This window comes from Cryptomeria japonica, chromosome 7 (assembly GCF_030272615.1).
Source record: "Cryptomeria japonica chromosome 7, Sugi_1.0, whole genome shotgun sequence".
Lineage (NCBI taxonomy): Eukaryota > Viridiplantae > Streptophyta > Pinopsida > Cupressales > Cupressaceae > Cryptomeria > Cryptomeria japonica.
The window spans coordinates 759,428,260-759,500,348 of NC_081411.1; the positions used below are offsets into that span (position 1 = coordinate 759,428,260).

The 72,089-nt window shown below is 35.8% G+C and overlaps 1 protein-coding gene and 1 long non-coding RNA gene across 4 annotated transcripts; both read right to left on the minus strand.

Annotated features, from left to right (window-relative positions):
- Positions 1 to 43,172: 43,172 nt before the first annotated feature.
- Positions 43,173 to 43,912, minus strand: LOC131030053 (uncharacterized). 2 transcript variants are annotated; one of them, XR_009102864.2, is made up of 3 exons: positions 43,776 to 43,912; positions 43,500 to 43,577; positions 43,173 to 43,410 (listed from the first exon to the last, which is right to left on the minus strand). It is a non-coding gene; the product is annotated as an uncharacterized LOC131030053 (long non-coding RNA). The 2 variants fall into 2 exon arrangements; XR_009102863.2 differs by lacking the exon at positions 43,776 to 43,912 and having other exon boundaries at positions 43,500 to 43,760.
- Positions 43,913 to 45,674: 1,762 nt separating this feature from the next.
- Positions 45,675 to 50,673, minus strand: LOC131030054 (microtubule-associated protein RP/EB family member 1A). 2 transcript variants are annotated; one of them, XM_057960735.2, is made up of 8 exons: positions 49,623 to 50,673; positions 49,193 to 49,261; positions 48,130 to 48,216; positions 47,827 to 47,936; positions 47,137 to 47,321; positions 46,746 to 46,813; positions 46,509 to 46,622; positions 45,675 to 46,309 (listed from the first exon to the last, which is right to left on the minus strand). In XM_057960735.2, the coding sequence occupies exons 1-8, from the start codon at positions 49,707 to 49,709 to the stop codon at positions 45,911 to 45,913; spliced, it is 1,119 nt and encodes a 372-aa protein (XP_057816718.2). In that variant the 5' UTR covers positions 49,710 to 50,673; the 3' UTR covers positions 45,675 to 45,910. The 2 variants fall into 2 exon arrangements, with proteins under 2 accessions (XP_057816718.2, XP_057816717.2); XM_057960734.2 differs by having other exon boundaries at positions 46,746 to 46,816; positions 49,623 to 50,664.
- Positions 50,674 to 72,089: the final 21,416 nt, after the last annotated feature.

The window sequence follows — 72,089 nt, forward strand, 5'->3', positions numbered from 1 at the left end:
AATAAATGTAACAATCATGTAAGTTGTAATGTTTGTGATCTTTGAGTGAGTGTATGATCGAGTCGTATGTGTGAACAAGTGATTTAATCTTTCAGAAGTGTGAAGAACATAAGAGAATTGTTGTAGAGTAGACTATGTACTTAACTAGAATTGTATCCAGGCATATGGAGATTTTATTTTCACAATTCATGTAATCCAAATTGTTTTCTGAATGCTTTTTTAAGTCAGTGAGACTTCCTGTAAGGCAGTGAGCCTTCGCTTTAGGTTGTAGCCTTTCTATGTTTCTTGTTTGAGTAGTGAGCTCTAGGAAATGTGCCTAAATGCATGTGCATTCCCCATTGTAATATTTCATTTACTCCTAACAGGGTATTATCTCATTGAGGGTAGGTTCCCACTGTGGTTTCTCCCTTGATCGGGTTTTCCACATCAAAAAAATTAGTGTTATGTGTGAAATTGATGTGGTGTTGTTTCATGCTTTAACTATTAATTATCAGATCTGATTTGTGGTTTAAGTTGCAAAAATATTTTGTGCAAATTGATTCACCCCCCCTCTCAATTTGTTTCATATTTCCAACAACCCCATCCACCTCATTCTTGTCTACTCTCTCTAGTACCCAAGAAAGGGACCATAAATTCGAATAATTAGAAAATCAAGTTTTAAAATTGCAAAAAATGGTTTGTGGGCTTACTATTCAAAACCCAACACTCAACAATAATGAGAAACCCATTGATGACAAAAATCCATTTGGTTGTAAATTTCATGACCCCAAACTAGCCTTCCCTTAATTTGATGTTGTCATTCCTACTAGTTGGTAATATGGAGCTAAACAATACTTTTACCTACATAAAACTCCTCTAGATAACAAGATCCTTATTATATCCTTCTATATGGGAAAATCAGTCCAATTTTATAAACAGTATCTCAAGGTTAATGATGAACCCAATATAGGAACCTTTTGCAAGAAATTGTTGGTGGATTTGGCCCTAGTGACTATAAGGATTTTATTGATGCTCTTACCAAGCTTTGTCAAACAAACATTTTTGGGAATATCAAACTAAATTTGAGTGACTATCTAATCACATTGATAGTTTTTCTAACTCATTTTTTACACACTACTTCATTAGTGACCTTCATGATTGAATCTAAATTGAGGTCAAAATGTTCAAACCAAATGATATGATGAATATTTTTTGTTTGGCCAAACTTGTAGAGGATAATATCACTTTTCAACATTACTTATCAAATCCTACTACTTCCAATAATATTACAATATTGTGCCCTATATTATGCTACAATACTCAAAGTTTGCTCACCTTAAAAAGCCTCATTGAAGTTGAAATATAAGATTTCCAAGTAAAGGGGCTATGTTATAAATATGATAAAAAAATTACAATGGGTGACAAATGTGCTTAAAAAAACTAAATCTCCTTAATGTCATGTCTCCTCTTGATGATGAATAATGGGAAGATGCTCCAAGGACCAAATAATTTTAAGATGTTTCAAACTTTAGGTCTCTTTATCTCTCTCTCTCTCTCTCTCTCTCTCTCTCTCTCTCTCTCTCTCTCTCTCTCTCTCTCTCTCTCTTTATATATATATATATATATATGTATGTGTGTGTGTGTGTGTGTGTGTCTTTGTCTCAGTCTCAGTCTTAATCTCTGTCTTTTTCTTTGTCTTTGCCTTTGTCTCTATTTGTGTCTGTGTCTGTGTTTGTGTTTATGTTTGTGTCTGTGTCTATGTCTGTGTTTGTGTTTGTGTCTGTGTCTGTGTCTGTCTCTCTCTCTCTCTCTCTCTCTCTCTCTCTCTCTCTCTCTCTCTCTCTCTCTCTCTCTCTCTCTCTCTCTCTCTCTCTCTCTCTCCCTCTCCCCCTAACTCCCTCTATCCCTCCTTCCCTCTTTACTTTTCTCTATACCCCCTCTTCCTCTCTCTAGCTCCCTCCCCCCTCTCCCTCTCTTACACACTTTTCTACCTCCCTCCTTCTCTGCCTCTCCATGTCTCTCTGTGTCTCTCTCACCTCTCTATATCCTTCCCCTCTCTAAATTCCCCCTCCCCTCCCCTCACCCTCTCTCTTTGTCACTTCTCTAACTCTCTCTTTCCCTCCCTCTCCTCTTTCCCTATCTCTCTCTCTCACCTCTTTAGTGTTATGTATTTTAAGGTCAAAAGACCATAACATGAGTGTTTTATAATGCACTCACATTATGGTTTGAATTGAACATAACTTGAGCATGTTATAATACAATCACATTATGGTTTGAATTGAGCACAAAATAAGTGTGTTATATTGCACTTGCTTTATGGTTTGAATTGACTAATCTAGGGCTCGATCACTTAAAATAATAATGCAAGAAAATTGTAATGTGCCCATGTTATGGTCTCTAGGGAGAAAAGGTGGGTTGGAAACAATTGCTCAACAAATAATAAAGTATAGGACAAGAGGCATACTCCAAAGGGATTGAGTTTTAGTTTCAAAGAATATAATCTAAAAAATAATTCAATATCCATTGAGGAAATGTGTCAAAGTTTTGGACCCATATGAGAGCTAAAATTATCAAGAAACCCTAAACAAATAAATAAACACCTATAAAAATATAGCTTTTCATTATCAACAACTTATCTTGCTGGAATTGAATCGTCATGCCAAAAAAAATTGAAACTTATTTCTAGTGACTTCTTTAGCACCCCATCCACCTCATCATTGTCTACCACTCTAGTACCCAAGAAAGGGACCATATATTCAAATCATAGGAAACTCAAGTTTTAAAATTGCAAAAAATGGTTTGTGGGCTTATTATCCAAAACACAACACTCAACAATACTTCAACAATGAGAAACCTATTGATGGTGGAAATCCATTTGGTTTTATAGTCCATGACCCTAAATTGGCCTTCCTTTGATTTGATGATGTCAACCCTACTAGTTGGTAATATAGAGCTAAACAATATTTCAGTCTCCATTGCACTCCTCTAGTTAACAAGGTCCTTATTATATCCTTCCACATGGAAAAAGAAGTCCAATGTTGTCAATGGTACCTCAAGGCTCATGATGAACCCAATATGGGAACCTTTGGAAAATAATTGTTGGTGTGCTTTGGCCCTAGTGGTTGTAAGGATCTTATTGATGCTCTTGTCAAGCTTCACTGAACAAACATTTTTAAGAATATCAAACTCAATTTGAGTGAGTGTCCAATCACATTCATAGCTTGTCTAACTGATTTTACATATTGTATTTCATTAGTGACCTTAAAGATTCAATCTAACTTGAGGTCAAAATGTTCAAACTAAATGATATATGATGAAGATTTTGAATTTGGCCAAACGTGTAGTAGATAAGATCACATTTCAACTCCTACTCCTTTTAAATAATATGACACCAACGTGCCCTATTATGCTACAATATCCATTTTTTCTTGCATTAAATGCCTCACTGAAGTTGAAATGCAATATTTCCAAGGAAAGGGGCTACGTTATAAGTTCTATGATAAAAACAAATTCATAATGGGTCACAAATGTGTTAAACAAAATCTCTCTCTCCTCGAAGTCATGTCTCCTCATGATGATGAATAATGGGAAGATTCTTCAAGGACCCAATATGAATACTCCCTATTATTGACTCTACTCTTACAACTGACCATCCAAAAATAATACTCATTCCTTACTTGGGGTCACCACTCATTAAACTATGAAAGTCAAAGGGTGTTTCAAGAAGACTCCATTTACTATTCTCATTGACTCTAGTAGCATGCATAACTTCATTAATCCATGACTTGATAAACAAGAAATATAGTTTGTAATGTTCCAAGCATTGGCTTCAAACTTATAAGTACAAGTGGGGAATTTTATCTTGTGAATGAAAATTCCATGATCAAATAGCTTGGTTTCAAAATAATCCTCTCTCTCTCTATCTCTCTCTCTTTGTCTCTCTTTCTATCTTTGTCTATGTCTCTATCTCTATCTCTGTCTTAGTCTCTCTATCTTTGTATCTCTCTCTCTCTATCTCTCTCTCTCTATCTCTCTCTCTTTCTCTCTCTATCTTTGTCTCTCTTTGTTGGCAACAACAAGAAAGTAAAACTGAGAGGGGGCAGTTGAATCAACTTTCACCGGATTAAACAAATTAAGCACAATCTCAAATCTGATCAATTGCAACCAAAAGAAATATAATAGCAATAACAACAACACACATAACACCAATATTTTGATGTGGAAAACCTGGTCAAGGGAAAAACCACGGTGGGAACCTACCCACAATGAGATGATACTCTGTAATAGTAAGTGTAAATTTTACAATGGGGAATGCACATACATTCAAGCACGTTGCCAAGAGATCATTTCTCAAAATACAATGAACTAGAAGGATACAACCCACAGGGAAGGTTCACTACCTTACAAAGATATTCAGACTACAATCTAGTTAAGATGAACTGCAAAGATAGCATCTGCTAATGTCTGATAATAGTTCTGGTTAAGCACAATTGTCTACCTTGCAACACTCTTTGCTCAATACACCACACTGAAAGATATATTCACTTGTTCACACATACACCACTCTCTAATAATGCAGAGTCAACACTAACACATCACCCAAAACCCACCAATTACAAAAATATAACACCTATTTATATAGATCATTTGTTGGCAATTGACACTCATCTGGTTTAGTAGTGTTGTCATTGATGGCAACACACATCATTTTGGGTTGGACACTTACCAAAACTCACCCGTATTCACTGTTTGGCAACTGACATACAAAGGAACCGACAACCGTTAGACAAGGGAAACCAAAAAATTAGGAACTAGTACATGAGCCCGACATAGGAAATTGATCTGGCAGGTTTACACGACAACGATCAGTGGCATCGGTCATGAAGTTTAATGCATTTATTTTTCTCTAGGCCGACATGCAAATAACTTGTAATATCATTGTAAGTCGATATAAGGCATTTATGTTTATGTTTGGGAAGGGTATTTAAGTCAGATCGGTTAGGTTATTTTGATATACATAAAAGATATAGGCGAAGTGATATTGTGTGAGAAATCTTGATTGGTATATTGCGAATATAATATTCTGTAGTCGGTCTTGATTATTGGCTTAGAGGTTCGGGAAGCGAAGCAAGTTACCAGTAAGGGAGGACACAGTGAAAACCGGTACAGACAGTGCTTAAACTAGAACTCATCCAGCATAGCAGGTGCATTTCCTGAGTTCAAAATTTTGTTTGCAACTCCATATTTGGTGTTTGTAGTTAGTGAGGCTCCTTTTGTGATGAGCAGTGCGCTCTAGGTTGTTGGCCTTCCTACATGTGCAGGCCCCTATTATAATATTTATTCATTTGACTAGTGGATAGATATTGTGGGTTACCAATCCCACCGTGGTTTTTCCTCTTTGAGGTTTTCCACAGATAAATATCTATATTGTTAATAAGGCTAAAAATACAGTCACTGATAGAACACTGATGCACCCCCCCCCCTCTTAGTGTTCTTGTATTCCAACATCATCAACAGGTCAGCCAAACCCTTAACAACTAATTACAAAATTATACCACACGATGCATAAATCAAACACCAGAACACTGAAAAACCAATCTCCATACCGGAAACCTCAACTTGCTCAAATCATCACATATCATCATGAAACCAATAAATTATGAAGTATCTCTAGTTGATTCGGCATATTGAATAGATAAACCAACTAGATCAACTCACTGCAATCACCAAACATCTCTCTGCAACATCAAAACACAAGAATATGTTGACATCAATGACAACAACATATCCTAGCAGCAACAATATCCAACAATCTCCCCCTTTGGCATTGATGGCAACATATGAATGTGAAAAACAATAAATGTAAAGGAATAAATCAGCACAAGCAAACTCCAACAAACTCCCCCTAAGACCATGCATACAAAGCTCCAAAGATAAGGCAGTTTTTCATGCTTCTCTCCCCCTTTGACAACAATAGAAAAGACATAAATGGATCAATCTTCTCTCCCCAATACAAGATAATATCTCACCCTTAGAATAAAATCACAAGTATGAACAACATACTGACTACCCCGACTGAGTACTAGCACCAACTCATCAACTCGGATAAGAAGATAAGACTGTGAAGTCCACTGGATTGATGCATCTCCACGCACCTAGTTCTCATCAAGAGGGGCAAAAACCCCTAACTTGTCTCTCAAATAGACAAATGTATCTGTAGGCAAAGACTTAGTAAATATATCTACAATCTTTTCCTTTGTAGATACATACTCCAATTTTACTTCCTCATCACTGACCTTCTCCCTCAAGAAATGATACTGAATTGATATATTCTTTGTTTTAGAATGCAGTACCAGATTCTTGGAAATATTATTAGCACTTGAATTTTCACAGTAAATAACAGTAGGCTCATCATACACAAATTTAATGTCCGTCAGCATCTACTTCATCCAAACTACCCGAGTACAGTTGCTAGCAACAACAATGTATTCATCTTCAACAGTAGATAGAGATATAACATCTTGTTTCTTACTTGCCCATGAAACCAACTTTTTCCCGAAAAAGAAAGCTCCACCGGTAGTGCTCTTCTGATCATCTACATCACTAGCCCAATCAACATCAATATAAGCACATAACATGAAATCATCATTTTTTGGATACCGCAACCCATAATCAATAGTCCCCTTTAAATATCTGAAAATCCTCTTCACAACAGTGACATGACTCTCTTTAGGATCAACTTGAAACCTGACACAAAGACAAACAACATGCATAATATATGGTTTATTCTGAGTTAGATACAATAGTCCACCAACCATAGATCTATACAAGGTCTGATAATTTTCTAAGATTCATCTTGTTTAGACAACTTGCATACAGTCACCATAAGAGTTCCAACGGGTTTAGAATTAGCTAACCCAAATTTCTTCAACAGTTCCTTCACATACTTAGATTGAGAAATGAAAATGCCTTTACCAGTATGTGTAATCTACAATCCTAAGAAGAATTTCATCTCACCTATCATAGACATCTCAAATTTCTTTTGCATATCATTAGAAAACTTCATACTCAAATCATCATCTCCTCCAAAAATAATGTCATCCACAGATACTTCAACAATCAAAATGTTATCTTTATCAACCTTAAAATATAAATTACTGTCAGCGGTACCTTTACAAAATCCCAATTTCATCAAGTACTTATCTAATCTAGCATACCGGGCTCTAGTGGCTTTCTTTATTCCATACAATGTTTTCTTCAATCTGCATACCATATCTCCTTCATCTGATAAGGAAAATCCTTCTGGTTGCTCAATGTAGACTTCCTCTTCCAACTCTCCATTGAAAAAGGCTGAATTTACATCCATCTGATACACCTTGAAATTCTTGTAAGCAACATATGTAAGCATCAATCTAACAACTTCAATTCTAGCTACCAGAGCAAAAGTCTCCTTATAATCAATACCTTCCATCTAAGAGCATCCTTTACATACCAATCTTTCTTTGTTTCTCACCACTTCACCGACTTCATTCAGTTTATTATAAAACTCCCATTTAGTACTGTATACGGTGAAAATGGATAAAACAATATTGAAAGACTAAAAGAATTCAACCACAAAACAATAGCCTAACAACAACAAAGATCCACCATAACATATGAAGATTACCTAAGACAATGCAAATCAAATGAAATCACAAAGATTATACCATCACATGTCCAATAGGGTTTGAATCTCCATTCTTCCTATCTCCATTGATCTTGCTTGATATATTTCCTCTCAGATTTTATGTGTGCACAAGAGCTCAACAAAGAACAGAAATGTGGTTGCAAGTAGGCTTGATTGCGTATGAAAGTTCAAAAGTGCAGTCGAGTAGTCAATGGGGGTTTGATAATGAAGGAAGCATCTCCTTATATAGAAGACACTATAAGAAATGAAGGGATAAGATTGAGAGGTGTAAAAGATAAATTGTCGGCTATGATTAAAGGATAGGTAGAGGAAATAATAAAATAATAAGAGGGTAGGTAGTGTATGAATTAAGAGATGAATGACATGTGTCATGGGTAGAAAAAGCTAATGAATTAATTAAATAAATAAAGATTTATTTAATTAATAGAGGAAGTGGGATCAATTAAATAAATAAAAGTATTTATTTAATTTAGGAAAAGGACAATTTAAATAAATAAATGTATTTATTTAAATGAGAAATAAGGCTAGAAGAGGATAAATGAATTAATTAAATAAATAAAGATTTATTCAATTAATAGAAGAATTAGGCTCAAATAATTAAATAAATAAAATATTTATTTAATTAGACATGACAATTTTAGGTGTCTACATTTTGCCCCTCTTTGAGACAATGCAGCTTGTCGCCTTATTTCAAAGAAGATAATATGAACTGATACAAAGTTGCCCCAAGATGGGAATGATATGCCCCCTCGAGAGATTGGATGGAAATGTTTGAAAAGATCACAGACAATCTCTTGATAAGAAATAAAGGGTAGAATGGACTGACCAGATAGGATAGAGTGACAGAGTCACTGGATAACAAAGACTGACACGGGAGACTAGGGCTAGGGTAGTCTATAAGATAGACCACAAGGGGAAAACATCCTCATTGTCATCCACACATCCAAGAGATCATAGTGCAGAGAGAGAATAGAGCAGTAGCAGTCAGCAGCGATGGCACTGGTTCACAGATTTGATCACGTTCGCCGATTTCAGAGGCCAGCAGATGCAGGAGAGTCAGTAAGTACCGCAAAACCTCCTTGTACTTTGTCGCAATAAATTTTGTCATTAATGCATGTTAGGTAGTGCATTTAATGCATTTTAGAATATGTCAAACAAGGTCAAAAAAATGCTAAGGCGCATCTATGCTGGTGCCAGGCACGTCTGTGTTTGTGCCAGGTGCATCTATGAATGAAAAGGCGTCTATGTCAAATGCGAGCGCGTTTGTGCTATGTGGGCACGTCTGTGGAGAGAAGGCGCATCTGTGCAGAGTAGGCGTGTTTATGCAATATGTAAGCGTGTTTATGTGATGAAGGTGCGTTTGTGTCTTCTAGGCCAAATCGACAGTTCTGTGATGAACATACATTGTCAATTGAATAAGCTGCTGAGAGGATACACTCAAGTAGGTCCTCTAGGGAAGACTAGAATAGCATAAAGGGCTAGGATTGACAATTATGTGTTAGAACATATGTTGCCAATTAGGAAACTACTCAAGAGGATACACTCAAGCAGAGGCCCTAGGATAAGATAGATTGAGGCACTTTGTGATGAACAGGGAGTACCAAGACATAGTACTTTGTGATGAACAGGGAGTACTAAAAAGAGCAGCACTTTGTGATGAACAGTGAGTGCAAATATGAGCAACACTTTATGATGAACAGGGAGTACCACTAGGATAATCAGCAACACTTTATGATGAAGAGGGAGTGTCACTAGGATAGAGTAGCATAATCACTTAGGATAATAAGCAACATTTTGTGATGAACAGGGAATGCCACTATGATTTGAGGATAGAGAAGCTATTGAGGTTATGGGCTTGCGGTTTATTTTGTATGTGCCTGAGTTTTGAGCGAACATGGGGTTGCTAACTGCGCTAGTTGAGAGATGGCACTCAAAGACTTGCACATTCCATTTGCCAATGGGTGAGATGACAGTTACCTTAGAGGATGTTTATAGGATATTGAGGATACCGATCGATGGGGAGTTGATACCCTATGATCGAGACGGAGACAGGGATGCACTGAGATGAGTGTTTCAGGATCCGGGACTGGAGATGAGGGCTGGACATGTGGCATGGGACACGATGACACGAACAGGATTGGCACTACCAGTAGTATTGGCAGGAGTGATCAGTGGATTCCTCTATCCAGACAGGGCTACATGAGGACTGGTTGTGGGTTGGGGATCACATTGGAGACACTGGTGACACAGCATACCAGATATCCCTAGGGACTGTGCATGCTGGCACATTTGTACTATGAGCTTCATCAGTTTGTATACCATGGATCCATAGGATTAGGCTGTGGAGTGACATTGTTGTAGGTATGGGCATATGAGCATCTGCCAATTACCTGACCGATTCATTTCAGAGGCAGGGGCCATGGGCGCAATTTTGTGCATTTATATGACATGATTACATCTCAGCCATGGATCGGGAGATTGAAGTACTGGCATTGGGTCATCGATGAGATTGACACTGTGGTATGCAGACCATATCGAGAGTGCGAGGAGTGGGAGGATGATGCAGTGGAGCTGCCATATACATTCAGGAGTAGGTATCTGATTGGGCAGACACCCTATGTGCTGGAGAGGCAATTGGTTGACAGGGTTGGCAGGCAGTTCAACAGGATTCAACGGATGCCACGGGGTTCCGGGATGTATGCTCGGACAGTGAGGGATCAGGCACACTTCAGGCCATTATTGTCATATGATCAAGCAGTGATGCAACTAGTAGAGATGACTCCCTTGCCTTGTGATATATGAGCGAAGATAGAGGATGCAGGGATGGATGCAGAGTATACTGCTTATTAGGTTGAGCATCCATTTCCATGACTGACATACCCAAGGGAGCAGATAGATGGAGATGGAAAGGGGTGATGAGGATGATAATGGATATGGCGGAGGTAGAGGCAAACAGAGGAGGCAGGGTGTGATAGGAAAGAGGAGAGTGGCTCTACGGAGAGAGGGTGGAGAGCAGAGATAGGCTCGCATGGTGAGAGGCAGAGGTGGATTTCTATTATAGGTGTCAGCAGCACAAGGTCCCAAACAGGTACAGGGACAGGGATAGGGACGGGGACAGGGGCAGGGGCAGCCACAGGAGTAGCCACAAGTACATGGATAGGGGTAGCCACAAGAGCAGCCACAGGTACAAGGGGGAGAGGAGGAGGATGAGCTATTGGAGTTGAGGGAGATCTGCCAAGGACAATTAGATGAGATCCAAGATCTTGAGCGGGAGAGGGATAGGCTTTGGAGACAGGTGAGGGACACTGAGCGGGAGAAAGATCAGGCTATTCAATGTTACACAGAGGCTAAGACAGCACTGAGGGTAGGGAGGCAAGCGACAGAGGACATAGGAGCTGGATACGCCTATGTTCTGTGAGTTAGGGAGGAGATAGGCTTCTGGAGAGACCTATACTATGGAGTGGTGCCACTAGAGCAACAAGCTAGGAGCTTCCATAGACCGTCGCGGATAGCGACGACCACTGGAGGGAGGGACAGGAGACAGGCATCGAGCAGTGGGATCATGGGTCCTCCACCACCACTAGATAGAGGGGATGGGAGAGATGATCCTAGGGCGGGTCCTTCCAGGGCTCAGACTCCATCGAGGCCAAGCGGCTTCGAGGGAGGGATTTCATCATAGCCTTAGAGGGCTCCCTATGTATCAGTTTTTGTGCCATTTTTGTATGATGATGTAGACACCTTTGGGTGATTGTAGCCATATGATTTTGACATCATTGTATCATGACACTTGTGATTTTGATATATATATGAGATGTTCATCCTTGTGGCAGCTATATGCATGTGTACCTATGTGATGTATGTTTCTATGTGATGCTTATGATATGGATGCAAATATGTACATGAGGAAATGCAATATTTTTGTTCCTTTATGTTTTTAATATGTTATGCCAATGCAAATGTGAATGTATGAAATGCAGATGAATCTGATAATGCAAATAACTATTTACATGATAAAAATGTAAGATTGCTAACATGTGTTGTTTGAAAGATGTGATGCAATTGTGATATCTATATGTATGTATGAAATGAGATATGTGGTAATGCAGGTGCAACTACATGAAATGCAAATGTTTTTGGTGTGTCATTATACCCAGTCATGTGATAGGAGGCTACACGAACTCAAGAAGGACAATGGAGGTCAATCATGAAAGGGGGATGGAAGATAGAAGATATGAAAGTGAAAGAGCTTCTTGTGCATTATCATCATTGAGCTTTATTATGGCAAGTAGGTTATGACAATCGAGGTATATGTTTGACCCAAAAAGTCATTGTACCTGTTTGCATGGAGATTAGACAGTCTCAAACAAGGAATGCCCCAGTTCATACTAGACTCACATTATCCTCATATCCTTGGACAAGTCATAGCATTACTAAGAGACAATCCACAGACAACAAAGAAAAATAGGTGATGATACCCCATCCTCACCTTTCTAGTCAAAGACATCCTGGAGATAGAATCTCTAGTCAGAGACATCCTGGAAAAGCTAAAAGACATGTCACCAAAAAGATAAAATCAAAAGAAAACCAAGACTCAACACCAACATCCACTGTAGTCCTCAAGTTTAGTGTCTCTTGTCACTTGTATAAGTCTATTTGATTGTGGTCACAATGTTTACTTTCACAAAAGGATAGATAGCACTGAACCATAATGTTGTCTGAGTCTGTTGAAAGATTTGATCTGTTGAAGCCCATTGTTGCTATCGTGTCTCATCTGAAACTGACTAAATCCATGCAACTGATACTTTATTGCAAAGAAGACGAAACTTTATTGCGGATTGGCGATGCAAATGTTGCTTTATTGCGGATTGTGCACAGATAGACTGAAGAAAACTAGAAGAAATTGTACTCCTCGGAACATGTGATGCTCTCAGTTCCACACCCATTACTAGACGTAGGATTTGCCTTAGCCACAGATAGGACCTAATTTATTATGGATGGAAAGGGGTGAAAAGGAATGTTATTATGAATGGCTAACCAATCTTGGGTAGATCAATAACAAGCCATGAAGGGAATGGGTAAGTTTGTTATGAATAAATAGGTTGTGAGTGTGTGCAAAGTGAAAGGATGAAAGTGAATCCTAAAGGAGGGAGGAGAAATGTCTCTACACATGGCATCGGTGACCCATTTTTCACCATGGTACTTTCCCAGGGCGCCACCGAAGTGGTTTTCACCATTGGACGAAATGTTTTTTCTGTTTTTCAATTTTTTTTGTGTCACAAGGCGCCTGTTTGCCAAGTTTTCACCAAGTAATGATTTTTTATGTTTTATAATTTTATTTTATTTTTGTGTTTTTATTTTTTTATTTTATTTGTGTCACAAGGCGCCTGTTTGTCAGGTTTTCACCAAGTAACGATTTTTTATGTTTTATAATTTTATTTTTTTTGTATTTTGATTTTTTTTTTTGTTTTTTGTTTTTTTTGAATTAGGATATGCTGAAGAGCTATGTGTAAAACCTGCGAAGGTGCATGTTGTTGATAGGATCCTCCAAAGGTTCACCCTCTGTGGTTGAGAGCTGATATGCACCAGATCCATATGTTGCTATGATGATGTAAGGACCAAGCCAATTTGGTTCAAACTTGCCCTTCTTCTTTCTGTCTTGTTGATTTTTAGGATTTTCTCTGAGAACTAAGTCACCTACCTCAAATGTGTGAGGCTTGACTTTATGATTGTAGCTGTGACTCATTCGTTGTTGATAAGCCTTGAGATGATTAAAAGCAGTTTGTCTTCGTTCATCCAATAGTTCAAGTTCTTGTAAGCGAGAGACCCTGTAGTCTTCATCACTGATAATGTTTTGCAAAGAGACTCGTAAAGAGGGTAACTCAACCTCAATAGGCAAGATAGCTTCAGCGTCGTAGACAAGTGAATAAGGTGTAGCTCATGTAGGTGTGCGGACGCTTGTGCGGTAAGCCCAAAGTGCGGGATTAAGTTGGATATGCCAATTGCGGCCAGCGTCGTTGACTGTCTTTTTTAGGATTTTAAGGATTGTTTTATTAGACGCCTCAGCTTGACCGTTACCCTGGGGGTAATAAGGTGTGGAGAAATGATGGGTAATACGGAAATGATCATAGAGTTCACGAACATCCTAATTTTTGGAGGGACGCCCATTGTCAGTGATGATGGAAACAGGAATACCGTATCGACAAATGATTTAGTTGAGAATGAATGTAGCAATTTGTTTTCTAGTGACTTGTGTAAGAGGCACGGCTTCAATCCATTTTGTGAAATACTCTATGGTAGTGATGATGAATTTATGACCATTAGAGGAAGGAGGATGAATCTTGCCTATGAGATTGAGTCCCCACTGACAAAAGGCCCAAGGAGTCACAATTGGTTGAATTTCTTGTGTTGGCGCATGAATGAGGTCTCCATGAAGTTGACACTGCTTACATTTCTTGACAAACTTATATGAGTCTTTTTCCATATTGGGCTAGTAATATCCAGTCCTGATGAGTTTCTTGGCTAAGGTAGGACCACTAGAATGTGGACCACATATCCCTTCATGAACTTCATGTAACGCAATATGAGCTTCATCCCTTTCTAAACATCTAAGAAGAGTGCCATCTAGACCTCGACGGTATAGGATATCGTCTAAAATGACGTATCGAGAAGATTGACGAATGAAAGTGCGATGTTGGTTATTGGATAACTCAAGAGGAAGGGTATTGTCATGAAGGTGTGTGAAAATGGAACCATATAATGGGGAATCAGGACCGACGACACATATCATCTTAGTAGGAGTGATCTCATACCAGGGAACCAAAAGGTTATCCACCAAGAACTCATAGCGGGTTTCATTCCGTGGTAGATCTATTAGTGAAGCAATTGTAGTCATGGCATCTGCGGCTTGATTCTGCTCTCTTGGTATCTGTTCAAAGTCTATCTTTATGAAATGTTGTTTCAGGTCATCCACCATTCTTTTCTAAGGCATTAATTTTTCATCCTTTGTTTGGTAGTCATCAGTTGCTTGACGAATTACAAGTTGAGAGTCCCCAAAAACATGAAGTTATTGGATCTTCCACTGAACTGCAATCCGTAATCCAGTTGTTAATGCCTGGTATTCTGCTATGTTATTAGTGCAAGGAAATGATAATCGATATGATTTTGGTATGGAATCCCCTTGATATTGTATGAGTTGTCAAAGTATAGCTGCCAAGGCTTTGTGTGTGATATTGTTAAGATGGATTCATCTGGGAATTCTAAAGTTAGAGGAACATCATCTATCATGCAAGCATCTGCTAATTGATCTACGATAGCTTGTCCTTTTATTGCTTTTTTGTCCACGTATTCAATGTCGAATTCACTCAGGAGCATCACCCATTTGGCTAGTTGCCCAGTAAGCGTTTCTTTATTGAGAAGGTATTCAATGGATCGATCCTTGCAACCAACTTAGTTTTATGAGTTAGCATGTAATGTCATAATTTCTACAAAGAAAAGACCACAGTGAGACATGCATGCTCAATTGGTGTGTAGTTTAGCTCATATCCCACCAATGTGCGACTGATGTAGTAGATTGCCTTTTCTTTGCCCTCAACAACCTGTTGTGCTAAGAGTGCCCCCAATGCTATTGAAGTAGCTGATATGTATAGTAATAGAGGTTGATTTGGAACTGTTGGCATCAAGACTGGTGGATTCAGAAGATAATCTTTGAGTATTTGGAAAGCCCGTTGACAGTTATCGTCCCATTTGAATTTGATGTTTTTGTGTAGCAAGTGTTGAAAAGGATTACATTTATCTGCAAGTTATGCTATGAATCTTCGTATGGACTGGAGTCTCCCTTGCAAAGATCAAAGTTGACTGATATTTCTTGGTGGTTGCATCTCTAGGATGGCCTTGACTTTTGTTGGATTGGCTTCGATTCCTCTTTTTGAGACAATGAATCCCAGGAGCTTCCCGGAGGTTACTCCAAAGACACATTTCTTGGGGTTTAATCTTACTTTGTATTTTTCCAATCGATCAAAAATGACTGAAAGTATGTCCAAATGTGTATCTTTGTCTATTGATTTTCCCAAGAGATCATCAACATAATCTTCCATAGTAACGTGCATGAGATCATGAAAGATAGTAGTCATGGCTCTTTGATATGTAGCGCCTGCATTTTTTAGTCCAAAGGGCGTGACATTCCAGCAAAAAGTTCCCCAAGGACAAGTGAATGTTATTTTGTGCTGATCCTCGGATGTGATTTTTATTTGATTATAACCAGAGAATCCATCCATCAAAGATAACATCGCATGACCTGCTGTGAGATCTACAATCAAGTCAATATTGGGTAATGCAAAGTCATCCTTAGGACAAGCTTTGTTGATGTCTCTAAAATTTGTACATATTTTGATGCTATGATCTTGTTTACTGACATGCACTAAGTTGGAGATCCATTCAAGATAATCAATTGGGCGTATGAATCCGACATCCAATAATTTTGCAAGCTCTGCTTTGACTAATAATGCCACTTGTGGATGCATCTTTCTTAATTTCTGTTTCACTAGTTTTGCCCCCGGTTTAACTATCAAATGATGCATTACCAAATCCGGATCCAATCGAGGCATATCAGCATATGACCATGCAAAATTGATTTGTCGCTTTGTGAAGAAACTTATGAACTTTGATCTTTTTGTCTCTGTCAGGGATTGAGCCAGGAATATGTTATGTGGAATTTCTTTTGTACCAATGTTTGTTTTGATGGTCTTCTCTACCAACATAGATGATTTTTCTTCATATGATGCCAGGAGAATGTCAAGTCTTCCATCCTTGAGTGCCTCAAAGAGGTTTTCGCCCTCAGATACATCCTTTATTTTTACTTTTTTGGGGTCAGACAGCACCACAACATGGTTTTCACCATAAGACCCTTGATTTGTTTTTATTTTTATGTTTTTGCAACTGGAAGGCCCAACATCCTCACCAAAATATGCCACGCTATTGAGTTCTATAGTGTATCCTTCCTTATGGTCCTCATGGGGAAGATCATCTCGTATGCCTAGATAATGAATAAAGGATTCATCATTTTGGAATGTGTCAAACTGTGCAGCTCCTTCATGGTCCCAGTCAATAAGTTGGTGGTGAACAAGGGGAAGGCCTTTGATGTCTTTGAAGTTAGTGGGACTAAGGGTGAAGATGCAGTTATAGTCAGGTATGTCGAGGTAGTTATCGGGGTCATCGTTGGCACTCTCCTCATCTATCTTGATGGTGAACGAATCCAAATTGTTATCACTAGTAGCGCATTCTGGGACAGGTGTTCTCATTCTTCGCGATTTCGACCTAGAACCTAGAGGCAAGGATTGTGTGGGATCCTCAGGGGTTACCTCTTGACCAAATTTGAATTTTCTATTAAATTCCTCTTCTTCTGTGGGTTCACTTGGTTCTCTGAATGTCTCGGTGAGTTCATAGTCACTGGAGGATTTGTCTGAATCCCATTCCCATTCATTGGAGTCTGTGGAATAGTGATTCTCTTGTTGATTTCTGGCAGCTTTGATTTGTAATGCTTCTCCTCTCTTTTGAGTATTTACCTTGGGAGATACGAAACCAAGTCCTTTCGAGCGTTCCTTTTTTAATGTTAATTCTGGTTGCAAAGATTCAATGATGCCTTCCTTTCTTAAGCCAAGAGTACTTTTGCCATATTTTTCACACGGTATGCTGATGTGATCTTGTGTATCATTTTTAGGGTCTTTGTAAAGCATTTTGTATAAGTCTTCTTCTTCCACTTCACCCCAATTTTGGAAGATACTAGGATCCCATTTGAGTGTAATGATGGATATTCGTTTAGAGGGATGTGGTTGTCCATTCTCTTTTGGTGAACTCATAACTTGTTGTAAGCACATGGTTTGAATCAAAGTGTATTCATCCATGCCCTTGTCCTGATATTTCACTTTAAGCTCACCTTGTTTTGATGTCGAAGGTTTTAATGATTCGGGATCAATGTATGTAGAAGAAGGGACAACTTCCCTATTACTTGGAATAATCATCTCAGTTTTTGGTCTCAAGTTATTGCAGTATATGAATGGATTAGGATCACCATTAATTGTTATTTCAACTCCATTGTGAGGAAACTTAAAGCATTGGTGATATGTAGATGGGACTGCCCTCATTTCATGAATCCAAGGACTTCCTAGTAATAAATTGTATGTGAGATCCAGGTCTAAGACTTGACAATCCACATCCTTTGTAACTGGCCCAACTCTAAGAGGCAAGGTGACTGTGCCTTTGGATGAACATTCTTCATCATCATATGCTTTGATGGTAATTTTGTTTGTAGAATTCACAACTTTATCAGAATATCCCAATTGCTTAATAGTGCTTAATGTACAAATGTTTAGACCTACTCCTCCATCTATCAGGACTCGTTTTATTCGATGTTTGTGTAGGAAGGCTTCAATGTGTAAAGGTGCATTATGTGGCTGACTCACAGAGGCATCATCAGCTTTTGTGAATGTAAGGGAGTGTGGAAGGGAAAGGTATCCCACCATGCCTTGAAACTGGTCCACATTCAGATCGATGGGGACAACAGTGTCTCTCAAGATTTTGTCAAGAATAGCTTTATGTGCGGGGGATATGCGTAAGAGCTCAAGGATGGAGATGGGTGCGGGTGTCTTCCCTAACTGTTCTACAAGGTCATACTCAAGTTTGTATGATGAGGAAGAACTATTTTTAGCTGGAGCACCTTGCAAGGTGAATTTACCTCGACAAGTTGTAACATTACATTCAGAGGTAGGTTCGGAAGAAGATCCAATACCTTTTAGGGAAATCTTAGGTCTATGGGTAGAATTCTCTGGCGTTTTGTCCTTGATGATAATGGTAGAGACATAATTGTCCATTGAAATGTGATTGATAGTTGAATCATAGTTATAGGATGCTCTGGTATAGTTAGTTTGGTCATCTGTGGCTTTAACTTTTCCCTTGTCATGTTTTGGGAATGGTTCCTTAAACATCTCATGTTCTTGATTGGATGAGTGTCCCTCAATCTCAATGTCACCTCTATCAATAAGATCTTGTATGATGTTCTTCAGCCGATGACAATTTCCTGCCTTATGACCCTTGCTCTTATGAAATTCACAATACTCATCATCATTCCACCAATTCAGTTTAACCTTTAGCTCATATGGAGGTAAATCTGGAATTGTTATTATTTTGTTTGCCACTAGCTTCTTGAAAACTAATTCTAGTGGTTCTCCCAATGGGGTGTACTTCCTTTGTGACCTTGAAGTTGTTTGTGTATTCACTTGATTGTTTGTAGAGCTTGATCCAGAAAAAATGATTTTAGGTCGCACTGTGTTGGCATCCACAACACCATCATTGCCTGTGTTCTTGTTTTTATTCCAAAATCTTGCCTTATCTTTTCCTTTAAAGTCCTCCTTGATTTCTTTGAATATCTTAATGACTCCTTGTTCAATTAGGACCTTCTTTGTTGCTAAGCCTTTTTCAATAACGTCCTTGAAGGTGGACAAACAAGCTTTTCTTAGGTCATAACTAATGTCTTTGTTAACATTCTGGGTGAACATCTCTACCATTTTTTTTTGTGGAATTTCACAAGAGCATCTACTAGCTAGATTCCTCCATCTTTGTAAAAATGATGAAAAATATTCTCCATCCTTTTGCTTGGTGTTGCACAAAGTAGTAACTGATATATCTATCTCTATGTTGTATGAGAAATGTTGGATAAATGCCTCTACTAAGTCACCCCATGACTTAATTCCAGGTGGGAGTTGCGAGAACCATTCCATAGCTTGATCACCTAAGCTCTGTGGGAATAATCTCATCAAATATGTCTCCTCTGCTGCTACCTCAATCCAAGCTGGGAAAAACTGTCTTATATGTGCCTTAAGATCTCCTTTGCCTCTGTACTTATCAAACTTAGGTGTCACAAAGTGTGTAGGAAATGAAGGCATTTGAATGCTTTTATCAAATGGATAGGGACATATGTCTCTCATTGTGTAAATTGGCTTTGGTGTATTTATGTGCTCCATTTTCTTTTGTAAGTCCTTAATTTGCTGCTCCAAATTGTTCTTAGGTGGAGACCAACTTCTTGGACCATACCCCATGCTTGAAGCACCGGTTGGAGGAGGAGCATGTTACATATATGGATGGTATTGATCATACACATGTTCATATGGAGGAGGTCTATAATGATGCTGCATAAAAGGACCACTTGCTATAGAGTCATGATGAGGAATGGCAAATCTATTTTTTCCATGTATACCATACTCTACAGGCATGTCATGAGTTTGTTCTAATGTGTTGCCCCCAAATTTGACAAGGGGTTTCCTTGTGTCCAAATTTTGAACATGCCTTTGGATATCCAATTGCTTTGGTGATTGGTGCTTAGAATTGGCATGTGATCGATTATATTTTTCTACATAAGACTTCCATAATGGTCTGTGAAGGCGAGTATCATATGCTTGACAATGTGTGTATGGGACCTCTAGTTTTTGAAACAAAGATGATGGTGATTCAGGCACAAGATGTGGTCCTCTATTGCCTCCATTATTAGGCCTCCTTTGATCCATGTTGAGGTGAGGTTGTTGCAAAGGTCGATTTTCCATTATTTGAGACATGTCAAAATCATGAGGGATCTTGGCTCCACTTTGTGCCATCACTTGTAAGAAGTATTGTCTATCTCTCATCATTATCTCCTCAACCAATCGATTGAAACGGGGATCCATAATGGAGTCTTCCACTTCTACTAAATGTACTGAAATGTTGCCCATATTGTTATTGTGTGTGTCATTGTTGTTTGTAGTGTCCATGTTCTCAATATTTGGAATGTTTCTATAAGCATCCATGTCAGGTAATCTAGTATGATCAAAATTGAAAAAGATATCATTGTCATACTCATAGGATCTCATGTTTGTTGACTCTTGAGCCTCTTTATATTCTCTCCTAGATTTTTGGGAATGGGTTTCAACCATGAACTAGGTCTTGACCAAGATGTGTGGGACTAGATGAAAATGGAAAGAGTATGGAAGACCAAGAGTTGGATGGAATGTAAATGAATTTGAAGTGTACTTGCAATGTCCAAAGTGTAAGACCAAGTATGTATGTACTAGAGTAGGTGTGACTTCCAAAGAGATGATAGTTTCTCTTGATGAGGTAAGTTGATCTTGACTCTAAGTAAAACCAAACGAGACCCAAAGGTGATAGACCTTGATGAGGGACCACTTAGCAAAATGTTGATGTATGTAATGTGTTGACAAAGTATGATGAGGACAAGCAAGTGACCTTTTGACTCAAGTTTAGACAAATGTGAATGTAATGTAAGGTGTAAAGCAATGATGGACTTTGTGAGACCTAAAGACAGGTTGAATTCTAGATGAAAACCTGAAGAGATAGCTTAGGAAGCTCAATAAGTCTAAAACTGACTGTTCTTGTTTGTTGGATTGTAAAAGTTTTTCAATTTTGAATACAGACGTGCCTGTATACTTCACAAACACGCTTAAATGACACAGATGTGGTTCTGTCAAACACAGACGTGTTTCTGAGATTTTGTAAGTGCAATGTTGCTCAAGAGAACACATATGCGTTCCTACCCTTCATAGACGCGGTTAGATGACACAGACGCGGCTCTGTCAGACACAGACATGTTTCTGAAAAACTTTGTACAATTTTTCCAATCTATGAAGTGACTTGTTGTGACCAGATCTGAAATTTTGATTGTTTTTCGTGACAAGAGGACATAGTGTTGATGAGGACTCAATGTTTGTAAGTGTTTAGACTCAAAATGACTCAAAAAAAGTGTGTTGTTTGATGTAAAATTGTTTTACATACACTTGAAGACACAAAAGACACAATGTTTTGATGTTTGGTCTTGAATATTTGATTGTTCAAAATAAGACAAGCACAATTCTTATGGTTGGCCAGGAAAATAGTTGTTGATCCCACATGGGGTTTCCCCCGAGGCTATGCTATTCAGAGTGGATACTTAGATGCTTGACCCCACTAGCTCCACCCTCGGCACTCACTTCTCAGGGCAGCCAAGCATCAGTCCCCACAAAAAATCCCCGTGGCAAACTTTGTATCTCTACTAAGAATCGTATGTGTGTGGGTCGCTCCAGAGGTCCAACCTCCTGACCCAACAACTAGAAGGATTTTGGCTTCTAAAACAAAAAGGTGCTAGTAAGGGCATCCGCTCGTGTGGCCATACATGTGACACTCTCAGCTCTGTAAATACAGAAGGCTCCCAGCCTGTAGGGGTTACGCCCTACAACTGATCAAATAAATTTGATCAAACGGGTTTATGGGGAGACATAGTGTCGGTATGAACTAATCAGCACATGTTATCCATAGTTTTCACCATGAATATAGTTGTTTATAGTGGTTTAGAAGAGATGGGTTTTTCTCGCTACCAATTGGGTCGTTCTCTCCTCACTAGTAGTCCTAATGACCACACAGGGAGATAGGCCCTCTAAAGATGAAACAAAAAGAGCTTATTTCCCAAGACACAAATGACACTGGTTCAATTTTAGTGTACCAATTGAAGTGTTTGCTAATCTATGAAAACAAGGCACACAATAAAGATCAAAAACCCTTGCCAAGGTCCTGCAACAAAGATTTGTTAGTAGTTTCGATTGTTTCAAATGATCACCCCTTCCTGCAAGCACACAAGTTAGGTAAATTTTTAGATCCAAAAGACTTTGTGAAATAGGGGCCTTTGACAAAACGATTTTGCTTTCAAGACAAGCTGCACCAATTTTGTTAGCTAGATCTAAAGATGTTAGCTCAAAATAAACCAGATCTGAAACTAGAATAATGAAAAACTAAAATCAAAGAAACCGAAATGCAAAAACTGAACACAGACGCAGTTATAGTAACACAAACGCTATCAAAATACGCAAATGCGCCTGGGTATGACACAGACGTGGCTCCCGAACACAGACACGGCTCGTGGACATAGACGCTTCTGGATACCTTGCAAACGCGATTAGGGAACACAGACGCGGCTCTGTAATCTGCAAAAATAAAACAATGTCGAAGGCACAGACGCGATTCCAGAAGTCACAAACACGACAGAAAATCAAAAACGCGATTCGAAAGTGCACAGACGCTAGAATGTCAAAATGTTGGAAATGTCAAATCTGCAACTTCAAAAGAACAAAATCTACAACAAAAGATGTTAAATGTAAAAGGGACAAGAGTCCCACCGGGCATGCCAAAATGTATACGGTGAAAATGGATAAAACAATATTGAAAGACTAAATGAATTCAACCACAAAACCCTAGCCTAACAATAACAAAGATCCACCATAACATATGAAGATTACCTAAGACAATGCAAATAAAATGAAATCACAAAGATTATACCATCACATGTCCAATAGGGTTTGAATCTCCATTCTTCCTATCTCCATTGATCTTGCTTGATATATTTGCTCTCAGATTTTATGTGTGCACAAGAGCTCAACAAAGAACGGAAATGTGGTTGCAAGTAGGCTTGATCGCATATGAAAGTTTGAAAGTGTAGTCGAGTAGTCAACAAGGGTTTGATAATGAAGGAAGCATCTCCTTATATAGAAGACACTATAAGAAATGAATGGATAAGATTGAGAGGTGTAAAAGATAAATGGTCGGCTATGATTAAAGGGTAGGTAGAGGAAATAATAAAATAATAAGAGGGTAGGTAGTGTATGAATTAAGAGATGAATTACATGTGTCATGGGTAGAAAAAGCTAATGAATTAATTAAATAAATAAAGATTTATTTAATTAATAGAGGAAGTGGGATCAATTAAATAAATAAAAGTATTTATTTAATTTAGGAAAAGGACAATTTAAATAAATAAATGTATTTATTTAAATGAGAAATAAGGCTAGAAGAGGATAAATGAATTAATTAAATAAATAAAGATTTATTCAATTAATAGAAGAATTAGGCTCAAATAATTAAATAAATAAAATATTTATTTAATTAGACATGACAATTTTAGGTGTCTATAAGTACCAGTCACATTCTTATCTTTAGGTCTCAAAACAATCTCCCATGTGTTATTCTTCTTAATCTAATTCAACTCTTCCTCCGTAGATTCTATCCAATTTTCATCCTTAGATGCTTCATCAACATATTTAGGTTCAATCTTGGAAATCAGCCATATCTCTTCAACAAAAATCCTTCTCCTAGTCATCACACCTTTATTTTTGTCACCAATAATCTGATTCTCTGAGTGATTCAAATTCACTTACCGCGGAGTCTTCAGATTGTTTTGATTCTCAAGCTCTTGAACTTCTTCACTGACAGCAGCAATATCCAGAGTAATTGTCTCTACCGGAGCATTCTGCTTCAAGATATCAGTCTGTGTAGGCTTAGAAACAACATCCCGATCATCAATCTCATATCCACATGCTCTGATTTGCTTCCCATGACATTCATCAACCTTCGCATTTGCACTTTCCACTATCTTCTTCAACCTCTTATGGTAGCACTGGTAGGCCTTGCTCTTAGCAGAATATCCCAAGAAGATTCCTTCATCACATCTTGCATCAAACTTTCCTATATCCTCATCTCTTTTGATATAACATTTACTTCCAAAAACTCTGAAATATATAACTGTGGGAACATAACCAAACCATAACTCATAAGGAGTCTTACCAGAATCACCTTTTATATGCACCTTGTTAAATGTGTAAACAACAATTCTAACAGATTCTCTCCAAAGGTTTTTGCAACATTTACTTCAATCAACATATTCTAACAACATCCAAAATTGTTCTGTTCTTCCTTTCAACAACTCCATTCTATTGAGGGGTTCTAGGAACAGATAACTATCTTCTAATTCCATTCCTCACAAAATGAATCAAAGTCATCAAATGTGAATTCTCCTCCTCTATCAGATCTCAGACACTTCAACTTTAACTCTATGTTAGTCTCTGTTGGAAATTTGGAGGAATTGATTATGTGTTGCATTGATGTCAACACTAGTTGCTTTGGTTGTTTACCAGTATCTAGTTGATCCTGGTAGGATAATTGGTTTTTGGTTGGTAACATCATGTTGATGCGGTATGCTCTAGTATGCTTTGGTCTGAGGAATTGGTTTGGATTGGTCATTCATGTGTTTCTGATGTGTATTACATTCAGTTGGTTCAGGATTTGATGATCTAGAAGCTATCACTTGTTTTAGTAAGCCTTTTGGTTATCGGTGAGGGTTTCATCGACAGAGATTTGTTGAAGATATTTTGATGTATCCGATAAGTGGTGTTGGTGCGGCTTCTAAAAGGATTCCATATGTTGATGGTTATCTTGTTTGTGTTCCAGTTGATCGGTGGCATTGCAGTTAGTACCAGACCTATTCTATTCCAGGTTGTGCTATCTAGGTTATGGACCAGTTTGTGTAACATGTGCGTTGATGCTCTTGATGTGTTACCGGTTGGATTTATTGATTAGATTATGTTGTTTCGGTCTTTGGCCAGCTTGGTTGATCATTAGATTGTAGGTTTAACTTATGAGCTTATTGTATTATATTTTAGGTGGCTGACCTAATTGTTTAGGTCCCGAGTTGGTATAAATATGATGTAAGATTTCTTTGGAGATCATAGGAGATCATGTATGGTATGGGATTATGCGAATAATATTGTAATCATTCATGCAGAGGATTTGGTCGATCATTGGTGATCGAGTTGGATTTATGGAAGAGGTTTAAGGCCTCCTGTATTGAGCTTAACCAAAACTGTACTCAGGCATGGGAGATGCTATACTTGCAATTCAATCTTTATTCTAGATTGTTGTCTAATGTTTTATGTAGTCAGCGAGACTCCTTTTGTGATGAGTAATGTGCTCTAGGTTGTTGGCCTTCCTACATGTGCAGGCCCCTTATTGTAATATTTATTCATCTGATCACTAGATAGATATTGTGGGTCTCCAATCCCACCATGGTTTTTCCTCTTTGAGGTTTTCCACATATAAATTTGTGGTGTTATGGTGTTTATCTTTGTGGTTGCATTGTTGTTTATTGTTATATGCTTTTATGTTTACTAGTTTTTGAGTTGTTATATTAATAAGGTTAAATTTCTCCATTCTGATAGAACACTGATTCACCCCCCCGCCTTTCAGTGTTCTTGGATCCCAACAATTGGTATCAGAGCCTGGTGCCTCAGAGTAAGTCTAACAACTTGAGGAAGATCCTGTTTCCATAATCTATGGAGATAAATTTAAGGAAGGAACTTCAAGGAGCACTTGAAGACTATGATGCTGAAAGATTGAGGAACATGAAGATGCAAGATGAGTTGAGATCTATGAAGGAATTCATTTTTACTCTGCATGAGAGGTTGTCATCTACACAAGCTAAAAGGAAGGAACTTTTAAAAAATTAGGATAAAGAAGAGAAGGATGCCCTTAAGGAACAATGTCAAAAGCTGAGTTGGGAGAATATGGTCATGAAGAATGAAATGCAAGCCCTAACTATGAGGATGTCCAAGGAGATTGAAAACCGGAAGAAGAATGAATAAAATCTTGCTATATCTCTGAAAAACAGATATGAGGAATGCATTCGGTTGGTGCATGAAAATGATGCGTCAAGAACAGAATTGGTGCAATCATAGAACAATGAGAAAGAATTAGAAAGAAGGGTAACAATCCTAAGAGATGATTTGACTATTGCAAATGAATACAAAGATAAGTTCAAGGTTAGATCTACTAATCTTGATGAATTATTGAAGGATCAAAGGGACACTGGAGACACTGGAGGTCTTGGATTTGAGCATGGAGAAAGCTCTGGTACTGCAAATGAAGATCAGAACAATCAGAATCAAAGGACATTGGTAAGGCAACCCAATGCCAATAAATTTAATGGTAGATGCTTTGTTTGCAATATATTTGGTCATATGGCTAGGCATTGTAGAAATAGAGCAAATCAAAATAATAATGCAATTCCTGGTCAGTGTTCAAATTGTAAGAAGTATGGTCATAGGACATAAGATTGTAGAATGAATGTGAAATGTCATGCATGTGGAAATTTTGGATATATGGCTAATCAATGCAGGTCAAGGAATGGTCAAGGTTATAGTAAGGCAGTTCAGAAGAACAATGTCACTTGTTATGCATGCAACAAAGTGAGACATATTGCTAATTTTTGTAGAAGCAAGAACCCATCGGCATGAAGTGATAAATATAATGAGAAGGGAAAGTAGAAGGTTGATGACACTGAGAAGGAGCATGAGAAGAAGTGGGTTATGAAGTCTAAGGCTCAACCGACATAATCAATTGCCCCAAATGTTCATTCGGTTGAAGGATTATCCTGGTTATTCAACTGGCAGAGCAGAGTGTTTCTGCACTGGCAGAAAACTCATCCAACAACTAAGGCATTTGCCTTAGGGGGAGGCAAATTGATGACAAATCTTGCATTGCCCTTGGTAGTGGTCTGAAAGCCTGTTTCAGATATTTGGAAGTCAGTTTCAAGGTTAACCAACAAAGATTTGTTGGATCTTTGATCTTGGATCTAGTTTGGTTTACCGGTAAGTCATTTTATGAGTTATGGTTTGGCAATACACCTATAGTTAAGTACTTCAAAATCTTTGGTAGTAAATGTTATATCAAGAGAGATGATTTCATTGGCAAGTTTGATTCTAGATGTGATGAAGGGATAATTCCTAGTTATTCTAATGAAAGAAAAGGATATAGATGTTATATAAAGAGATTGCAGAGAATTGTGGAGAGCGTTAATGTCAAGGTGGATGAGAAGAATAGAAGTCAAATCATAATTTCTGAGCAAGAACCAGCAGTGGAAATGATCATAACTGAACTGGTAACACCTTTACCAAAATAGAATGTTGAACCAGTTACTCTGGTATAATCAGAAAACTCAACAGTAATTGGAGATCGGGGAAGAGGAACAGAGAGTCAGAATACTCCTAGGTATGTAAGGCTAAATCATTCAGAAGATCAAATAATTGAACAAGAAGAAGGTTGGTAGCTGATGAGGTATGCTTAATTTCTTTAATTGTACCGACATCAGTTATTGAAGAATGTAAAGATGAATATTGGATTAAAGCTATGGAAGAAGAATTGGATTAGTTAGAAAAGGACAACACATGGACTTAGATGTTATTGGAACTAGGGTTGATTGGTTTGCAATGGATATTCTCATAAGGAAGGAATTGATTATGTTGAATCCTTGCTCCAGTAGCTAGGATTGTCAAATATTTTCAAGGATTATCTAGTATGATTTTTGTTTTATGATGACTTTACACTTTGAGCATGTTCAGATGCGGATTGGGCTAGTGACACAGGTAACCAGATAGGCTCATCTGGTGAAGCTTTCTTTCTTGGAAAGAATCTTGTTTCATGGATCAACAGAAACAGTTATGTACTTCTTTATCTACTATTGAAGCTAAGTATGTTGTTGCTACTACTAACTGTACACAAGTTCTATGAACGAAGCATATGTTGAAGGATATAAGGCTGGATTGTAATGTATCGGTAGTTCTTCATTGTGATAACTCTAGTGCTATAGACATATCAAAGAATCCGGTATTTCTATCAAGTACATTATTTGAAGGAGTAGGTGGAAGAAAATGAAGTCAGATTGGTTTGAAGAATCATTTGATCATTTGAGAGACAGGTTGAGGTTTTATGTCCCACCGGTAGAGACCTGAGTGATGCTGATTAGCATCAATCTGGTATGCATTATCAGAGCTATCATTCATTCTAGATTGATGTGGTGATGCTCCTACTCAAGGGGATTAGTTAAGTCTTGTGATTCAGTGGTTTCTGATTTTGCTTTGATATTTATGTCAGATTTCTAGCATTGATGTCAAAGGGGGATAGATATTCATGTCAAAAACATAAGGAGTTATATACATTAAGGGGAGAGATATTTATGTGTAATACAGAGCTTAATAGAGATATCAGTCTAAGGGGGAGATTATTGGAGGAACTGAATTTTAGACTGGTTGTATCCCATTGGGGGAGTTTGGTTCAAATCTATGGATGATTGATTGGTACAGAGATATCTCTTTCAGAATCTCATTCTCATATCATTTTGTGGGAGATTGTTGGTTGTCTTTTATTGTGGGAGACCTATTTGGCATTTCTTGGCACTTGGATGTTTTTCACAACTAGTGTTGCCATCAATGCCAAAGGGGGAGATTGTTGGGAATTTGGAGGAATTGATTATGTGTTGCATTGATGTTTGTCATTGATGTCAACACTAGCTGCTTTGGCTGTTTACCGATATCTGGTTGGTCCCGGTAGGATGATTGGTTTCTGGTTGGTAAGATCATGTTGATTCGGTATGCTTCGGTCTGAGGAATTGGTTTGGATTGGTCATTCATGTGTTCCTGATGTGTATCACATTCAATTGGTTCAGGATTTAATGATCCAGAAGCTATCACTTGTTCTAGTAAACCTTTTGGTTATTGGTGAGGGTTTCACCGACAGAGCTTTGTTGAAGATCTTTTGATGTATCTGATAAGTGGTGTTGGTGCAATTTCTATAAGGATTCTAGATACTAATGGTTATCTTGTTCATGTTCCAGTTGATCGGTGGTGTTGCAGTTAGTACTGAATCTATTCTATTCTAGGTTGTGCTATCTAGGTTATAGACCAGTTTGTGTAATGTGTGGGTTGATGCTCTTGATGCGTTACCGGTTGGATTCATTGATTGGATTATATTTTTTTGGTCTTTGGTCGACTTGGTTGATCATTAGATTGTGGGTTTAAGTTATGAACTTATTGCATTATCTTTTAGGTGGCTAACCTAATTGTTTAGGTCCCAGATTGGTAGAAATATGATGTAAGATCTCTTTGGAGATCATAGGATATCATGTATGGTATGGGATTATGCGAATAATGTTGTAAGCATTCATGCAAAGGATTTGGTCAATCATTAGTGATCGAGTTGGATTTGTGGAAGAGGTTTAAGGCTTCCAGTATTGAGCTTAACCAGAATTGTACTCAGGCATGGGAGATGTTATACTTGCAGTTCAATCTTTATTCTAGATTATTGTCTGATGTTTTATGTATTCAGTGAGACTCCTTTTGTGATGAATAGTGTGCTCTAGGTTGTTGGCCTTCCTACATGTGCATGCCCCTTATTGTAATATTTATTCATCTGATCAGTGGATAGATATTGTGGGTCTCCAATCCCACTGTGGTTTTTCCTCTTTGAGGTTTTCCACGTATAAATCGGTGGTGCTATGGTGTTTATCTTTGTAGTTGCATTGTTTCTTATTGTTATATGCTTTTATGTTTACCGGTTTCTGAGTTTTTGTATTAATAAGGTTAAATTTCTCCATTCTGGTAGAACACCGATTCACCCCCCCATCTCAGTGTTCTTGGATCCCAACAGTCTCCACCTTAGCTTTGAATATATTGAATTTCTCCAGTGCTTTTGATTTCTCACTTAGAAAAGTCACCCACATCATTCTACAGTAGTCATCAATCAACAACATGAAATTATTGTCACCCTGTATGCTTCTCACTCTTGTAGGACCACACAAGTCAGTATTCACAAGATCTAACAATCCATTAGATGTATACAACTTACTCTTAAATGAAGTTTTTGTTTTCTTTCCCAACTGACATTCTTTACATATTGGATTAGAAGGATTTACAATCTTAGGCAAATCTCTAACAACTTGAGTAGAACTTATCCTTATCATGCAATCAAAATTAACATGACACACCCTCCTATGCCACATCCAACTTTCATCAATCTGAGCAATCAAACAACTTTTCTCACCGACATTCAAGTGAAAGATATTAGCTTTTGTCTTAGTCCTTGATGCAGTCTCTATACCAAAGGCATTTAGAATCTTGCATTTACCATTCTTAATTGCAAATCATATCCCCTATCAACCATCTGTCCAACACTCAAAAGATTATGCTTCAAACCTTCAACATATAAGACATCATCAGTATTATTCTTACCATCAAAAGAGATAGAACCTCTACCACGAATCACACAAGCTTTATCATCACCAAACCTTACTATACCACTATCATACCTCTCCATATTCACAAATTTTCTTTTATCACCTATCATACGATGTGAACAAATGTTGCCAATTACCCATTCATCTTTCTCTTCAATCTTAGCAGCCAAAGCTTTCTCCTCAACAATGCAACTTGTAGGATTCATTGGTATCAAATCATCTTCCTTGATAGCAATAAATACAAATTCATCTTCTGAATTCCCATTCTCAGATTCCTCATCTATCACACCTTCATCAACAACATAATAACATCTTTTCTAATATTTGTACTTCTGGTTAGGCTTATAGGGCTTGTCATACTTATCATGCTTTTCATATTTATCATGCTTATCAAATCTATCATGTCTTTCATTCTTATCATACCTAGACATTCTTTCAAGACACCTAAAAGAAAAATGTCCTATCGTATTACAAGAGAAACATTTCAAAGTTAACTTTCCATCATACTTACCAGCTCCCTTAGGTAATCTCTGAGCAATAAGAGCTTCAAGCTCATCCAACTCTTTTTCCGACTCTTCCATCTCTCATTTCTCTTTCATATTTTGAAACCTTGGATGAACTCTCTCAGATCATACTTTAGCTTCTTGGATATAGAGGCTTTAAATGCAGTCTCAAATTTACCATGCGATTCACCAAATTTGCTCAACTCAAATGCAACTAGCTTACCAACCAATATGTCTCTTGTCATCGTAGTCACACTCTAGATCTCATCAATAGCAGAAACTTTAGCTTTGTAAGCAGAAAGCAAGGATCTCAACACCTTAGCAACAATCTCATCTTCCTCAAGAGTTCCATCGAGACATTTAATATTCATAACAAGTTCATTCACTTTAGCCATAAAGGACGTTATATTATCATCTTCTCTCATCTTCAATGTCTCATATTTTCCTTTCAAACTCTACAACTTAGCAACTTTAACTTGTGCATCACCTTCATACAAATTCTCTAGATTTTTCCAGATCTCATGTGTAGTCTACAGTCCCATCACATTAGTCTTGTTTGAATCAGTCAAGGAACTCAACAATGCTTCCTTAACTCTTATGTTATGTTCAATGTCTTTGATTTCAGCAACAGTAACTGGTCCATTCTGAGGAACATTGTAGACATTCTTGATAATCTTCCAATACTCTTCTCCAATACACTTCAAATGAACTTCCATCTGGTCCTTCCATATAGTATAATTATTTCCATCAAATCTAGGTATCTTCTTCTTGAACACATAGGTTGTCATCCCGGATATCCTCAAGTGGTCAAGCTTCTTCTGGAGGATCTAGCTCTGATACCACTTGTTGGCAACAACAAGACAGAAAAATTGAGAGTAGGGGTGAATTGGTTTTCACCAGATTAAAAAAATTAAGTACAATCTCATATCTGACCAACTGCAACAAAAAGAAAGATAACAATAATAATAACAACACACATAACACCAATATTTTGATATGGAAAACCCAGTCAAGGGAAAAACTACGGTGGGAACCTACCCACAATGAGATGATATTCTATATTAGTATGTGTAAATGTTACAATGGGGAATGCACATGCATTCAGACACATTGCCTAGAGCTCACTTCTCAAAATACAATGACCTAGAAGGCTACAACCCTTAGGAAAGGTTCACTACCTTACAAAGATATTTGGACTACAATCCAGTTAAGATGAACTACAAAGATAGCATCTGCTAATGCCTGATGACAGTTCTAGTTAAGCACAAATGTCTTCCTTGCAACACTCTCTTCTCAATACACCACACCAAAAGATATATTCACTTGTTCGCACATACACCACTCTCTGATAATGCAGAATCAACACCAACACATCACCCAAAACTCACCAATTACAAAAATATAACACCTATTTATATAGATCATCAACCTTGACTACAAGGTTGACCAAACCCTTAACACCTAATAACAAAATTATATCGTGACATGATGCATAAATCGACCACCGGACCAATACAATATCATAGACAACATAGCATAGACCAAAATAAACTTTTCAAACGTGCACCATCACTAGAAATCTCGCCACGATCAACCGCAACACGTTAGACCACCAAGAATACCGCATAACACGAAGAATATCATCAGACCCATAAGATCATCAAGAATGTGCACAATGATCAATGTGAAGCATCAAGACAAATAGGACATGATTAGCAAACATCAACAAGAACATTAAAACCATCTACAATAGTTGCACCAACATCACTTAATCAAATCTTCACCGATCAACACGCTAACACTCAAGAACACTTAACAACAACAACTCGAACAAAAAAGATAGCATGCGGAGAATTAAATCACGAACCATCTAAAATGAAGATACACACAAACATCCCAAATACTCTCCCAAATTTGCAACACAAGATATGATCATACCAGAGCACAATGGATCAAACACCAGAACACTGCAACACTGAACACTGAAAATCAATCTCCATTCGAAAAAACCTCAACTTGTTCAAATCATCACATTGCATCATGGAATCAAAAAAGAATAAAGTATCTCTAGTTGATTCAGCATATCAAACAGATAAACCAACCATATCAACTCACTGCAATCACTGGATCACCAAACAACTCTCTGCAACATCAAAAAACATGAATATGTTGACATCAATGACAACAACATATCCTAGCAGCAACAATATCCAACACTCTCTCTGACTCTCTCTCTCTCTCTCTCTCTCTCTCTCTCTCTCTCTCTCTCTCTCTCTCTCTCTCTCTCTCTCTCTTCCTCCCTCCCTCCTTCCCTCTCTTCTTCTATCTATCTTCCCTCTTTCTCTCTCTGCCTACCCTTTCCTTTGACCCTCTCACCCTACCTCTCTCTTTGTTTCTACCTAATTACCTCTCCCTCCCTCCCTCCCTCCTTCCCTCTCTACTTCTCTCTATTTCCCCTCTTCCTCTCTCTACCTCTCTATCTACCTCTCCTCCTCTTCCTCTCCCTCTCCCTCTCCCTCTCCCTCTCACCCACCTTTCTACCTCCCTCCATATCCCTATCTCTGTCTCTCTTTATCTCTTTCTCACTTCTCTATGTCCCTCCCCTCTATAACTCCATCCCTCCCCCTTCTCTCTCTCACCTTTTTACCTCCCTAATTCCCTTCCTCCCCTCTCTAACTCCCTGCCTCCCTCACTCTCTCTCACACACCTCTCTACCTCCCTATCTCCCTCCCCCCCTCCCTGCCTCCCTCCTCACTCTTTAGGGTTATGTCTTTATGGTCAAAATACCATAGCACAAGTGTGTTATAATGTGCTCGTATTATGGTTTGATTTAACCATAACATAAGAACATTATAATATGCTTGTATTATGGTTTTAATTGACCATAAAAAGAGCATTTTATAATGCACTCTCTTTATGGTGTTAATTAACTGATCAAGAGGCTTGGTCTCTTAGAAACATAATGCAAGAAAATTTTAATGTTCTATTGTTATGGTCTTTAGGGGCAAAAAGTGGGGTGGAAACCTTTTGGTCCCCTATCTTTGTGCACTTACCTTGATATCATCCTTTGTTGATTTCATCCTCTTCCTTGATGATGTCATGCTAACATCATCATTAGGAGTCAAACTTTCAAAGTATCTATTTCCCTTCTTTTCTATGACAAGCAATAAAGTAGATCTCGGATGCCCAATTGTCAATAAAGGAATGCCTCATAAGAAATTGGAAATAGATGTGCTTGCATCCTAGTTTTGATTGGTAAGGAATCCAAGTGAAGCCTTAATGCATGGTTTATAAAGAATTTTCCAATGCATTAAATATTTTAATTCACTTCTACCAAGTGTGATGGACATGATGGTATGGGAAAGTCTAAAACTTCGTCGATAGTTACAAGGACATTCAAGACAATGTGTTTTATTTCATCTACAACCACCAAATATCAATTCAAGGAGACTATAGAAATATTTTTTAATTCATTTTAGCATATATCTAAAGGGAAATGATGGTGCCCATGCTCTATTCAGTGTTGTAGAGATAATTTATCATAACACTATCTCTAGGTCACTTTTGCAATAGATTTATTGGGTGATTTTCCTTCTTTCTACACTCAAACCTAGAATTCATTAATTCTAAAGCATGTTCAATCCAATAACATTCTTTCACACCTCCAAGTTGTGTCAAGCAAATTTGTAGAAGGCACTTGCCATCAATATATTAGTAGGATTTGTAGCTATGGTTTCCTATAGCATTTTGACATCTTGTGTGCCTTTCTTTAGGGATCAATCTATTAAGCCTCATTTTGTAAAGTAGTTCCTTCTTAGTTTGAACCAAAGACCTATAAATTATTCATTTTTTGTAAATAATAATTGGACTTATTCCTTTGTATGAAGGAAATTTGTATTTCACCTCTTCTCACCTATATCACATTGTGCAAATTTATTTACCTTTATGTTTGTATGAATGTTTCTATGATTTTTGTACATGTTTGTTGTGTAAAATATGTTTCTAAATATTATATGTGGATATCTTCTTCTTTCTTAACACCTATAGAATTTCTTACCTCCACATATGTCTTCAAGAGTTGTAAAACAAAGATCTATATGAGTTCCTCTAGTAGCTTTCATTAATTCTTTGTTTTGCTAGGAGAAAAGGGAGAAAATCATCTTAATCTATGTGCATCGCTACCCTTTCCCTTACATGCATTCCTTCTTCTCTTTTTATTTTAAAAATTAGTAGAATAAGATTAGGATTTTAGTTTCATTCTATGTTAGGTTGGATCAACATTCTGCATCTAGGTTTAGAAAGGAACTCATCCTTCTCTATAGGTTTGATCTCATTTGTAAGGTCCAACAACTTGATATCATTCTCATTGTGTCATTGGAATGCTAGGATAGTCCTAACTGGATGTAATTTCAAGTGATAATAGTACCTTCTATTACCTCTCATCTTCCATCAAAATCATTTTTCTAGCATGTAGTTAATTTTGGACATTATAAATGTATTGAGATAAAGTGTGCCACATATTATTCATATATTTCAAGGATCTCATAGATCATGCAATGTCATTTTTATATTCACAAATTCTCATGGGGTTTATTTATGTGATTTGTTATTTGTAATCACAACCTTGTCTACCTTCATGCGAATGTTTCTTGTTTGTCACACCCTTTTCAGTTGTAGGTACCATCTTGTGCATGTTATAATATTGTTTCCTCTCCATCTTACACTACATTAAGATACATAGTTTTAATGGAAGTAATTATTGCATACTATTATGTTTTTGAGAATGAGGAAAGTCTAGTGGTATTTTGTTAATATTTGACTATAGTGGTTAAAAATTTCATTGTAACCCATAAATAATAATAATCCCCCTCTTCTTCTTTCCCTCTCTATTAGATAGTTATTTAAAGTACATTTAGTTAAATATTTGGAGGTTTTTCCTAGTGTCCAATTTCACTATTTGAAGTATAACTTAATAAGCTTTAGATGGCTCAGGGTGATGGATTTAGCATGGTTATTTTTTACCTATGGCTGGGGTGGTAAGAGGTGGTGACACAAAGGTGTATTTTGGAGGTTCAATGATTTTTCTTGCTAAAAAGGTCCTTATGTGTAATTACAAAAATATTTTTGGTATATATTGGTTTTGGTCCTTATCCTTTCTTTTTAGATCTTAGATGCTTCAATCAAAACTCTTTTTTGGTTGGCTTGCATGTATCTTGTTGTTTTTGGGATTTCAATTGAAGCATGCCAAAATTGTGAATAAGATTTTTCCATCATATTCAAGTTCTCTACATAGACATGCATTTTAATATCTAAGAGAAAGGATTCCCATAGTGTTGGGATTAAGGTGTCTCAACCTTAGAGTGCTAACATGCCAAATTAATTAATTATTGCTTAATTGATTTATTCTAAGATATAAACTTCCTAAGTTGTCATTCACTTTGTGGGAACTCTTGGTGAGGTGGCATCCTACATGGCAGGTGATGAAATGACATATTCCTTATTTTCTAGGAAGTTGGTACACACTTGGAAGATGCTATGTTAGAGTGGAAATTGATATGGTAATTTCCTATGTTGACTAAATAGTCTTGGTTTTTAGCTTCTATTATGTATTGGAGTTGTTTTTTAGCTATTGACATTTATGGTGGAGCTCACTTGTACAAGTGGTGTGAGGTAAGGAAGGTGCTTATTCCTAGTCATAGTAATTTCTATGTTGTCTTTACATTATATTTGGCAAGATGACCGTTATGGATGAGATAGGTGTTGTTGCCTTGGAAGTTGCTATGAGCAACGTGTCATGGGATTAGCAAGATATTGTTTATGACACAACTTACCTCTTAGGCTTTGAAGTTGGTTTTGGAAACCATGTAAGCCTTCCTCTTTGTGTTGAGCTCTATTATATGTTGATGCCTTAGCCGATTTAAGAGAGGAGAGGAGTTCATTTTACAAGGTTATGATGTCGATTTTTCTCCAGGATGGAACAAGATGTAAATCTACATGTAAAGGCTTAGAGCCTGTAAATGTATTGTAACTTGTTGTTGAATAATACATTGGCTCGATGTTTTGGAGAGGGGTTTTTTACCCAAAGGATTTTCCCCACGTATATCTATGTTCTCTCTTTTGTCTCATTCTTCTCGTTTCATGATTCTAAAGTATTAAATCTGTATGTCGTAATGCTGCTGAAATTTTCTTAGATTTGTAAATTGCAATCACTTTCCTCTAAGGTTTTAATCATGGGAAATGAACTATGTCTGTTTTCGCTTTTATGGCATAGTAGTATGTGCTTGTATCAACATGTTGTAATTTTTATTGAAGAAGATACAGGATACTGGGGGTGCATACTGATCTCAGATGGCTTTTTGGGATGCCCCATTTCCCTTCAAATAGAACCCTCACTTACCTATTAAACAACAAATAAATATAAAACCCATTGACTTAAACATCATTATATATAAAAAAAGATTTCCACTCTAATTGAACTTGATTATATGGTATATTTCAAATTAATTTATTGTGTATGTGTTTTATTACAAAATTACATCATTCTTTTTCACATCTAAAATATATACTTTCATAAAATTCAATTTAATGATATAATTTTAAATTTAATAATGTAAACTTCTCTCAACATGGTAGCGTAAGCCACTTGTTCATCTAGCCATTTCAATAATTTGCCACTTCAATGTGGCCTCACATAAGTAATACTTTCTCACAACTTTTATGTTAGTAGAGTTGTAGTACAATGCCACCTGCTCATCTAGTTTTTTTTAAAATATTTTTTTAAATTTACGCTTTAATGTTGTCTAACATAAACAACTAGCACGATAATCTAGATTTTTTTAATAATTTGTCACTTCAGTGCCAAATTTTGTGTTGTTACAATTATAGTACAATGTCACTTGCTTATTTAGGTTTTTCAACAATTTACCACTTCAATGTGGCTGCACATAAACAACTAAGATGTTACTATACCAATTCAACAAAAGAATGTGACCCTACAATCTACTAATTTTGAGTGAAACAACCTAACCAACCATTTTATGGGGATGTAATTAAAATTTATTTTTAATTGATTTAAATTGAAACTAAAGATATAATGTACTAACTATATAGGCACTTCCCCTTAATCTCCAACTAAAATGAAAGACTGAAAAATATTTATTTTGATTTAAACAGATGATAGATGATTAAGAAAAATAATGGTAGCTGAATATTTAGATTGGAAAAGAAAGTAATAAAAACATTGGTAGTTAAATCAACATAACAATGCTTGGTGAATCTTCTAAAAAAAAAGTAGTGGATAAAAAAACTACTAAAAGTCTCATTACAAATTGAAACAAGGTTGCAATGTAGCTTAAGTACCTACTATAGACTAAAAAATTGGGTGTGGAGTACATGCAATTGATAGGAGTCAAGCTAAACCCATCAACCTTAGCTAGTAGCTCATTTTTTCATTAGTGATGAGATTTTTGCATTGAAGTGACATAAGAGTGAATCTTGACCATTTGTTAACTATGGTTGACAAGAATAATCTTCAAGTATTTTATCTTTCCTATTGGTTGTGTGCATTGACCTTACATTCATGCAAGTTAGATTTATAAGGATAGAACAAATACACTTGTGAGTCATTAAACATAAAACACTATACTAATTTTTTGGGATATGAAAAGAGTTTAAACATTTCTCCCAAATCCATCTAAACAATTCTTGTAATTAGACTAAATGCAGAGAGAAAATTATTACCAAAAATGAAATGAAGCTAACATTAATTAATTTTTTATTTTTATGAATAGACAATCCATTAAATAAGTAATAAGTTTACACTATTCATAAAAAAAAGGGGTGGGAGGAAAAGATCACTCCCCGAGAGTCACACGAGCCTACCCCAGAAACAACAAAACAACTTACAATGCCATAAACATGAAAAAAAAGCCTAAGCAGCTAAAGTAGTAGTAGTGGAAGGAGGCAGAGGATTCAAATCATCCTTTTTACCCCATACATCAATGGGGTCAGGAGGGGGGTCTGGAAGAGACCACCCATCTTCATCAGCCTCACTATCACCTTCGTTGTCTTTCTACGAAGGAGAGATCGCTAGAGCAAGCTGAGTAACCACCTTGGCGGAGTGGGGCCAACCAGAGTCTGGCCAATCAGATCCACCAGGAATCGAAAAGGTACCACCACCCGTAGGCCACCCAGAAGCAGAGCCACCACAAGTCGGAGAAAAAGAATGATGACACAGGAAATCCTTTCTCTTGCCAAAGTGGCAATGAGGAGCCTAAGAACGAGGCATGCGAGAACCGTTAGTCGAAGAGCTGTGACCACGCCGACGACCATGAGCTGGAGAATGGTCACCAGAGGCAACAAAATCTGATGGAACTCTGGCAATTGTACATGAGGCATTACCCCAATGATCAAGAAGAGTGTGCAAGTGGGCCAACTCCATAGCCACTTTATTGGCCTACACCTGGATCTGTAACATCACATTATTGCATATGCAAGCTTTAGTGTACAAAGAAACATGAATATCAAGAGAGATATGAGAAAATAGAACAACATTTCTATCTTTCCATAAACTAAAGAGGATTTCCATCCTGAAAGCATGCCAAATCTAGGTGAATTTGAAGGGATGCCGCAGGGAATCTCCCAACAAAACCATGTGCCAAGAAAAGGGTTTACGACAAAACGACTTTAAAAAGTAATGAATCGAAACCCATAACTGTTGGGCTCTTCTACAGAACCAGAAGAGATGCATCAAGGTCTTAGGTAGCCCACAAAAGGGACAACGAGGGTCAGGCACCCCAAGATGCCTGAGATGAGAGCCAATAGGAAAGCCTTGGAAAAGAATACACTAGACAAAATGGGCCACCTTAGGCTCAACAATGGTAGACCAAAGAGTCTGAAATCTGCAATGCCAAATACTCTATGAAGATTGTAAATGCTATCGACAATTCAAGGTGGGAACCATAGGCAAATGAGGTACAAGCTAGTGGTAACCCATCTTGGGTTTATAATTGCAAAAAGAAGTGTTGGGAAACCAACACTAATCTTTCCACCAAGACCTCACAGAATGAATACCAATTTTGTGTAGCATATTCAGAGGTAGAGTAGAGAGCACAAGCTCAAATGTCCGTCGATCTGGTCGAACAAGGTGAAACTAGATCTGCAAATCTTCCCAAGATAGAATACTCATAGTTGTACGAGAAAAAAGGTCACGGGGAGTACAGCTGTTGCGTTTATGAAAACGCAGAGCATGCACTCCAGGAACACGTGCCAAAGGGAGCCCTTCAACCCGAATGATAGGCGACCACCAAATATTGTGCTAGTTGAAAGAAAGGTCATCATGCAATCCCGAACCATCCCAACGAAGCCAAGGCTTCATAGCTTCCTAGGCATGCCAAATGCTTTTAGCAACAAAAGTGCCTTGAATGCGCACTGCATCTTTCATAAGAAGAGGGGTTTGAAAACCAATCCCCTTCCAAGTCGGCCTATTAACTGGGTGTCCTGAAGAAATACAATTCCAAAGCAACACTTTCCATGCTTCATTTCCAGAAATAGCTCTAATTACCCATTTGGCACAAAGGGCTAAACCTTGTTTCTGAGTGGACAAGAGGCCAAGTCCTCCACAGTCCCGAGGGAGGCAACAGAAATCCCAAATGACTTTGTGAAAGTCATGATGATCTGTGCCATTAGACCATAGAAAGTCCCTCAAGAGCTTCTCCAATTTACAATAAGATGCTCTATAAGGAGCCCAACATGAGGAGTAATAAACATGAGTAGTAGCAAGAACTTTTGAACAAATCTGAAATTTACCAGCCAAAGAAAGAGGCTTGGTAATCTAGTAAGCAAGCTTCTTCTCGATCCTTGAAAGCACCGCATTCCAAAGGGCAACAACAGACCCTTGAAATGCAAAGGGAATGACCAAGAAGCGAAAATTTTTCCCTTGTTGAATCCATTTCCAACCAAACTGGAGCAGCAAGGAGGGGTAATTAACTTTTTCATTGAGGATAAAGGTGGATTTTGAAAGGACCTAAAGTCTTGTACAAAGATAAGGAAAAAAATCATTAATGAAGCCTAATAAACAACCAAGGAGCATCTATAAGGAGTGTGAACACAAGGGCTAAAAATTAATAGCTACATACTCAAAATTAATTGTACAAAAATAACTCACAAAAATAGGATTAATAATAAATTATGTTGAAGCAAATTTCCGTCCTAACCATTCTTCCCTCTTTAATTGTCAAACCTAAATCAAAAGATGCTATAGAGCTTCTAGAAGATCCTCTACTAGAATCATCTTATGGGCTTGACTCCTCTTAAAAAAAATTCCTTGCATGGTGATGGTGGGTTAAAATGAGTTTAACCATCTACATAGGGCTTATGTCATTAACTTCCTAGTGAGGAAAATCTAGTCTATGTTGCAAGGTGTGTGCCCTTGGTCTCCTTGTGATGTGCAACGCAACACTCGGGTTTGTGACATGGCTTAATTGCCTCCTATGGATTCTATAAGTCTAGTGGTTGTATCGAGCATTAACAGGTCGATCTTTTGGTGCAACGACAACCACACTTGTAACAAGTGGTATCAAAGCTTGGTCATAGGTTCAAACCCCTCGCTTGCGCTAGGGGGGATTGTTGCAAGGTGTGTTCCCTTGGTCTCCTTGTGTTGTGCAACGCAACGCTCGGGCTTGTGACATGGCTTAACCGCCTCCTGTGGATTCTATAAGTCTAGTGGTTGTATCAGGCATTAACAGGTCGATCTTTTGGTGCAACGACAACCGCACTTGTAACAGTCTACCTCTAAAAACTCCCTCCTTACAAACCTCCACTTGACCCCTCAAGTCTAGGTAAGCCCTTCCAAGGATCTCCTCACTAAGAACATTACTGATGTTATCTTTAGAGAACATCTTAGCACTAGAAACCAAACCTTAATGCCTCTACAGTGAACTTAAAAAAGAAAACACACTACATTTAATATGAGTTAACGATGTTTTACATTAGAACATTTTAAAATAACTAAAGCTAGTTGAACAATTAGCCTCCTACTCATTTTCCTTAGTTCATTGATTATCATGAAGGGCTCAATAAGAATATTCTTTAGCTAGAAGAGATTCAAATGAAAGTTAAAGGTCAATAATTTTTTATGAACTTGGTAGAATGTTACACTTTAGTTGAAAAGGTTTAGTTACAAAGGCCTAGGATTGGTTTGATATGAGGGACTTGATTAATTTTGATAGAATAAATACCTATAATGTATTATGTAATTTATCTAATTTAAGCTTGAATGGAAAACCAACACATTGATTTTTCTACTATTATGTAGAGATTACAAAATAAAATGTGTGCTAGAGTTTTAAGCAAATAAAAGATTTGAAAGTAATTCAAGAAATTTGATTAATTAGTATTGATGCTCGTCTTCCTAGAAATGTGCAAAGCAAAACCTTGAAAATAATGTTTCTTACCTCACCTTTCAAAGTTTTCTATAATTCTATGCTACGCACAAAACATTATGAAAGATTTAGAATTATGGGATGCGGCCATGGATAAGATGCAATGGCCTTACAAAATCCCCCCCAAAAGATTGAACTAAAAAATTGTTCAACATACTTCCACCCAAAAAATACCTACTCTCTAAAATGTTTGTTGAGTCAATCCACACATGAGTTCACTTTACCACTAAGCGTGCCTAGTAACATGTTGGCACGACAACAGAGACAAAAAAATATTAGTAAGCATTTCAAACTCTATATTTACATAAAATAGATGCACAAATTGATTGAGTGGACCTAACATACCTAAAACAAAATTATGAATTAAAATAATATTAATAATTACTATTATGATATACACAAACTCTAATCAAATAGTTGTAAAGAATATTTTTAGAATTTAAAACAATCCCACCAAATAACTACTAACTAATTTATATCAATGAAGAAAAAAAAATACTTTAAATAATTTTTTTTTAAAGAAAAAATATTTTCATGCAAACACCATGATATACTTATTTTGGAAATTTTGTGAGATTGTATTTACAGAAACTAAAACAAGATAATCATATTTATATCTAGACTATTTCAAAATGACACATATTAATTCAAAATGTGTATAAGAAAAAGAAAGAAAGAGAAAAAATATCTATACCATTTTTCAGTATAATAGCACACACTTCAACACAAATACTTACAAAGCTTTATACTGATAGCATGGGCAACAATCCTAAAAATAAAAGAAATTCAACACTCCATTCCTGTGAAGTAAATGTTGTTCATCAGTTTTTGAATTGCATCAGGAAAAGAACCATTTTCATCCTTAAGCACATTGCATTGAGTTGCCTTACTAGTGCCCTGCACATTGGTTACAATCATATTACAAATTCATGTGGGAAAACATTGACATGCATTATGCAAGTGAAAAAAATAAATTTATTACATACCTATGATAAATCAGAAACAATGAGCTCCTTGGCCCCTTCTTTGATAATCAAGAGGTCAAATTGTCAAATGGAAGGAATCTCAGTGAACAAACAAAAAGGGAGATATAAGGTTAAAAAAAACTAGTAAGGAATATGGATCTAGCATATACAAACAAGACACCTGAGTTGAAACAACCATTGAAAGCACAATGAAACGATTCTTATCTAGCTTAATTCATTTAGTTAGCAATTAGCATCATGATAAAATTCAAACACAGTAAAAATGTTGTTATGTACCTCAAACCATCTGGATAAGAAGGCACAGGTGCCTCCTTTGCAACCACCCTTGTAAACAGCACCATCATAACAAAACAAATCACTACAATCCTCTGCATTTTTCTTACAGACCAATTCTTTTCATAATTCAAGACATCAGTTTCCTGCCATTACAAATACAGTGAGTAGCAGTGAAATTTCTCATAACCATCTCATGTCTATCTCATGTCTAGTTAAATATATATACATTAAGATGAATAAGTTTCTGGTTTAAATTGTGTATGTATTTTTGTTCAATATTTCAGATTACAGTCAGTGGTCTATCATCAGAAAGAAGAAAAATCGACCAAAAATATATACACAGTTTAAACCAGAAACTTGTTCATCTTAATCTATTAGACTGTAGAAAATTAATACCAATTATATTGATACATTTTATCAAACATAAGACATTTTATAAGTCTTTGACAAAATGGTCACATTAGTTTTAACTATGCATTGTTACAAGTACTAATACAAGTGGTAATTCCTAGAAAGACAATAATTCATAAAAAGAGAGATTTGTTTGGGCACAATTAGATTTACAGTGAGATACAACCATACTAGAAATACTGCCATGTCTATATATTCACACCCTATCTGCAAGAAAAATTGGAGCATTCCTGAGAGACCACTGAATGACAGTAGGAAGTATGTTTTTATTATATAAACAGGGAGAGAGTTCTAATCCCTTAAACAAAACAGCAGTTCAGAACATTAACCCAAGGAAACAGCCAAACAACCCAAGAAACAGCTTCCAGCGGAAGACAGCTGTACTACTAAAAAAGTGGGAAGTATGTTGTACCCAGGCAATGGTATCATTTGTCTGCAAAGGATCTGTATTTCAGGCAAATTTGATAGAATGGATATTCTTTAGTCTTTGGTTCTTAATTGAAGAGGTTTCAGCTTATATCAAGTAACTAAAACGATTTTGTGAATGAAAAATCTTTAAAATTGTTTTTGTAAGATAAACATATTATCCGCTCAAACATGCATGCTGGATGATATCTAATGATGCAGTTTGTTTGATAGTTCGACTCCACTCTTCCAATAAAAACTGAATTCTTTTAGAGGTATTTCGAATAGCAATTCAAATTGATTGAAAACCTGAAATAAATAAATAAAACTTTTGCTCGAGGGTTGTCGTCCATTGGTAGCCAAAAGATGGCCTGCACATCCTTAATCACAATTTTGGGTCACATTGGGTGACTGCTAATAAATTTGGCAGCCAAGAAATGATATAAGCTTTTAGTATTTAAGCGACTGGTGTACTATAACGCCTTCTAATATTAATTCTTTTCAAATGATTTACCCTGTTTTTAAATTCTAAAAATTCCACACCTTTTCAAATACTATTTCAAATCATTCTATTTTATTGACTATCTTGCTCCTTAATCAAGGTCGTCGTTTTTAACAATGTTGAAGACGATAATGTAGTATATGTTCTTTTTTTATTGAAGATTTGAATTCATATTTTTAATTGGAGAAGGCTTGAACTTGGAACCATTTAGATGTTTACAACATGAACTTTGTTATTAAAATTAATGCAGTACATGTTCTTATGAAACACATTAACATGCTAGCCGATGAACAACAATCGTATTTTTAAATTAAGTCAAATTGAAATAGGTGAAAAGTGAAATTTGATCATATCAATGATCTTATTCAAGAGATAAAATTACACTAGTAATCATGTTCAAGATGTGAAATTCGTATTTAGATAGATTTGATTGTACTAATATTCTCATCGCAGGGATAAAATTACATTTAGCAATCATGTCCATGATGTCTATTTAGTAATTTTTATGGTGAGAGGCTCTGGCATTATATTGTATGTCCTAATTCTTATTATATATCAGAAGAATGAAGGCCTTGCACACATTGATCAAATTTCAATTACCATATAATATATAGTTAACAACAATAATCAACATTATACGACTCTGCAAAACTTATGATAAGCTTCCTATCCCAATATACCAATTTGACAAATTTATTTTTTGCAATTCTCCACACTCCATGGTGGCAGTAGAGTGCCTTGAGACTTTACTTCAACACAACAAATTTAAAAAAAAATCAGACCCAAATGTGCACGAACAATCAGTAATTAGTTAAATCTATACACTCACTGCAGCCGATGCTGTGCTGCTGAAGCTCTCCTCAAAGAAACATGGCGCATGCTGATTGTATTGATCTACATGATCACTATTAGTATTACTATTCCCATTCATAATAGTAGAAGTATCAGCTCGGCTTTCAACGGCTGAATCACAGTCCAAAATGTCACAATTGAACTCTTCAACTGAATCTCCAAGAATCTCTCCCTTGTACTCTGCTGCTGAATCATACAAAGACAAGTCATCTTGCTCCAAAAGCCCTTGGGATCTAGGAGGTTGGACATCCGAGACCTCAGAAACAAGGCTCGAGGTTTCGTTGTCTTGTCCATTTGTGGTTTCAAATTCAGAATCAGCAGTATATTGATCTGAATAGAGCAGTCTCTGAATGGTTCTTATTGCCTGGGAGACAGAATGAAGTTATATTAATGCAAATGTCCAAACTAGGTAAGTGCGACCGAAAACTTAAAATTCTTAATTACAGTCGCAATGAGTATTAAAGGAATCCCATGAGCTGAATAAATAGGCATTTCAGATAGAAACAGGGGTTTATCTATTTTGAACCAGAAGGCAGTATTGCAAATAAGGTTGTCAGACATACTGGAACTTGTAGCAGTTTAGGGTTTGCACATATATTCTCAATGTCCCTGAGTTTTCCAAAGTAAAAGTTTCTTTCCTTCTCCAGATTGTCAACTGCAACCTTGAGTTCTGCAACCTGCAATCTCATAGTTTTTTAGTGTGACTTACGATGTGATAGTGTTATTATAGAAGAATAATGAATCTAGAATATTTTAAAAGAGGCTTGAAAAGAGAGTATAGAAATTGATGCAGTATTTACTTGTTCAAATAAGGCCCTGATCTGTGATGCGGCTTCTGATGATGATGGGTTATTTCGTGTACTTTTACCTGCTGTAGAAAACATTAGGAACATAAAGGTTTGCTGATTAAGTGTGCATTGAAATGACACTTCGACAGAAGACCATTTTAGATTGCTGGCAATGGACATGAATATAATAATCTTAATAGATCTTTTGGATTTGATTGTGTTTAAAAAATTTAACATTAATATTTCGAATCACACTCTGTGATGATGGATTGTTAAGTGTGATTCAAAATATTGATGATAAAAATTTCATACAAAATCAAATCCAAAAGTAACAAATTCAAATGACTATAATATCTTAGCATACTAAAATTGTTCATAGGGTTAGAGATGGAAAGGATCTTACAATATCCATCCAAACTACCATTAGAATCTGCTTGACGGGAACTAAGGGCTGGTGTTTCCGGCCTTGAGTTTACTGATGTCTTCATTGGTCCTGGAATTTGAGAATTTTGAGCCAGAGCTGTTTTCCTGTTGATTTCCTTTCCTCCCTTGCATATTTCCCTCCTCTCTGCCGGTCTATAAGGACTCCTGCATGGACATGTATCACTTAAGAATCTGCAGTTATACTTGTTCTAGGATGAAAAGCGTCTGTGTTTACCACAACATTGTAAAGATACGTATGTTAAATGAGTACAGGATGTTTGGCTTCAAACATTTTTATATTTTCCATAATGTAATTTTCAGTTCCATAGGGCTTCATTGAGATACTATATGAGGAACAACAAGAATGATAGGAGGCAGGAATAACTATTTATCACCATACATTCACAGGACTGACTATTTGAATCCTATATTTAATATAGCCAATTTTGGATTTAGATGTTCCAACTTACTTTATGTCTGACAAACATATCAGTGTTAGAATGTATATTCTCAAAATATACCATGCCAAATCCCAATCCAAAATCAGAATTTTAGAATAATGATATCAAAAGTTACTATTGGAAAAGGCACCGACTCGTGAGCTGAGTAGAAACTTTCAAAGTACTGTCAAAACCCTCTAGAACATGATGAACAGCCTATAACATCATACCTTGAGGTAGGGTTTCTGGCATATGTTGAATCACAGTATCGTTTCAGCCATTGCATAAATTCAAGATTATCAAGTGGCCTTCCTTTCACGAGCTTGTTTACATCAATATGCTGTAACAGAGAGGACGGATTTTATGTTCAAACAAAGAAAAGCGAAATTTAGTTATTTGTCGTGATATAGTAGTCAGTCATATAACAAATTCACAAATAAGCAAGATTATAATTTTGAGCTGTTTGATAACACAAATTCTCGTAGGCATTCTATGGCTTTGACAGTTGCATATGCAGTTTTGTTTGAACTTACCTTAGCTATATTAAGCTTGTTGAAGACTTCTTGAAGGACCTTATAATTTTGGATCATCTCATACTCAGACTTGGCATCAAAATTAACCTATAACACAGAGATCCCAGATTATGCATGAAAAACATAAATTCGGGATTTCTTCTTTACTATCTATGCCAACACATGAAGACAACAATGATTACAAATATAATTAATAATATCAAAGGGCACGGTGACATACGAAATGATTTGCTCAAAACTGTAGGACTGCAAAAGATCGTGCTCTCTAATTATTTGCTTCATGCTAATGATGGATCATGTAGAGTATAACACACAGTTCAATATCAGAAATGAAGAAAGCTAACATTATGGACTGTGGAACTTACATGGCTTCCAGATCATATGAATACACCAAAAATGCTCTACAAAAATTACCTTTTGCAATTAAAAATTCATAGAAGTGGATTCAGCAGAGTTGTTCCCAGCTAGGTATTTTGAGAATGAGAAAATGTGTATAAATAATCTGAAAAATCTAAGTACATCTCTTAATTTGAAGCCTGATTGTAAATATATAAAGGAAGTGATGGAGAAGACTCAAAAAATCATAATTCAGGATTTAAAAGGATTTCCAATGACCACATTGGCAAATTATAGATTTCTACACCAGTGCTCATGAAAATAGGCCAATTTATTTTTTCAGATCAATGGGCATATCTACACTCTTAAAAATGAAGGGTTGGGCTGGAAGGTGGAAATGGATTTTTCTTGTTTCTTGTAATTTCATTGTGTATAGTTTTGTCATTGTTTAGTTACCTGTCAAAAGGCCCAAAGATCACCGAAGGGATTGGCAGGATCCTCTGAAGGGAACAAGGAGAGGCCCAAGTGCACTACAAAGGCTAGCACAGTGTATATGCTCACACTGGAGTAATGCTATTACAGTGGAGTGACAATATTGGATATAATTCCTTTATTGAAATCAGGCTTGTGTGGGTATATGCTAGGAGGATCTGAGACTAAAATTACACCATAATAGAATCAAAACAATCATCAACAGCATATAAAAATTAAAAAACATGTAAATGACCTTGTGCATTGGTACAACTCCAGAGTTGCAGGCATCGATAAGCTGGCAGTAAACTGCTCCAGAGGCCCCCTGCGACCAAAGAAACACATTACAAAACTCCACATGATCAGGGTGCCATACACAGAAACTTACTTGGGCAGATGCCAAACATATTGTAGCCCATAAATTTGGCTAAGGCTAATTTTTTTGATAAATCAACCAATTAGCCATAAAATAACTCATAAAATTTTCTCCTGTGGCGTGCGAAGAACACAGAAATCCGAAGAAAAAGTTTGAATCCCACAGGATAGAATTTGTTATAGGTATAAATAATCTAATAATTTCAAAAGACTTGGAGAAATTTTCCAGATTTGTTAATTGAGGAATCAAAATGCTTATAATTTTGCAAAACAAAAATGTCCCCCACGAAAACCTGCAAAGATCCCCTTACCTCTTCCACTTTGGTGATGCAGAGTTGCAGAGTGTTATTGATCCAGCTCAATATTTCATTGCGTCCCACAAAGTAAGCACCCTCCATGGTTCTTGTGCTGACAGAGGCCAGTTCAACTCCTCCCAATACAAGAAACCTATGGGGGCCCTATTTAATTCACTTCCAATACACCCTAACCCAAAATAATTATAGAAATGAGTTCCCTTCCCCACCTGAAAAATGACTCACTTTTTCCCGAATGGCAGCAGGATCAATGAAAACAGCAATCACTACACTTAAGATAGCCTAAATTATGTAAAGGCTGTAACATATCAATCAAGGAAAACAGAATGTCAATTCCCAAATCTCTTCTCCTCCAACCCAACTACTGAAAAGGGCTGCAGAAGGCAGGCTTCAATTCTACACCAGATATATAATACTATTATACAAAATAATCTAAATAATGTAACTCAGCAAAGAGTGGGGCTTCTACAGTTGCAGGAGCCTTCATGCATCCAACTTTCTATTCACACAGGTGCAACCGCTACAAGAATAGTAAGAAAAGGTCCAGCAAGAAATTGCTAGGCAGCATCATAGATGCATCTAAACATTTTGTTTACAAGCAAATGTGACTAGAATGATAAAGAGGGAAAGGCTGAGCAAGAGGTTATAAAGCACCAAATTAGATGCATTCAGATTTCCTTACTCATTGAAAACTACAGTGATAAGGATAGAAGAAATTCATTGACAAAGATAGAAGGGGAAGGCCAGAGCTAGAAGATATAAGGAGGCTGTAACAGACCAAGGTAGATAGATGTACCCAAAAATAATTCACCCACAAATGCAATCACAAGAATCAAGGGGAAACCCAGAGCAGAAGGTTGCAAGAGATCAAGTTAGATGCAAGTAATATTTTATCCGCTCATTAAATGTAGTCACAAGGACAGGAAGGGAAAGGGCTGGCATGACAATATATAGGTACACTTACCTACTAATTCAACCACAAGGATAGAAAGAGAAGGCTCAGTAAGAAAGTACAAAATATTAATACAGATTATTATGTTAATTGAAGAAGACGACAATTCTAACGTTCACAAGGTTAAACATAATTTATAAGATAATATAATTGAATAAAACTGATCAAGTCGCAACTGAAAGATCTTGAAGTAACTCAGCCATGTAGAGAGAAGGGAAGGCTAAGCAAGAAATTAAACAAAATATTAATGGAAAATCATTATTTTTTAGGTAAATAAAATATCAATTTGTAAAAAATTGTTTTTTTAGGTAGAGGCAAAATGCAGTTCATATTCCTACCGTGGGATTTCTCTAGAATTCTGTACGTAACCAACCATAGAAGTACAGGGAAAGGTTAATCAAGAAGGTGCAGAGTCCTCCAGCCAATAGGAAAATGATGGGCTGGACCTACAAATATTATTATTATTGTTCTTTTTCAAATTTCAGTTGGGTGTTTGTTGGTTGTGTTTTAAAAAGTGGTTGGTGAAAGAGTGCATTTCCCACCAAATATAACAAATAGCTTTTTGCTAACGAAAATGTGGTGTATGGTTAAAATCTCTCTTTCTCAAACGAGGTGTGATGTTTAAAACATTAGGTGATTTTGATTTGAAAACAAATGGGGTTAAGTTGATTTAATTTTAAAACAATAGAGTTACTTAAGCAAAGATTTCCTTAAGCTTGCTAAACATCAAGGTTGGTTTTATTGTACAAAGAAATAAGAGGTTTTATTTTTGTGTTTATTAATACACGCAATCATATAAACAAGGCAATTGGATGAGAGTAGTATAAATTTATTTTAGTTTTGGAATATGTTATAATGGGGAAATTTGTATATTCATATTAATTTTCATTTAATTTTGCGTTTATTTTGATACAATGACAATATAATTATAGATTGGTAAGTGGCATATTCTTGCATTAATTTTGACTTATAATCTATGTTTATCTTTATTTATTTCATGTTTATTTAGATCTATTTCGACAAATTTGATCTTATGCTATTTTTGATTGCGCACATCTTGTACATTCACTATTATTAGCCATGTATTACACATATATTCATGTTCATATCTACACATTCTATTCTTGCCTTGAAACTAGTAGTTTGTTGTCCAACGTAAATCATGAATGCCTTGTGATCAATCCTAATTAGTTCAAGATTGAACCATTTTTTATATTTTTAATTATAAATTAGACCCTTGCATTTTTTTATAGTCATTATGAGCTAACTTAGTACACATTTGTGAAAGTGTTTTAAGACATTCAATATGCAATCAATACATAAGTTGGAACTAGGGGCAAATCATTCTAGGAATATTTCAATTTGGACCCTAAGATCATACTGCATCAAAATCACACCTACCATCTTCATGCTTGAAAATGATGTATTCGATCATTCGGGCTCAAAATCATAAAAGTAAATTCAAATGGGAGGTTAACTTAGGAAAACTTGACTCTTGCAATCCAATAAACTCCCATAAGGTGTGTGCAAATATTTCCTTGACAAATCCAAACATATAGAAGGTGACGGTGAAGAGATTTATTTGATAACTATTTGCTAGAACATTCCTAGGGGTTACACTTTAGTGGTACTTGGTTTTAATCCTATGGTACATAGATTCAACCCTTAAATATTTCTACATAATCTTGGACATGTCTCATAACATGAGCATTTATTTATGTACTTGGTGATCAAGGATTTTGCATGACACCAACATTAAATTGTCATCATTATTTCTAAAGCTACGTACTTCTATCGATTGCATTTAGTTTACAAAAATGATAATATTAGTTAAATGACCCAACTTTTAATTAATAAACATTAATCAAGCTTAATTGTTTATATTTATTTATTAGCTTATCATGTAAGTAATTTCTTTCATTATATTTTTATGAACCCATTCCTTTTTAACCTCCCGTGCCAAAGTAGGCCTTTTGTTTTGTTAAGTTCCTACCCCTTGGTTCCTTCCTTTGTAAGCTTCTTGCCCATATCACAACATCCTCTCTTTGATCCAGAGGGTCGAAACCCTCCCATGCCATCAATAATTTTCTTAAAGCCTTTGGATGATGCATCAAGAGGTGCTTGATTCTCAAAGTAGAAAATATATTTATAAACATTTCATATACTTTGTACATATTTAACATTGGGACAAACTAAAAATATTCAATTAACAATTTTATTATTTATTTGTTATACCAAACAATATATATTTGCTTCATTTTCTTCGATAGTTATGTTAATTGTTTTTCTTAACAAGCATTCTAGAATATTTCTTCTACTTTTGAATTTTGTATGGAAAGAATTGGCATTCATCATTTACATTTTTCATATAATGCGACTAATTTAATAAATTAAATTTACACAAATAAATTTTTTTTAAAGTTTTTTTGTTTTTTTGTTGATGTAAAATGTGTTGCTCAACAAATAATATTCCCAAAGCAACTTATCATTTTTGGCATATAATGTTCTATTGTGCCATATTAAAGTCATTCTCAATTGATAAAAAAATAGTTTGAAACCAATTAAGATCGGTGTTAATAATTTTTTTATGCCATGTCAAAATCAAATAAAAAATTTAAATAGTGTTTTATAATATTTTGATGTCAACCTTTAATCTTCAATACAACTAAAAATATCCAAAATAAATAAAATAATTACTTTTGATAAAATAAAAGAATAGAAAAATTAATTGGTGTCAATCATATTTTGATATAGGTTAATGTGATAGAGTTAGACCTATCATTATAAAAATAGTCATTCAAGAAAGTAGTGGACAAGGTTTTTCAATCTAAAACTTGGTGCTATTTTTTATAACAAAAATCACTCACAAGATTCCAATTAAAAATGGTAGAATAGATGTTTGCTTTCACATTTTTTTTCATTGAGTATTTACAATAATATGTTTTATGTTTCAAAACTTTAAAAACCTCTACCAAATAATTAAAAAAATATTGAGTTGTTTATATAATTACTAGCACTTGCATATATAGACACAGGAAAGGGGGTTAGTCAGTTAAAAAAAAAACACATGCAACTTATCTAAGCTAATCACAAAACTAGAATTGCATGCTAAAACCTTCCTAAACTAACCAACGGAACCATTAAAATGAAAATGAAATCTAAACACAAATGCAAACCTCCAATAGTCAATGAAGCCTTGTTGCTCTTCCTTTCATCTCTAATAATGCTATGTTACTCTTACTATGCCAAGTGAACGAAACAAATGAAAGAAAGGAATTGATGTGTGAGATTTACTAGGAATGCATGATTATGTGCTATTAATTATTAAAACTGAAAGATTTTTTTGACAAAATAATAGTGTATAAGCTAGATGATTGCTAAATAAATTGATAGAATGAAACTACTCGAAAACTAGATGATCTAGACAAATTGATAGAATAAGATTACTTGGAATTTAGATGATTTGATTGAAGGAAAGGTCTCAATTTATAGAAAATCGGAGCCTCGATGGATGAGCAGGATCAAAAAGATTTTTGATTGGGTGGATAGACCAGATTGAACGCGCGACAGAGCTGCCATTCGAGGAAGGATGAAGGAGATGTAGGAAAGAGCGATGAAAAAACAAAAAAGCATTTTTTTGAGGATGCATGCCTCATTTTCGAATTTAAAATTAGAAAATAATGCCAAAAACCAGGACTTTCAAAAATCAAAGAGGAATCTTGAGATAATGTTGCCATTTTCGAAAATCAGGGGGATATTTTCAATTAAAATTTTGAAAAAGTGGTTATTATCCTAATATGAGAAGATAATTAGGAAAATTAAATGAATAAAGATATTTATTTAATTTCAAAGACATAATTAGATAATTGAATAATTTAAATAAACTATTCAACTATAGGTTAGAAACGAACCCTTAATTAATTAATTAAAATTATTCAATTAAGGGGGATATAATCAAATTTAATTAAATAATGAAATATTATTTATTTAATTAATATTAAAAAGGGAAGGGGTTTGATTAAGATGCAGAATAATTAGCGAGAAAGGCTTAATTAATTAAACCTAAAAATGGCAAATTGGCAAAATTGAAGTCCGCAGACCTTAAGTAGGTCAAATTAAGTCAATATGGGTCAAAATAGGTGAAATTGGAAATAAGGGGAAAGTTTGGATAGAAAAATGAGAAGATTCAAATGAAGATAGAAAAATTAGGGTAAACCAAGCAAAACTGAGCAATAATGGGTAAACCAGGTCAAAGCGGGCCAATGGGCAGAAAGGGGACCAATGTGATATCATGGGACCAAAGAAGGGGTCAAAATGAAACCCCAGCATGGGGATAGATGGGAAGGGGGATCCAATAGAATCAAAAATGGAAAGCAGGAAGTGGCAAAACCCTAAAAAGTGGGCAAAAAACCTTAAAATCATAATAGGGACTTTGGTTAAAAATGAACATCATCGAAATGAGTGGAGAAAAATCCAACACAAGGGGGCTAAAGGAGAGGTCAAAATGAAACCTCAACACCTAGAGTGGGAGGACAAGGGAATGATCTAGACAAAAAATAGAAAAGGTGAAGCGGGACGATCGAATTAGGAGCAAAAACCTTAATTGAGATGCAATTAGGCAAAACTTCACTGTAAAAGTGACAAGGGAAAGATCTAACACAAGGGGGATGAAGTTAAGGGTAAAATGCAACCCCAAATCTGAAATGGGAAGGCAAGGAAATGATTTGAACATAAAATGGAAAAGGCAAAATGAGACAGGATTATGTGAATAAGGAAGATCATATGCGCAATTAGGTTAAAAAATGAGGAACATGGGTGATGCGGACATCAAAAAGAAGGTGCAAAGGGTACAAATTGAAGGAAGGGATACTGATAATAATGTATAGTATGTCATAGTAAACATAAATCAACAGTTGAGGTTCTCCTCATAAGTCCCCTAGGATCCTTCATTGTATATTGTAGCTGTAGACACCTAAATTTGTCCTAGTCTAATTAAATAAATATTTAATTTATTTAATTGGCCCCACTTCTTCTATTAATTAAATAAATCTTTATTTATTTATTTAATTCGTTAGATTTTTCCCTCCATGACACTTATCATTCATCTATTAATTTACCTTTAACCACCTCCCTAATATTTTCCTATCTTCTATACCTATCCTCTAATCCTAGCCGACCATTTATCCTTCCATCTCTGAATCATATCCCTGCATTTTCTAGGGTACTCTATAAAAGAGGTTCCTTTATCCATATCAATCCTAATATTCCTAATGTGAATCATAATCCTAATATTTACCCTAATGCTTTCAATTTGAATCCTAATAGTGATCAATCACTCAAGCGTCTACACAACCGCACTTTGTTCTTTGTTGAGCTCTTCTACACACATAAAATCTAAGAGAAACCATATCAAGCAAGATCAATGGAGATAGGAAACAATGGAGTTCAAACCCTAAGGACCATTTGATGGTATAATATTTCATATTTGTTGCTTTGCATGTTTTTAGGTTATTCATTTGTGTATGGTGGATTTCATTGTAGAACTACGGTTTTATGTGGTTGGATCTTTATTTGGTTTTACAATTGTGTGGTCTTCCAATTTCATTGTATACAGTAGCTTTTTTACAATATAGGGAAACAATTAACTCGTGACATAGATTACAATATAAGAAAACATTTAACTTATGACATAGAATCAAGATTAGGGTTAGTGTTAAGGATGGGATTGAAATGAAAACAATTAGGGTAACATTGAAATCATGCAATTAAGAGCAACAAATTTTTAAAAATTTCTAGATAAACAAAAACTTAAAAAATAAAAGCTAATGAATTTGGGGATAATTAACTATGTTTTTCACTAGTAACCAAATCATTTTAATAGGCTTGTAATAAAAATATATTTAATATAAATTTTCTAAGATAAAGAAAGAAATCATAAATCATAATAAGCTCATATGTGCATTGGAGAAGGGAATATGAATGTGAACATTTTTGAAATAAATATTCATATTGTTGACCTTTAAGAATGCAATCTTTATGTTGAGTCATTTATGTAATTGAAATAGACCTACACATGTTTGATCTTCATAATGAATAAGATCTAATAGAGACAAGAGCTTATCCATCCTATTCATTATTATAAAATTTAACCTTCTAAATAAAATTATCCACTCTAATGTAAAGTTAATGAAAGTACAACTACAATTGATGGAATAAAATTTGAAACTAAAAGATCTTATTGTGCTTTGGAATAATGGCTATCTATTGCTACATAAACATGTCCAATTTTATTTATTTTTAAATATTAAACTATATCTATTTATATTAATTTACAAAAAAACACATATAGTTATTTTTCAAAATGGAATTTACATGGGATAAATGGCAAGTTCAAGCCACATGAGATAAAGGAAGACCCAAAAAGAAAGAACAATTCTAAGTAGAAACATATAGAAAAGTTAGAAGGAAGGATAACAAGGAGAAAAGCATGAACTGACCACAAAAGGAGACAAATTATATTGTTTTCTTTAACTGCAAGATAGATTGTTCTTAAATTCTACAATTTGATGTAGGAGCACTTAGGTGTATCCGCAATCAGCACCCCAAAAAAAAATAAAAAAAATTCAATTTGTTTCTTTAGTTTTGATTCATCTTAGTTGAGTATTCGCTCTTTCAGTCCAAAAGCTAACTATTGATGGCAACTCGATTGATTCTTTGTTCAATATGATATAACAATTAATGCAGTTGATAGGTATACAGATAGACTCAACAATCTTAATGAGCATTCTCCTTGTTTGCACAAAATGAATGTCTTTTGTTTTGCCTTTCATTATGGAAACCATTCCACTCTCATTTCAAGATATGCACAAATGGATTTTGTGAATAGGCTATGAAACTTTCAAATAAATGCATTGGCAAGTATAATGCTAAATTCCTCCTCTAATATCCTCCCAACCTATGCTAAAATGTGAGATTTAATCGTCCCAACCTGTGCCCAAATGTGAGATTTAAAACAAAGTTTGGACATCCATTTGAGTGTAATAGGTGAGGGAATTCTTTTGTGACTGCGCTGGTATAAATGTCTGTAACATGTGGAAACCTCGACCTAGCACATGAACTGTTTGACAGAAGAGTCAAAGAAACATTGTCCCATGGTAAATGCACGATAAAACATAAAATGGAAATCCATCAAAGCTTATCAAAATAAAAGTTTGCCAAATGTAACTACCATAATAAACAATGGAGCAAGTAAAAGGCATTTTTCAGCTTCCATGGGACATCAAATGGAAATGAGAAGAACGTGAATTTTCATATACAAGAAATGCACCCAATGGAAAGGTTTTTTTCAAACAATGTATTGGAGAAATGTTTGCAACTGTTCATAACTGGGAAATAAAGAATGAAGGTAGGTATTGAGAACGTGATTCAAAATGGAAGGAAGGTGAGGAACTCGAAGATTAAGAACATGGGAGGAGAGAAAGAGAAATGACATAGTTGTTTGCAGATTATAAATTTAAGAAGAGGCATCATAGGGAAAGCATGGTGAGATGTGTAGAATTGGAAGAAATAGCTCAGGGTGTGTAGTTGCAATGAGAAGGTAGAAATCATAAGTGTGGGTTTGCAAAGTGTAGCATATTGAGAGGAGATTTCAGAGGAGGAAATCTCAACCCAAGTGAGGGGCATGTTTGCTAGTGTGCAGATTGAGGAGTTGTAATAAGCTGAGGAAAGGCTTGTGAGCAATTTGAGAGAGGAGAGGCCATGTATGGCCAAATATAAACATATTATTTTGTATATTCGAGTGTATTTGATGAATGATTAAAATTGTTGTTCAATTTGGTTGCAATCTATTTGTTTCCTTGTGAGTTGGGTTTTCATAGCAAGAGTTCTTTTGTCTTGCGTTAAATGGTATCAGAGCTTGAGATCTTGAGTGTGTAGATAGATTGCCAAATGTGAGGCAATCTACACTAGCACCTGCAGGTGAAGAATGGACTTGTTTGAATAGATCACCGAACATAAAGTAGTTCACACATGAGAGTGTGAAGTGGTTGCAAAGAGATCAAAAGTATCATTGTAGGTGTGTGGAGTCCTAGTTGATTGAGAGCTTGAAGTCACAATGTTTTGCAGACTATAGAGTGGAAGATTGGAGCAGATGAGAGGATGAGTCCGACGAAGAGGGAGAGATAGGTCATGAAGAGGTTCGTGTTGATTTCATTTTTAGAACGATATTGGGAAGAGAGCTATAAGATGTGGAGAATTATATTGAAAAGGGATATCAACGGGAAGAAGAAAGATTTTGAATTAACCCACATGAATGAAGAGGAAAGAGAAAAGAAAGTGGTCATGATAGACCATCAATTAACGAATGAAATTCGAGAATGTGATGAAGGTGAAGATATTGTTAGAATATTGCCATTGATGTCTTTTCTAATCTAGCAACATGAGTTCTGAAAGGAAACTTGCAGCCATCTTTATGACAATTTTCACATAACCCATTTTAGATTTCAATCAAATCAACACATAGAAGCCACATGCAAAGAATAAACAACATACCCATGAAAATGTGACACAAGATATATCCTGGGAAAACCCTCATGAGGGAAAAACTCAGCCTCCAAAAGCATCATCGACCATGTATTATCAGCAATGCGTCCATTACAATACAACTATGGAAAGCCTTCGAAAACCGAGCCATAACCAAGCATGAATCCACACATCCCATGCCATGGTTTCTTCTTCACAAATGCTAACCTAGCTAACCCAAACAACTACCCTTGTGATTACTTTTATAAACACAAGCTCCCACAAAACTACCAAGTGGTATTACATCAAAACCATGTGACAATAAAATATAATATTTTTCCTACCTACCCTTGTCCCACATTTAATATTGGGTACTTAATCACAATTGCATTCCCCAATATTAAATAAATACAATATAATAATACCAATGTGTCAATACAACTCATCAAGTGGTTACAAGAATATTCCAAGGGAATCTCTACGTGTTGCACACCCATCTAGGTGCTCCTAGGTGCAACAATACAATATGTTATTACAATATGATTTCATTTTCACCTCAAATAAGAATAAAATAATATAACAATGAAACATTATTATGCAAGGTGTACAACACCATTTTCCCAACAAGTCCAACATATTTGGTTTGAGCCCCACAAGCTCCAGTATACACTTGGGTCCAGCGTATTCCTTTTTGGGTTCGCATTGCTTCGTAATACTAGATATCTCTATAATATTTTAGGAACTTGTTTTTTATTTGATCTGACATCTACATCTGATATTTCAGGTGTTAATGTTTTATTGCGACAAATTTATGGGTCTGGTAATATGATATCCTACTTACCGACATTTCTCTATGTAAAGGTTTTGATCTGGTCCTTTCTAGAATCATTTTTTGTTTATTAGCTTTAGTAATCACGTCTATTCCTTGATGTATGGAGAATCTCTTTTATGATTTGGCTGACTTTTTCAATATGATTAGATTTGTTGAGCAGTTGAGTGTAAAGGTTTTTGGGTTAACCTTTACTTCGGTCAAGCTGAATTTAGGAAGACTTAGTTTGATATATATTCAGTTGCTTTGGAAAGGATAGATATATGATCTTTTGATCATTCTATTCAATCTATAGTGAATGTGAAAATGATTATGTATAATCAATGTGAAAGTGATTATCTACAATGAATGTGAAAGTGATTATGCACCTCAATGGAATTGTAACTCATGCATGTGATAGATGCAATATTAATAGTTCAAATTTTGTAATATTGTTGTAAGCCATCTTCCGACAGTGATCCATTGTATTTTGGATAGTGAGTTCATCTAGAAGTGAGCCACCCTATATTATTGTAACCGGTTACATAAAATTGAGAGCTAATCCTCTCCATGGTTTTTCCCATCTTGGGTTTTCCACGTATAAATACTTGTGTTATGTGTTGTACTGTATTTTTGCTTACTGTTCATTTTAATTTTGCAACTAAGTTATGTTATGTCGATGGTTGTTTAAAAGTTTTAATAAATTCAACATATATTGATTTACCCCTCCCCTCTCAGTATTCTGGATGTTCAACAATTGGTATCAAAGCTTGGTCCTTTAGAAGAGTCTAATAACTCGAAGGAGATCTAGAAAGTTGAACATATGGCGCCTAGATCCACTTTAGATCAAGATATATACTTGGATGCGAGTGGAGAACTTATAACTGCTCTTGAAGACCTAGAGAATGTTAAAAATGAGAACAAATATCTAAGAGAAAATGTTCAATTGGCAAATGAATGCATCAGAAAGTTGAGAGAGCAAATAAAAATTTTTAGAGAAAGACATAAGGAAGTTAGTGAAGAACTCAAGCGAGCAAATAGGACTATTGCAGATCTAAAAACCAAGAGTGAAAAAGATGAAAGAGCCAAGGAGTACTTAAACAACATGTTTAAATTCAAATTAGAGGAATGCAAGAAGCTTGAACAAGAAGTGATAACTCTAAAATCAGATCTAGACAATTTAAAGAAACAAGAGGACAAATTTAAAATAACTTCAGATAAGCTTGATAAAATATTAATTATGCAAAGGTCTCCGAAAAACAAAAATGGATTAAGATTTGAAACAGGTAAAAGCTCACAATGCAAGCTAGAAAGAAAAGAAAGACCATCTCCAACAAAAGAAGTAGAATGGACGATAAGTCCACTAAGGCTGATAAGGGCAAGTCACTAGTCAAGCAATAGGTAAGTAAAATAAACATTTCTTTTGATGGCTACTTTTTTAATTGCAATAAACTAGGCCATAAAGCATTTGAATGTAGAAATAGAATGAATCAGAATATTAAATCTTTCTCTAGTATATGTTATACTTACATAACAACTATGGCCACAAAGCTAGTCAATGTAAAAATCATCCAATAATAGACCAAAATAGAAATAGTTGTTTCGTAGGTCATTGCTATACATGTAGAATGTTTGGACATAAGGAAAACTAGTGGAAGTCAAGACAAGCACAAGGAAACAATAAATGCTAATATCGCAACAAGCTTGGACATATTGCAAGATACTGTTGAAGAGGAGAAATCAAGTCAAATGACCCAATAAAGAAAATCAACAAGGAGGATGTGAAGGCTAAGATGAAGAAGCTTTGGAGGAAAAAGGAAGTCGAAGTTGCACTTGTAATGGTAAAAAATTAGGGTTTCCATCGTTAGATGTATTAAAACCACTAATTTTATCATTTATAGACCAAATGTTACATTCAAAAGAGGCTTCAACCCAATAGATCTAGTCACAAACCAACAAGGATTAGGATTGATAATTCTGATTGGATTGGGGTTTGGACCTCTTTTGTGAGTTTAATTGTTGAAATTAGGGCAAAAGTGCTAAAAATGAAGGTGCAAAAACAATAGGCTACATTCGTTGGATTGAGCCACAAACTTGGATTTGAGTAATGTGAGCAGATTTAGACTTGTTCACAAAAAGAGCTCTTAAAATGTCGAGACCCTTTCTCCCACGCCCTGGTCCTCTGAACCTTTTGCACTCCAATCCAAGGGATTGATTCATCATTGTAAATAATACTTATTTTGAAGGTTGCAGCTTCGTACTTGTTTCCTGCACAAAAAAAAAGGGGGAAATAAGTTTAAATAGGTTGGGAATAGGGGTTTGCCTAAGTCAAACCCCAGTTTAGGAATTAACCTTGAATGAAATGTTGCAAATACTGAAATAAATGATGGAAGGATATACTTTAGATTTGCAATGACTGATAATGATGCTTTTCTTCTCGAATGTAACCACATATGTTGTATGAAATAGCATGAGCATGATAAAACCCTAATCACACACTGATTTGTTTCATGGATTGGTTTTCCTATGGTTTGTGGGTGTGTAATTTATTTTTTTCATTGAGAAATATAAGTTTGAACAATAATAGCTCAACTGTACTGCAAATACACCCATAATGCGTAGTGCACAAGTCATTTCTGAACAACCCCAAGCAATAGTAGCATGGCCTCTATCAAATCATTGAATGAAGCATTTGCTTGCGATGGAAAGAAAGATCCTCATAGCACTTGAGTTGTTTCCATGAGCAATCATTCACTTACGGTACAATATATTTTGGGGGATCTTTTGGAACATTCATCTCATCCTAAATTTGAGAAAAAGTTGTATGGGAGAAAGAACGAATCGATCCCAAGTCCAAGAGGGGGGTTTGAAAGCCCATCAATAGCTGCATTGTGTCATAAAGGTTATTTTTATAGGTATTTTTGTGTTGCTTCATGAACATGCTTCTGATGTCATGGGTTTGCTACATTTATGGTTAATAATAATAAATATGCATACTAGAAGAAGTCCAAATGAGAAAGACAATCTAAATAATATGTTCTTGGGGCTTCGTACAAGGAACTTGCTCTTATCACATACAAATATGTACATTTCAAACACTCACTCTCTTTTTGGAGGAAGGACGAGTTCATGAAATATCTAGGATATTTGATGAGAAGGCCCCGTAACTTGACTTTCAGGTTTGCTGCTAAAATTTAGAATAGTAATGGACTCTATTTATAGTTCTTATAATTGTAGAATAGGCTCCACAATGTGCTAATGGTAAAAAGCTTTTTGATTAGGGCAGGTCGATCATGAGTCATTTCGGTAGGCTGCATGACAGAGAAGATAGCAGTGCTCATTCCATTATATCATAGATATGGAAGCAAGATCAACGTAATGTGTTCTTTATCATCTTCAACATCTTAGATTCAAAACTATTCTCTTATGGCGGCAAAATATATGTACTCTTCATAATGGGTACTAAAAATGATCTGGTGTTGAAACTATCAGTGGGCTTAGGGTTTATTTGGTGTGCTAGTCAGGTCTAAGCCATTGAATGTCTTAGGAAGTAATGAGCTTATGCTGTAGAAAGAAACTATGGTTGGGAAAAGGGTTTATTTGGTGTGCTATTCAGGTCAAAGCCATTGAATGTCTTTGGAAGTAATGAGCTTATGCTCTAGAAATTAGCAACATGATGTTAAGGTTATGTACCAAGTTAAATGTTATAGTCTGGTAGAGGTGGCTTTGTATAGTCTCACTGAATTGGTTTATTAAATGAAAGATGTCCAAGGGTAGTGATCTCCAACTGTATGTATTGAGTAAACCACGTATGTATATGTTTCGATGCTCTTTCCAATAGAAACTTTTGATCTAAAAAAATGTATATGGAGGAGTGTATTCAGATTTTCTTGAGGACACACCTGGATGTATGCTAAGATTTTTACAATCCATGAATGAAATGTTAAAAAAATTTAAAAGATTTTAAAACAACATAAGAGATTATTTTACATCAATGATTATGATTACTCTTCCCTATTCATTACTAAGATGATAAATATTAGTTTTGGATCACATTTGTGGATTTTTCCCAAGCTGAAAAATATATTCTAACATTTTGTAATGCTCGGTAAAAATTTTCATTAAAGCAATGGATTTTGTAGTGTTCTCTCAAACATTGGTACAAAATATTCCAGTGTTTTCAAAACTTTTTTTTTTCATTTAATACACGTTTATATAATAGGATTTCATACATTCTTTTATTTGAATATGATGCATAATTTGAGTTTCTATGGTAATGATGGGCAGAACCACATTGCCATTTTATGTAATGATGCCAAACTATACATGATTGCAAAACATCCTTAGCAAGACATGCCTAGGACTATTATTAATTATTTTAGGATAGGTTTTGTTGATTGCAAATACACCAGTCTATGGCACAACTTTTCTTCATAGGTAGTGAACAATTTAATAGTGTTTTTTATGATGTTGCCTTATTTCATTTCTCTACTAGAGGGGAAAATAAGGAGATTACTTGAGCTTATATTCCATAAGAACATATAGAGAATATCAGTAAAGTCATTTGCATGCACAAGTATATGTAAACCAATTTTATTTTTTATAGTATTATTATAGTTTAAATTTTTCTAATAAATATTAAAATGTGTCCCCTTTTTAAGAGATTTTGGCCCATCTTATTTCAAGTTCCCAAAGGCAGTGATGAGTCACTCATGCATTCATTTAAAAAGAAACAAGAGAAATGATGTAATGGCAGTCTTAATGCATAGTGAAAATTCCACAAATGAGGAGTCACTAAGCCTCCAATGTACAGTGGTAGTCAAGAGAAACATAACAACTAAAATTTGTCCCCTATTTAATAGATTTTGGTCTGTCCTATTCAAGTTCCCAGAGACAGTGATGGGTCACTCATGCATTCATTCAAAAAGCAACAAGAAAAATGATGCAATGGAAGTCTTAGTGCACAGTGACAATTCCACAAATGCAGTCACCAAGCCTCCAATGTACAGTGGTAGTCAAGAGAAGCATAAAAACCATGAACACTACATCTTTTTGTTTAGACAATTATATGCATGCATAGACCTTCAACACTACCATTCTTAATGCAAAACAACTCCATGACTACCTTTGCACTACTGGCCAGGAACTATGCTGCCTTGCAGCCCTTATTTATTATGGTAGTTACATCCACTAAAGTTTAATTTTTATAAGCTTTAATGGATTTTCATATTTTGCTTTTATCGTGCATTTACTACGGGACAATGTTTCTTTGACGCTTCTATCAAACCGTTCATGTGCTAGGTCAAGGCTTCCACATGTTGCATACATGTCTACCAATGCATTCACAAAATAATTCCCTCACTTGTTACACTCAGATGAATGTCCACACTTTGTTTAAAAAAGCTCACATTTTAGCACAGGCTAGGAGGATATTAGTGGAGGAATTTATATTACACCTGCCAATGCATTTATTTGAAAGTTTCCATAGCCTATTCACCAAATCCATTTGTGCATATATTGAAATAAAATTGGAATGGTTTCCATATTGAAAGGCAAAACAAAAGACATTTATTTTGTGCAAATAAGGGGAATTCTCATAAAGATTGTTGAGTATGTCTTTATACCTTTCAACTATATTAACTTTTATACCATATTGAACAAAGAATTGATCAAGTTGCCATTAATAGATAACTTTTCCACCGAAAGAGAGGCTACTTAGCTAAGATAACTCAAAACTAAAGAAATTAATTGATTTTTTTTTGTTGGTGTTGATTGCTGATACACCTGGGTGTTCCTGCACCAGACACATCGAATAATGGAGTGGAGTAGTTTGACTACTCTTTCAAGTTTTTGGCAACATGCAACAAAATTCATTGCTAATGTAGACAAACATAGCCTCTTCTTCTGCCTCTTCCAACACTTAGTGGGGATACGTGTTGACCTCATCCACCAAGTGTGCTATATTTGCCTCTTCCCTCTCATGGACTCATGTCCACCATAGAGTGTCCTCCTCCACCAAAGGCACTCTCCTCATCTCTCCTCCTTCATGGGATATTTCCCACCACAAATCGACCACCTCCACCAATATCATGTAGCATCCTCAACATTATCTACATGCAACCAACCAACACCCACAGGGAAATATGCAACTATATCTTCTCACGCCTTTAACAAAGGTAAACTAAAATCAACACCATAAAACTCATTAGATTTTAGCTCTTTCTCTCCTCCAAATTCAACATCCACTTCATACTCGTCATCATCTTCAGTCACTGCTGCTTCAACATCTTCTTTAGGTATCTCATCTTCATTAGGTTCTTGATCAATCTCTATGACAAGCTCTTCTATATTCTCCACTACCCCAATCTATGAGGTATCTTCCCCTTCATCACATTCTTGTCTTTTATTCATCAATTGATGGTCTATCATGACCAATTTCTCTGCTCTTTCCTCTTTATTCATGTGGGCTGCTTCAACATCTTTCATCTTTGGCCTGCAACTGTCCTTTTTCAATGGAATTTTCCACATCATATAGCTCTCTTCCTAATATCATTCTAAAAATTAAATCAACATGGCCCTCTTCATGATCCACCTCGTCTTCATTGTCAGATTCATCCTCTCATCTATTGCAATCTTCCACTATACAATTTGCAAAACATCATGACTTCAAGCTCTCAACCGATGAGGACTTCACACACCTACAATGATCCTTTTGATCTCTCCATGACCACTTCACACTCTCAAGTACAAATTGACTCACATTTGGCAATTTTTTCACATAACTCCACTCTTCACTTGCAAGTCCTAGTGTAGAATGCCTCACATTCGGTGATCTATCTACACACTCAAGATCTCAGGCTCTGATACCATGTTATGCAAGACAAAAAACTCTTTCTATGAAAACCCAACACTCACAAGGAAACAAACAAATTGCAACCAAATTGAATTTTTTTTTTAATGATTCATCAATGACACTTAAATATACAAACCACTTTGTTTACATTTGGCCATACATGGCCTCTCTCAACTTGCTCACAAGCCTTTCCTCATCTTATTACAACTCCCCATTCTGCACACTAGCTAACGTGCCCCTCACTTGGGTTGAGATTTCTTCCACTGAAATCTCCTCTCAATCCACTACACTTTGTAAGCCCACACTTAATGACTACTACCTTCTCATTGCAACTACACACCTTGAGCTCTTTCTTCCAATTCTACGCAGCCCACCATGCTTTTGCTACGATGCCTCTTCTTAAATTTCTAAATTGCAAACACCTTTGTCTTTTCACTTTCTCTCCTCCTATGCTCTTAATCTTCGATTTCCTCACCTTCCTTCCATTTTGACTCACCTTATCGATGCCTACCTTCATTATTCATTCACTGGTTATGAATGGTTGTGACATCCGTCCAATACATTGTTCGAAAAAAAACTTTTCCATCGCGTCCATTTTTTGGATATAAAAATTCACATACTTCTCTTTTTCATTTGATGTTCCATGAAGCTGCAAAATGCCTTTTACTTTCTTCACTATTTATTATGGTAGTTATATTTGGCAAAAAAAAAAATTGATAAGATTTGATGGATTTTCATATTTTGTTTTTATCATGTATTAACCATGGGACACTTTTTCTTTGATGCTTCTATCAAACAGTTCATGTGCTAGCTCGAGGCTTACACATGTTGTAGACATGTCTACTACTGTAGTCACAAAAAAATCCCTCTCATTACACTTAGATGGATGTCCAAACTTTGTTTTAAATCTCGCATTTGGCCACATGCTAGGAAGATATTAGTGGAGGAATTCAACATTACACCTACCAATGCATTTATTTGAAAGTGTCCATAGTCTGTTCGACAAATCCATTTGTGCATATCTTTAAATGAGAGTGGAATTGTCTCCATAATGAAAGGCAAAACAAAAGACATTCATTTTGTGCAAACAAGGAGAATGCTCACAAAGATTGTTGTGTCTTCCTTTATACCTGTCGACTGCATTAACTTTTATACCATATTTAACAAGGAATAAATGGAGTTACCCCCAATAGTTAGCTTTTGGATTGAAAGAGAGGATACTCAACTAAGATAAATCAAGACTAAAGAAACAAATTGAAAATATTTTTTTTTGGTTGGTGTTGATTGCAAACACACCCGAGTGCTCTTGCACCAGACATGTTGGGTAAGAAAATTTTGTGAGTAGAACTCACAAAATGGAGCGAAGTAGTTGGACTTCTCTTTTAGGTTGATAGAAACATGAAATGAACTCCATCACTAATGTAGACTAATATAACCTCTTCTTTCACCTCGTCCAATACTTTTTTGGGATATGTGTCAACCTCATCCACCAAGTGTGCTCTCTTCGCCTCATTCCTCTCATGGAATCATGTCCACCATAGAGCATTCTCCTCCGCCAAAGGCACTCTCTTCTCTCCTCCTTTGTGGTATCTTGCCCACAACAAACTAACCACATCCACTAATGTCCTACAACATCCTCAACACTTTCTACATGCAACCAACCAACACACCCATGCAAATATGCAGCTATATCTTCTCCTACCTTTAACAAAGGTAGACTAAACTCAACACCATAAAACTCAACATATTTTACCTCATTCTCTCCTACAGCTTCAACATCCAATTGATGCATATCATTCTCTTTAGTCACTACTACTGCACCATCTTTTTAAGGTATCTCATCTTCACTCAACATGAACAAGACACCATATTCATAAAGTTCTTGATCAATCTCTGTGACAACCTCTTCTTACTTTTCCACTAAATCAACCCATGAGGTATCTATTGAACATCTAGAATAATGAGAGGGGAGGGGTGAATCAGTATTCCCTATAATTTATTAAAAAATTTAAACAACCATCCACATAATATAACTTAGTTGCATAATTAAAATGAGCAGTAAGCAAAAATCCAGTACAACACATAACACGAGGATTTGTACATGGAAAACCCAAGATGGGAAAAACCATGGAGAGGATTAGCTCTCAATATTATGTAACCAGTTATAGTAATACAAGGTGGCTCACTGCCAGATGGAATCACTGACCAACATACAGTGGCTCACTGCTGAAAGATGGCTCACAATAAAATACTACAAAGTTTGAATTGTAAATATTGCATCTATCACATGCATGAGTTACAGTTCCACTGAGGTGCATAATAAATTTCACATTCACTGTACATAATCACTTTCACATTCACTGTAGGTCGCATTGAAGATCAAAAGATCATATATCTATCCTTTGCAAAGAAACTAAATATATATCAAACTAAACCTTCATAAAGTTATCTTCATGACTGGAGTAAAGGTTAGCCCAAAAATATTTACACGCTACTACACAACAGATCTAAACATATCGAAGAAGTTGACCAAAGCATAATAGAGATTCTCCATACATCAAGGAATAGATGTGATTACTAAATAAACTGTCGATGATTTCAGAGCGGATTAGATCAAAATCTTCACACAAAGCAATATCGATATGCATGGTATCTTATTACTAGACCCATAACTATAATGCAACAAAACATTAACACTTGAAATATCGGATATAGACATTATATAAAATACAAAACAAGTTCCCAAAATATTTAAGAAAATATCTGGTATTGCAGAGCAATGCAAACCCAAAAAGGAATATGTTAGACCCAAGTGTATACTAGAGCTTGTGGGGATCGAACCAGAATATGCCAGAATCATGTTGCCAAATCACAAAAGACATCAATGACATCAATGAAAATATTATAACAATCTCCCCCTTTGTCATTGATGGCAACATGACAACTAATATAGCATATACAAAATTGTTCATATGTACAAAACTAACCTTCTATACATATTTTCTATATTACATTACATAGTTATTCACTCCCCCCTTGAAATCAATGGTAAAGGGTACATAAAGAAAGTATTGTACACAAGAAAATCCCCTAAAAACAAGAAAATGAAATAACTAGAAGACTGTTTGATCTTCTGAATATGGGCAGTCCAACTACATGTGTTATTCTCCCAAAGTTGAACAACGTCTATTAGAAGTTCTATTTGTACTCGAAAGGAAACAAGAGTGTTCTTTGCTTCAATTAAGCAGGGCTCAATGAAAGTGAATTGTTGTTCCTTATATAGGACATGATGTGCCTTAGATAGGGCAGGATTTATCAGTGAGATAAAATCACTACACATGTCTCTTAATTGACCAAGAGGGAGGATAATGTTGTTCATCTGCTATTGAAGTTCAAAATATCTCTTGTGCAGTTCCTCAATGGCTGATCTACCAAAGTCAATAAGATCCTTAAATAGCTTAAAAGTATGAAAAGCTTGTTTTATCTTTGACTCAATTAAGTCAATCTCTTCATGAATGTTTTTTGTGGCCTCTGTCCATTGCAGACTATACAAATATACTATGTTTCCACTAGAGAGACATGCTTGACCAAGACCAATAACATGAGAAATATTTGTGTGTTTTGTTTCACATTTTCCTTTTAGGTCCAATAGGAGCTTTTCTTTCTCAGCTTCTTCTCACAAGAAAATTTGGTTTCTAGAGCAATGGAGTAGTTCTTCAAGGAGTTTAACAATGTTTTACATTTATCCAGGCTAGAGGTGGATGGATCAATAGAATTATCTGGGATGGCACTTTGTAGTGCTATTATTGCCTCTTCAATCACCTTGTTCTTTTCCTTCAGCTCTTCAAAAACATCTTTCTTTGTTGAAGCCTGAATGACTTCTGCAATTTGAAACTTCTAGAATGGATCAATCTTGGTGAAATCGACAATTAACCTAGAAGAGGTAATAGGCTGGAAAGATAATGGTGCAGCAAGTAAGATTTTTAATGAATCATCAAAGGTACCGAAGCTAGTACCCGCTTCTTCCTTTTCAATGGTGTTACCTACTGTAACACATTATTTAGATGGTACCTTTTCTTCTTCTTTCTCTTCCATTTTATCCTTTATCTTCTTTGAGTTGTTTGGGGAGACATCAACAACTTTGGAAACATCTACCAAATGGTTTTCTTCCATTGCAACATTATCAAAAATAGTATTATTAGAGATAGTATTTTCAGTGGCAATGTTGTTAGTAACAGCTTCATTAGACACATTTTTCAAAGCACCTGAGCAAAGATTAGATTCATCAATAGGCAACATTTTATTTTTTCTTTCTATGCCCTTGACCAATTCCATAGTTTTTGCCTTCAAATCTTTTGCACCTTGCATGTTTTTCATAAGAGCATCTAATATATGCTTGGTTTGGAGCATACTAGTTCAAGCGAGGCCTTATTTTCCTTGGAAAGGGTGTTTCCAACAATTTCCAAGGAATATTTCTTTATTTCTTGATCTTCCTTAATTGCTTTTTCCCTAATCTTAGTTAGAGCTTCCCAAAGATCTCATGGAATGTCCTTTTTGAAATATTCTAGAACAACATTTAATCTAAAGCAATATTGAATGAAATATTTTATAATTGTTTCCTTATCCTCATTATTAGTCTTAGTATACATATTGCCTACTTCTTTTAATTCTCCTTCCAGAGTTATCATATTAAACAAAGTTTCTTTATTCGGGGATTTGCTTACCTTTGCCTTTTTGGACCTAAATTTTGAATTCTTCAACTTCAGATTATTCTTCTTCAACATCAATGATCTTTTGTTTTACTTCTCTAGGCTTTCCTTTCTTGGATAGAGTAGATGTGGGATTCTCCTTCTTCCTCTTAGTCGGTTTCTTCTTCACTTCTACTAGAGATGCCTTCTCTTTGACAAGGGTACTAGATGAAGCCACTATCCTGTTGGATCTCTTAACCTTTTGAACTTCTTTGGTAGTAACACCAACTTGTTTCAAAGATTCATTAATAACATTTTAAACATTTTTCTTCCTATCGTTCTTGGTTTGTTCTATGCGGATCTTCATGGACTTTCCTTGAGAAGTCCCAAACCTTTCTTGAGTTTCATCAACAAGAATTTATAATAAAAAAAAAAATTGCAATTCCTTCCAATATCTCCTCTAAGACTTCATAGCTTAATGTCAGAATCTAGTTGGTTCTTGGAACATTGGCTTCCACATTGCACCTATCTGTCAAAATTACAAATGTGATATCATCTTTTTTACTTAATGATTATAATTACAAGACTAGACAATAAAAGCGTTCTTTATGACTTTTTTTTTCTTACACTAGGTTGTAAACCT

Excerpts from the sequence above, each read along its gene's own strand:
- LOC131030054 (XM_057960734.2), bottom strand. The coding sequence starts at position 49,709 with ATGGAGGGTGCTTACTTTGTGGGACGCAATGAAATATTGAGCTGGATC. Across the intron at positions 46,817-47,136 it reads TGGTAGTTTGGATGGATATT|CAGGTAAAAGTACACGAAAT; the intron begins GTAAGATCCTTT and ends TGTTTTCTACAG. Across the intron at positions 46,623-46,745 it reads TCAGGGCCTTATTTGAACAA|GTTGCAGAACTCAAGGTTGC; the intron begins GTAAATACTGCA and ends ATGAGATTGCAG.